This window comes from Aquila chrysaetos, chromosome 3 (assembly GCF_900496995.4).
Source record: "Aquila chrysaetos chrysaetos chromosome 3, bAquChr1.4, whole genome shotgun sequence".
NCBI classification, from domain to species: domain Eukaryota; kingdom Metazoa; phylum Chordata; class Aves; order Accipitriformes; family Accipitridae; genus Aquila; species Aquila chrysaetos.
Window position 1 is genome coordinate 42,146,396 of NC_044006.1, and position 72,089 is coordinate 42,218,484.

The window sequence follows — 72,089 nt, forward strand, 5'->3', positions numbered from 1 at the left end:
ACTGCATTCTAATGAAGTACTAAACTTGGGTTCGTTCGAATGGATACTTCTATAGAAGAGGTATGGATCTAAGAGCAGCTAGCAGCTCGTGCTGTTATGGAGTGCCTATGCGTCTTACTACCAGGAATAATGGAGAGGGTAATCTGCTTGTGATTTCGCCACCACCTGGTGTTTTTTCAGTCTGACCTTTTCTAACCTCTTGCAGATAACCTCTTACTTTTCATTATTAATGTAGCACTACTTAATAGCTTTACCATGGGAACAGTATTTTAATGATAACTCCCACATTGATATTTACAGTTTTTTGTTGCTGTATCAACAACTAAATGTACAATCCTCAGCTTTGCAGTTTTCTAGCAGTATAACAAGTCTTAAAAGTGTTTTCATTGTTCCTTCTTCAGAGAGATGCTTTTTTCCATGTTAGTATTCAGTAAGGTAGGGTGCAGCCTCAATAGCTTTTTCTCTAGGCAGCCAGCTCCAGTAAGTTTGATACCACACCGTGTTGTCTTACACAACGTGGTTCTGGTTTGTACACTTAGGATTTTGGTTTCTTGAAAGTTACAGTAGTATAGTAAGAAAACCAAGATAGATTTCAGTCAGGGGTTTCCCACCTTTTGCAGTCATTTCTGTTACTAGTTTTCTCTAACAATGCTGTTTCCGTGAAGAGCTGCTCGAGCTTTGTACAGTGTCTCCTTTTTGTATATGAGTTGAAAATAGTGTGTAAGGCCATTATATGAAGCATATTAAAAGTAGCTTCGGAAACCCTTTGTCTTGGGAGGAGAGCTTGCTATAAAACCTGCTCTTCCCTTACCTGACTAGCCTAACTTTGACAAATAATTTAAGGATGTGAAAATGTAAGATGTATCCAAGACCCAAGCAGTGTTTGGGTTTCAGGGTTTTTGTTTTATTTCTTTAACCATGAGCTAGTCACAGAAAGGGAAGACAGTTCAAAAAGCATGAACAGTTTAGATGAAACTTAATGGCAGTTACTAAAACTGAAGAAACAGGACATTGTTCTGAATTCTGCCTACAGTTTTTCTTGTCTGTGGGTAGGTAGCTGAAGGTTTGAGAAAAGTACATAGTGCATGCATACCTAATGCTCAGTGTCTGCGTCATCAGCACTGTTATAACACAGACTCCACCCAAAATTAGTAATTCACCTGAGAGGTTTTGTAGGGGTATAGTTGCTAGCCGAGTTCTCAGAAATTGAGATTCATACATAAACTTCTTAAAGAAATAATAGTTGTTGAACAATAACGAAAGTAGTATTAGCTTAGGGCAGTTCATGATGCTTTCCAGTCTGAAAACTTACAGGTAATGGAATGGGGTTGGGGCTGATGTCTTCACTTTATATGGAGCATCTGGAGTATGATGCTTTCTATTAGGATTGCTCTCTTTGAAAGAGTTCCAACATACTATGAAAATAATCAGCATGTGCCAAAATTCAACCATGTAACTTACCCAGTTGGGTGTATGCTTTACTTCAGTAGTAGCTGGCTTTACAATCTGCAATGCTCACTTTCTACTGCTGCCAAAGGAGTGGGCATCAGATGATTTAGCTTTTTTTTTTTTTTTTTTTTCCCCTCTCCCTTCCCTTGTAGGACTGTAGAAGCTTGTGTTGCAAGGCCCTAAACCAGAAATGCTTGGGTTTCTGGTTTTATCAGTTATGGGCCAATGTAGTATCTATCAGAATTTGTGCACATGGGCCATGAAGTAGACTTAAAAGACCTGGTCCTGCAAAGGCTACATGCATAGACTTTAAAGTGCGTATTATGTCATTTAATTAAGATTACCATCATGCTGACTCAAATACACTTTTTTTTTTTTTTTTTTTTTTTTTTCTCCCCTGGAACTAGAAATAAAGTTCACAATTCATCACATGTATCTGTTACCAGCTGCATGTTTTGGTTGAGGTTCATGAACTAGTGATTAAATTCCTTGTGAATACCAGTTACAATAGCTAGGCTTCACACTGATGCTTAACCAATGGCAAGAAAATTTAGGGTCTCACTAATGAAAGTTTCTGCTATGAATTTACCCTATCAATCTGAGGCTGTGGCAAAACTGATAAATAACAGATGCACACATTTATTTAAATAAATCCTTTAATATGAAATGCAGAGTAAATTGTTCGAACTGGCTGATTTCATTATCAATAATTCAGTGCATTTTGCACTCTGAGGCAGTGCTCCCTTTTTAGAAAATGCCACTTGATACCAGTTAACTTGTGTAAACACAAGTGCAAACAAACAACATGACTTACATGCTAATGGCATAGTTTATTTCTGAAAAAGGTATAATTTGGCATTTCAACTTGTATTGCATGTAGGTGTAGTTTTTGTTTGGTGCAAGTGCTTTTTTTTTTTAACACAGCTGATGATAAAGTTGCTATGTTGTCGTCATGCCGTGACCAATGAGATTTTTCTTAATACCAGTTTTATGGGTTTTGTTTATAAAAGATATGAAAAGTATTTGTTGCTATCTAGTTGTTAATATAATGATTTTACTATCTCACAAACTAGTATACCTCTTAATGTTCCTTCCTTATCATTCATTATGTGCCTTTTAGGTTGTCTTTATTGCAGATGATTTTCAGGTAAAAAAGAAAAGGATAAGCTGTTGTGAATAAGCATGTGAGTGAATAAAATGTCTTCTTTTTCATAGCACAAATAAATACCAACCCCAAAAGCTCTTCTCTTTATTTAAAGCCATTATCGGAGTGTAACCTCATTATCACAAGTACAGATAAATAGTAATTTGGTTCAATTTAAAGACTTGGGGAAAACAAACAAAAAAATTAAATCCATAACATTGAAGATACTTTAAAAATATCAGTTTAAAAAAGCTAAAAAGAAAAGCTTTAGTACTTCTCCTGGAGGAAGGTATCCAAGTGGGGGGAGAAGGGAAGGTACACAAGTAAATATATATCAGGTAGGAAACAGAACAGGAACTCATTCACCATCACTCATTTTCATGGAAGGAAGTTGAGGATGATTCAGTTGGATAGGATGAAGGTAAGACAATATTGAATCAGATACTAATTTTTCAGAATCTGTTTGCAGATTGACCATATGAGTTGTAAAATTAATTGCTACCTTATATTTGCTTGGAGTTACGACTGTGAAACTAGTGAGGAAAAATGCAATAGCCTCCTGGGCCTCTCTCCTCAAAGGAAAACGGAAACGCAGAACAGTTCTCAACAAATGCAAAGCACAGAGTATCTCTTAGGAATACATAAATCCACAGTGATTTTAAGGTGATGATGAACTCGAGCTACACTTTTTCTTTATGTGCTAAAAAAGAATAATAAAATACATTCGTTTTGTATATGAAGAATAAGTATTCAAGAACAAAACACACTTTTCTTCCATGTGTACCATTGATCTAAGCTTGCTTTTTTCCCACCCACTGATGTTCTACCCCCTCCCCCATCACCAGAAACTAAATTCCTAGTTTTACATAGGCCTATGTAACTACACCGGGACTGATGGCCTAGCTCCTTTAATTCTAATTAAAATTAAACAGATTTCCTCATTCAGAAGCCTTGGCTGGTAGACTTTCTCACAGATTCCAGTCGGCTGGCTTTGCCAGACCCTTGAACATGCAGTCTTCCTCCTCAAGTGTAGTTTTTTCTGTTTGTACTACTGTAATCACTGACCTCCAGTCTTCATGCAAATATCCTTATTATTGTTTCAGGAAAAATAAAACCTAAGTGATCTTCAGCCATCTTATTTTTGTTTCTGCTCTTTTTCATTATCTTGTTTCTGTTCTGATTTGACCAAGTGTTTGGGTATTATGAAAACACTGCCATCACTACTGCGATGAATGACATATTGGCATGGGTTAACAGATCTACCCTGGTCATCCCTCGATCTACTGAAATTGCACGGTAAGAGTTATTTAACTTTTGCTTCATCCAGCTGGTTGATCTGCTACACTGAGAGTGCTCCTTTTTAAGGCTCACCTTTTGTGTTTGAAGATTACATATGTCTTCTTCCAAGTTAAGAATTGCATTCTGTTTACGACAATTTGGGGCAGCAACTTTGTTCCTCTTCGTCTGATGTCATGTAAAAGTAATACCTGAGTATCTGTCAGATGGTTCTTTGCTCGTGTGGTGTTGAAGGAGTCAATGTGCATGCTCACAATTTCATCTACCAAAAATGGTATTCTCAGAGCTTTTGCACGGTGTTCATTGCTGCTAAGGTTTGTATCAGTAGAATTATGGCACCTACCCTTTACTTTGTTTGGTTTCTCCATCCGTATCTGCTGCTGATGCTCTGGAGTGGATGCTGCTTGACTTGGCACCTGATTATAAATGTGGTTATGAAGGAAATGCCGAAGCGTGGCTTCTCTAGAACACTCTGAATCACCTGGGTATTCCACATGGCCATATTTACTGCATTCTTGGCTATGGCCACCAACAGCTCCTAAGCCATGTGAAGAAGCAGATTTAACATCATTGCTGTACCCAACAGCACCTTCACTTGCAGACTCAGTAAGAGGCAGTGCTGTGACTTGAATTCAAAGACAATTCTGAATCTGACCCACGTTCTTCAAGGAACTGAAACTTCTATAGGATCAAAGCCTTCCTCCAAAGACGTGAGTTTATTTTCATCAAAATTATCATTATGGGCCGTTAGGTTTCTAATGTCAGCAGCTGAAAACAGCCCCATCAAATTTGACCAATGATTTGTGATATTAGAGCTTGACTGAGAAAAAGACTTTTGCCTTCGTAGATGTCTTGTTTCTGAATTTGATTGAGTGGGGTAGTCGGTTCTTAATAGCGTGGCATCATGAGGACTGAAACAGTGGTAAAGTGTCTGGGTCAAACTTAACTTATATTGTGGTGTGAGCATGATAGGTCTCAGCCTCTACTAGAAGTAGTAACTTGTATATCTTCCAGTAAACTCGCTTAAAAGATGATTGGGGGGGGGGTTATGGGATCTTTTGTAAAATGAATGCCTCTACATTTCTCGCCTACATGGTCTTGATCAATTTATTTTTTAATATTCCACTATTTGAATCTATTAAAGTAAAAAATTTATATGTTAAACTCTTCTTCTGGCTATCCTGAATACTGTTTCTCATTTGTACACAGCGTAACCTGCGCTGGCACATGGTAAGAGGAAGCGGGAAGGGTGCAGAAGAAAAGTGACTGAAGGGATGGGAGGAGGAGGGCTTGCGAAGGATGGTGTGGGACTGATGAGTGTTAAGAGGTGGAAATGGGACTGTTGCTAAGCGTATATCAAACTACAGCCTATATGTTCATCTGATCTGGTCTAAGAAAAGGTCCTTCTAGGAGGGGCAGTCCTGCTCCTTCCCTGGTAGTGGTTTTGATGATCATCTGATTCCAGGGTGAGCTGGTTCAAGGTGCTAAACTGTTAGAAAATTAACCTTGTAAAGAAGATAAATAGCTCACTGGCAGAACTTAACCAGTGAGAACAGTGGTGTAAGAAAAGGGGGAAGGAGGACAGGAACGTTAAGGCACTATGGTCATGCTGGCACGTTCTCACTGCTTTTTTTTTTCCACAGTTTATAAAGCTTTTGGGGCTGCGAGCTGCCATGTTAGGCTTAGCTCCTTCTTAACTGAGGTTTATTGTGTTCAGATTTCAACTCAATTCCTTTACTACTCAGTTTGGAGGAAACAACCCCCCCAGATGACACCTTCTGTGGCTGTCTTTTGGCTTAAATTACTACTCAGTTTTTCTTTAGAAAAATAAAGCTGCTGCATGATCCCTCAGACCTGAAGTCCAGACGATAAATGAGTGCTGCAGTAGCATTAAGGCCCACCTTTTGTGGGCCTGGGTTATAGCTGCCAGGTCCTAGAAATACAAAGCCACTGCACAAGATTATGTCAGGGCACTTGCTGACGAGTAGTCATAAAATACATGGATACAAAAAAATTGAGAATGTAAATACATCAAGTAGGAAGCATATGACACGATTCCTCCATAGCTGAGCATCCCCACTGTGGTGCAGGAAAGGACTTTTCTGACTGCCATTCATTGAACAGACAATGTAAAAAGCACTTTCCACAGAGAAGGAATGATGTACCATAAAGACCAGAATGTCTTAAATTCTCCACTATGCTTACTGGGAGCTCAGGTAAGAGAAGAAAGTCTTGCCTTATTTCTCCTAGGGAGTTACCTTGTACTAGGCCATCTGTAGTCTGTGAGATAGAGCTGGTATTTTCAATTAAGCCCTTGAAAAGAAATATGCTTAGCAAGTTGGCTATTAAAAAAATCCCTCACACTGTAAAGACTTGGTACCTGGAAGAAACAAGCAATCAATTTTCAACAGATAGATTGTCACAAGATGGCAGTGCATTAATAGTCTTAAATAAAATATGCAACTGTGTATTGTTATAGCTACATAAGGGCTAGAGCCAAATTCCTTTCCAATTATGAAAAGAATGGAGAAAATGAAACTGATGAACTTCTGAACCCCATTAGTGTGCAATCCATTACCAAAGCTGAACAGAGGAGGTGGCTAATTTATGGGCTAGGAGGCACTATCCAACCTACAGGTTCCCCAAATGAGGTGTTCCAGAGATAAGCATGAAGTTATATGGAAAACAGTAATGACCCTAAAAGACTCCTACAACAAGAAGCCTATATAGGATGCCCTTGGAGTATTGCAAAAAACGAATGCAGGGAGTAGCTTCCCAGTTAATGATTGCAGCTATGAGCTGTGGAAGAGGAGGGAGACTCCAATTAAGATAACTGGGTTTTGTGAAGATGGGCACCCAGAAAGTAAACAATAGTATCAGAAACCCAGAAGATAAAACAAGAAAACAAAATGGGTTTGCTCCTAATGCTGACTGACCTGATTTGCAGTGAAGATGGGTCTGTTCTTCTTGAGGGTAGTATCCTTGTAAGCACTTGACCTAGTATTTATGACAACTGTAATCGTTCACTGCAAATGCTTAATAGCTGCTAGTGCTTAATAACTCAGCGTTGCTCTAGAGAAACACACCGAGAGCTGCTGTATAAATATGAATTGGCATTAGATTTCAGAAAGGGAATTATTAGTTGAACGAATCAAGCTGTCCAACAGTTCCATCTGACTTTGAACACGAGGTCACAGGAAAGACAGGACTTTGTAGCTTTTATATCCCAGACAAGTTACTGGGGAAATTTTTTCAAGTAGAGCCCATGACGGCTGCTGTAAAAGGTGGATAGTAGTGTCTTTAGGTAAGTTTTACTACATTGATTTGCTGATATATTCCCTGGGGTTTTTTTATTATCCAGTAATCACTGACTGTATTCCAGTCTATTAGCAATACAGATGTTTTCTCATTTACTTCTAGCATATTTTCCATCTGTGATGACAGAAGCTGTAAATAGCCCTTCAAGGAGAGAAGGGAATCTACGTGGCTGTGGTTGCTCTGTGACAGAAGAAACAGAAACACTTTGTAAATCACAGTTATTTTACATAAAAGGAGGTAAAAATCAAAGTCCAAGAGGAAATAGAGCACAGCTCTGTGAAAATACTGCTGCTGACCTCCGCCATCAAGTCTTCAACCTGATGGGAGATGTCATGTTGCTAGAACGAGCAGAATAACTCCATGGCAGGAGCATCCCTACTCCGCCCCACAAGAGCAGAACCAGGCTTTCCTCCTCTCTGAAGCTGCACCTACCCACCACTGTGGAGAAATCAAGTATTTTTTCAAAACCTAGCTGCCCAGGGCAGTGGCAAGAAACCTGGATCCGATGTTCTTAGCTCTCACAAGGTCTCAAGAGGATTGAATGCTCTTTTCATTGTAGTTCTCGGAGAGAACAAAATCCAAAGTGCAATTGTTTTGGTTTAACATCATTAAGATTACTTCTCTGCCTTCTAGGTACAACACACATGTTAAGATCTGAACAATCCAGTTTCCCAAATGTAATTCTACATCTGAGCATCAAGTCTCACATAATGGTGAAAGCAGTATAATTTAGCATCCATGTCTCAAGTGTTTGTAGGCCTCAAAAAATCATTTCCCACAAACACAACACCTTCATGATGAAGAAGATAAAACCAAATTGAAAAATTATTAGTTGCAAGGGATTTCTGTAAACTTTATAAAACATTTCAAGTACATAAACTATACGGGGGGGGGGGGGGGGGCAATTTTCGAGAGGGTGTACAAGGGCATCATTCACAAAGTACCATCTGAAGTCACTGTTCCTTTCCTGCCCTTGCAAGGGACACTCCAACTGAAAAGAAGCAATCAAATATTCCTTTCAAAACCATTCACTCCATTTCTTTCACTACTCTCTATCTTAGTGATAAGACCTATATCCTCCTTCACTTCCTCTTCACAGTTTTCCCTTCTTCCATTTTTTTCATCATTTACTTGACTTATGCCTTTCTCCTCCTCCTCCTCTTGCAGTTCCAGCTGATCATCTCCTTGGTGTGGACAGCAGTCATCCAAAGCTTCCTGACACTCTTTCATGAGGTCAACATCCTCAAGACACAAATAAAACAGTTCTATTAAGCAACATGCTGTCAAAATTAATCTTTAAAATGCACTTTTTTCATTTTTCTACAGCTACAGCATTTCAAATAAAATATACACTGAGCAGTTCATTCATGTGGATGAACTGACTCTGTGCAGACTTTTTGGGCAGAATGAGGCCGACATCAGTTCGGGAGTACAGACACCAACTCCTCTTTCGGTGCCCAGGCACTGAACCCATCTGCAGTAGAAATGGACATTTGTAAACACTGGAAACAAATTCTGCTAAAACAGACACATGATGATGTGATTTCATGGAAAATTTGGGCTATCAGTGTCTTTTGGATGTCATTTCACAACAACATATCCAAGCCAGATATATACTCAGTGATGAAATCTTAAAATAGGCAATTATGAATGGCCAGTTAGTAAAACCCCTCGCTTTTTCTTTCAGGAAAACAATCACATTAACATGTATTGTAATAGCAGCTCTGTTTCCCCATCACTTCCATGTAGTCATTACCCAGTTCCCATTTATCCAAATGATGTTGGGTTTTTTAATCTCCAGCAATGAAATTGTTCTGATTTAGTGGTCTCAGAAGCATTTTTCAAGTTATCTTTTATCTATAATCATATCAGCAGACTTTTAAAATGTTTATTATAGGGCTGGGGTACTGCTAGGGTAAGAAGGAATCACTGCTAAGGACTTTGCATACTTATATTTTAAAAAAACTTTGATATTTCAGCTTTTATAGGGGAAGTCTGAGCTATTAAAATGTGAAACTTGGTGGAATGGCAGCCAGAAAACCAAGTGGCCATACTGCATTAGTTCCATATATCCCCAGCAAAATGCTATGGCAGGAGCAGAGAAGACAAGCTCTCAACAGCAGCAAACATAACGAGTTACTGTTCTGTTCTAATCATGACAAATTTACTTTACAGATTTTATATGAGAGCATAAACTATATAAAAACTGCAGTTGTAATAGTCCTCAAAATGTGTAAGAGATTTTTTTTAAATTATTGCTTCATAGGAAACACATTAAAAATTAAATGTAGAAAGGTTTAAAAATAGGACTCTGGAGTAAAATTAAATATAATTTGAAAATAAAGTAATAGTAATTTCATTTTTATTAATTCTATTAATTTTTTAATTATAAAAATTAATTTTATTTTTTATTTATTTTATTTGTTGGCTTTCCATTTTTCTGTACTTTCTTTTCAAGGATTGGAAAGGAACTTTAGTTTTATAAACAGTCATTTCTAACAACAAATAGATACACAGAGCACTGATCTGTCACTCTGATGTAAGAGGTACTTTCCTTCAATGATGCCTAACACAATTTCTATTTATTAAAAATGATATTCCAATATATTATGTCTTCTTTGTCAGCTGCAGCTGGAAATGACCACATGACTTGTTATTGCCAAATATGAGAAAACAAATTTACTTTTCTAAATACACACAAACCCCCCCAGTTTTCCTCTATGTAGTAAAACAGCAGGAGAGGGAATTTAGTATATGGGACACTAAGAACATGGTAACTAGCTACTTGCAAACACTTAAATGAGTTCAATACTCACGGGCATGAAGTTAGTCCCATAATTACATGCTCGCAAGATCAGAGCTAGTCTTTAATTTTACAAAGAACCAACTTAATACTTGTCCAATGAACATGATCTATTACCATCCTAATTTATAAAAGTCATCATTATCAAAAGCACATAAGAAGTCAACGACAACTGCTATTAAAGACCTTAAGCAGCTCCTCTTGAGCTGAGTGGCTTGGAAAGCTGCTGCTGCTAAGGCAGAGTATTTGGCTCCTGAATAACACAGCAAATTCATTACTCTACCAGCTGACAGAAGAGGCAAATGCAAGGAACAGTTAGAAATGTGGTATCTATAATGTGATGCCTCAAAAAAATAACTGTAAGCACTGGTTTTGAATACAGAAAGTATATGGGTGACAACTCAATGGTTCCTATTAAAATTACCAGGGGTACAAACCTGTTCTACCGCAAGCGAAAAGAAAAGCTTGCGGTAACTGCGAAGAGCCCACAATGTGTCCTGCAGATCATCCGAAATGCTCACAGTTCAACTTGCTTATGGTGGAAATCTGCCTGCAGATGATGCTGGTCTGCTGAAGTCTACGATGGAGATGGTCCTTCCCAGCACCACTATGAGGACAACTGAACTTCTGATGTGCCTGATGGGACAGCTCCTTTCTGAAGAGAAACTAAATGCTCCCGCAGCTCGTAGAAATTTGTGGAGACTGTCATGGCTTCAGTTTCTCCGGGAAGTCAAAGACAACCAAATTTTCAGGTCTTTTCCTATCATTATATAGAGCTGTTGACCCTAAGGAGATGGGGAATACTTCTGACCATGAATTTTAGGATTTATCTGGAGTCTGCATTGATTTTTATGTATCTTTTAAGAAAAAATAACGTCTTTGACTATTTTCTCTGCTAAGCCATAGCCAGTGTCTTGGTACCCTTAGTTTCCAGGCCGAGAGCCACCAACTGCACTACAGAATCACATGCCATTTTGTCCTTCAGAGTCTCCCTCTGATCTTTGCACAAAGCTCCTGCTGATATGAACGGCAATGCTAGCAGGGATGGGAGGGAGGCAGGGTCCCACATTTGCTATCATGACCATTCACTGTAGTTTACCAAGGGGAATGTATCATCTCTACTGAATGAGCTTTATAATGCTGCACCGTGTGGCTCTGAAGATTAGTCTTACTACCACCGTTTCTTCCTCCAGCAGATGATATTAAAATATACTCAGGCCTGTTCACACTGATTATTACTGCAATGTTATCCACCCTTTTAAAAAAAACTGTTTTCACCACTACCAAGGCAGTTTCTGAAGGAGCGTGGCCCTGTGACCAGCTTTTCACAACAGTGGTGGTACGGATACAGTGCATGTAAGGTTGTTCACAGCACCAATTTCCACATATGGGATCATTTCAGTGAAACACTCTACATGGAAATCATGTAACACAACCAGAACCTTTTCCCCTTAATTTCTCAGTTTTGGCTTTTAACAAAAATCCCCTGGATTATGCTGTTAAAGATTTACTCTCTGAAATTACACTTCCCACCAGCTTGTTAGTCTTTCCCAGTGATGAAGAACAGCTGAAAAATACCGCTCAACAACTGAACACTTCTTCCCTTGCCCATGCATTACTTGTGATTGATTGCTGGGCTACTGCTATGGGGAGAATAGGAGGGGTGCCTCCCCCAGAAACAGCCATATCATGTTTTTGAATAAGGTATTTCTTTACAGATAGCTTAATTTTGCAGTCTGAATATACATCTAATGACAAAAGGGATTAGGTGTAAATATTACTTAGTACTGCACTGCCACAATTATAATTTCTGTCCTGTTCCTTATTTTGCATTAATGGTAGCAGAAGAAACAGTGATTGAGTTATAGTCATACCACTATGAGCACAAGAGCTAGATCAGGACCACACGTGGTTGGTCTCTGTACAGAGAAAAAACCTGATTTTTGCTGATTGTAGAAGATATAATATTACCACCAAACCCATTTATTGCAGCAACCTTTCCACTTCTACCACTGGAGGGTGTGGAAGTTCACACCTCCCACAGCAGGCTGTTTCCACAACCGTACCTGAAGACAACCTTCGATTTGCATTTGGAAGGATTTCTGTGCAAGCGCAAGGCAGGAGATTTACACTAAAACGCCCACTGAAATAAAATAAAATAAAATAAAACCCCAAGTATCTTAAATTCTAGTCTTGCTACTGCCATTTACTAGTTTCAGTTGGGCTAGAGAACACAATCTGAGACTAAGTCTGATTTCCCTTGTAGTTGCAGACCTGTAGGCTGGAAGGCTGGGCTCTAACCGTGCATCTGCCCTTTCCCTAAGGTACAACTTACCGCAGGTCAACTATCAGCTTCAGTTTGTCAGTCGTTGGAATATGAAAAATAGTAATTTATGTCAAATCTGCTACTTAAAGTGGTCCAAGAATCAATGTGGAGGTGAGAGCAAGTATGATTTTGTGGGTGGCCTGGCCTACACTTAATTGGAAGGATGCTGCCTGCTCTGGCAAGTTTCAAGAGTTTCTTACAATGTTAAAAATAGAGCCTTTGGTTTCCAATTAAGTACACTGGAGTATTGATCTCAGCATGAACTGGGTGCATTGTACATCAAACTATCTCTGTACATATATCCTTCCTTTGCTTTCTACAGCCATATATTATTTGTTGTCCATAAAACAACGCATAGGGAGCAGAACCTGTAATGATATCAAAATAAGAATAGGTCTATCGCGATGCACTGGATGGGTGAACAAGACCCCTCTCTACGAGCAGCAGAAAGCATAAGCAAGCTTGTTTTCAGCTATTGATCAGCATGCAGCTGGCAAAGAGGGCTAAAACTACACAGCTCAGGGCTACAAGTGCACAGAAATATCTGAACTAGCTCTGGAGTAACAGAAACACCTTGCAGCAGCAGAACAGAGCAGACGGGGTGATTTGCCGGGGTGTACAGGCAGCACTGAGAGTCAGGGGGTACCTGCCCCTGGAAAGCTCTGTTTCACTGCAGTCAGACTCTGAGTTATCTCTACAAATATCCCAGCACCAGAGCAAAGGTATATGACCACCATTATTTGCAAAAGGACATAACTTTTTGTGCGGATTACTCATGTATCCTGTTCACATGCTGACTTCTAATTCCTCTACATATACATTCTCTTTATTTTAGTTGTCAAGCTTTAAATAGCTCCATTACTGTCATTAACCTTCGAGATGCTTTTCTGCAAACTTGTGTCCCTTCTCCTTTATTAACTGCACTTGTCTGTAGAACCAGCCCTTTCCTTGCTACTAGCTGATGATCTGCTAGTAGCCTGGTGATCTTTGCCACGTTTTGAATAATTAAGCAGCATTTCCAGAAAATTGTCCCACCAGTAGAAGTTAGGCAAAAGAAATACAGCTTCTAGTAACATAACCAGTAGTTTCACTTTACTACTTTGTAGGATTAAATAAGATTAATAATTAAATATAATGATGCATAGCTGTTACCCTACAGCTCTAAGGTTACTGATGTTCCTCCTTGCCTGTGTATTTAAATATGCGATGATAATTATTCTTACCAATTGATATCTACTTAATCTCAGCTAAAAAGAAAAATGTTTCTTGCTGTTTCTCTATATTCATAAAGAACCCTAAAATATCCTGAAAACACAGGAACAGAAGAGTACTTTATTATTTAAAATGCAGCCAAGGTTTAGAAAGCATGGAGGGTGGAATGGTGGACAGAGATGCAAAACAAAGTAACTTTTATGTTATATATGGCTAGGCTTAAAAAAAGTCACACTAAACCATGCTTAAGCAATGCAATTGAGTAAATCAAACAGTACATAACTGTCACTCCAAACATGGCACCTGTCAAATGTCTACAACACATCTACTCTAAATCCTAAAAATACCACCTGGGCCGCAACCAAATGCACACTGTTAAAGGCACTCCCACTTGTTGCTGTGACTTGTTAGCACCTCTCTAACCACATGCATTTTGGAAACAAAAGCGTTAGGGCTTTACATGGAATGGCTTAGCTATGTCAGCTATTACAAAACACATATATTTGTGCACTCTACATGTTCAGCATAAACACAGAATTAACATGCAACCAACTCCCCAAATGGAGGCAGAGACGGGTACAAGTTGAAGACACAGACACAAATAGTATCGTCACTAATTTCAATTAAGACATCAGTTTTCATGCTGAAGACAGCTTGGTATCCCCATCAAAATTAACTTCTAAAACCACTTCTAAAACATAAACCAAACAGTTTTACACTCCAGCCATTTGGTCCTGTGCTGGTGGTATTTTGCACCAGAAACTAATTTCATCCTAAAGAATGAAAAGGAACAGTTCTCATTCACACCCTATACCAGGAATACCTTTCCCGCTCTCCAGGGGAGAAAAAAAATGCTGGTGTAGGTCAGCCCTACACCACTGACTCACTCTACACCCTTCTTGGCCACTCGTTCGACTTGGCTTTTTCAAAGCCTTGTGCCTCCTGCAGCACACTGTAACAAAAATCAAAATCACAGTCTTTCAAGACAATACGTACCTCAAATGTTTGAGGTTCTTCTCTGACCCCACCTCTCTCTGAAAAACCACGTGGTCCTTCACACCCTGTCTTATTAAACCTAGGTGAGTTCTGGCTAACGGGTAAGAGCCATCCACGAGCAGGGACCTGGCCCGCTTATCTATTTGCAGATATCCTTCCACAGCAATATTGCCATGTCCTAGTGCTCAATGAGTTCAAAAGGAAAAAAAAAGAATAATTTGAAATATGTTCTGTAAGTTAAGGACACAGCTTCAGTGGGACTGCTCTCAAACGGACTGGAGAAAAGCCTTCAGAAAAAGGTCTACCTGGTTTCTACTTACCTTCACTCTACCAAACTTCTGACACTCACCAAGAAAAAAAAAAATCCCAAACCCAAAATATTCTCACTCATAAAAATACATGTAAATACTTCAAGTGGTACCCAAAGTCCAGGATGGATTCACCCCCTCCAGTGCTTTAGTACTGTGAAACTCTGCCTCTAACAATGTTCAAAGAACTGCGCTTATATGGGGTTTTACAGGACCTGACCCAAACTGCCCTTTCTAAACATGAACCTAGAGACTACAGCACAAATAATACAAATTATCCACTGTGCATCTTCTTCCTTAACTTTTGCAATTCATAAACAATAGCTGTGTTATGCTGTTAATTGGAGCAGGTGTTCTTTAACTGAGCACAGGAATTCAGCTCTTGGGAAGCGCTTCAAAATCTGTTGTAGAGAATGTAATACATCCAGATGTAACAAATTTTGGTTTGGGTGGGAGCAGAGCCTTCCTCCTGTCTCACCTGGAGATGGAGCATGTCCAATGGACGGCATGATGACCCAGCACAGCAACTGCTGCCCTCGTTCAGGTACTGCCTCTTCTGCTGGCATGGGCAGCATCACTGCTTGGGATTCACACAATTTAGAAAGTGAGAACATTTTTACTGTAAGATTCAGGCCACAGATGAAAAACTGAAGAGCTACGTAGTCCATTCCTGCTAATCTAAATAATTCCCCATGTATATTCCGTGAAAGATAAAGAACCCATCCAATTTTTGTACTCCCTTTCTTCAAATGTCTATGTATATATACACACGCATACATGCACACATAGAAATATTGATATACAGAGAGAAAGGGAAAAGATAACCACTGAACCAAGTAGAGCAGCTCTTAAGTCTTGCAAGATCTTCAGCTAAGACACTATTGTATTACAAGCTTCTTGAGACTTTCTCTGTATTTGTGAATACTATTACTACATACATGGGACTGATGCCACACGTTGCATCACTGAGGGCTCACATTTCCCCATACACAGTTTTTAAGGTGCTTTAGAAAACAGGTTTCGTTCATTTTGCATCAACATAACAGCTTTTAGAAGTGTTATTGGGACAGGTTTACAGTGAGAAGCCTAAGGAAAACGCAGCCTTCGGTTGGCACAGTGGGGCACGGACTGCACCCCAGGTTAGTGCCTGTGGGATGGCTTCTCTCAGAAGAAGAAGATCAGGCCTACATCCAGTGCCAGCTGCATGTCTTATCTGTATTTTTTCTTACTTTTTCTATGCTTAAAACTCCAACATTTACACAGCCACACAGTGTCTCAATTTAGTGTTTTCCTTAAAACACACTGCTTGAGCAATCCAACAATAATTTACAAGCACAGTGGGAAAAAATAAGCAGACATGCCTAACTTTACCTGTGTAAGTCAATGTGACCTACTCACATATGGCCTACTCAGTGTGACAAACCTGTGTGAGTAGATTTGAGTAGGACAAAAGAAGTTAGGCACCCATGTTTTCAACAGGAGATGTCAGCGTTCAAATAGGTGCTGAGTAACTGTCAGCATTTAAGGAGCAAGTGGTGCTCCCATTACAAATTCTTTCTTAAAAAAATAAGATTGCAATCTGTTTTTTCAGCAAACTGTGAAGAGGAAGACTAGGTGGTCCACAAACACTGTCGTATCTGGAAAAAAAGTACTGTGAGAAATAATCACCCCAAAGAAAAGACAAGGTTCACTCTTACGTTTTTTATCTATTTCCTTAGCAAACATGCCCACTGGAGCCTCAAATCTTGGTCAGGGGTATTCTGCAAATGGTAGGACCTTTCATTAGTATAGAAATTATTCCATTTCCTTACATGAACTGATGCATGTTTTCCTGGCTATTCAAAGCAAAAGTTTATTGCTTTTTTTTTTTGATATTTTTTTCTCTATAGACGTAACTCATGGCTCCTGTGCAGGAACCCTGGTACCATAGTCTCAATCTTAAACATGCATGAGAACCAAACCCACAAGCTTTGATTCTGTAGCTGACCCAGATCAGAACAGCGCAGAGGTATTAAACTAATAAACTAAGCCATAGGAGCACATCTTCTACCAACCACCTGCTATAGAATCATAGAATTGTTTAGGGTGGAAAAGACCTTTAAGATCATCGAGTCCAACCGTCAACCCAACACCACCATGCCCACGAAACCACATCCTGAAGTGCCACATCTACGTGGTTTTTGAACACCCCTAGGGATGGTGACTCCACCACTTCCCTGGGCAGCCTGTTCCAATGCCTGACAACCTTTCAGTAAAGAAATTTGAACATGACCTGCTGTAGGTAATGCAGGACAGTGAATTATGGATAGGATTCAGAACAAAAAGCTTTTTTAAATGTAGTCTCTGCTGTGGTACAGTTGTTATCCCTGGTCCTGTTACATGCATCCATCTAAGAAAACAGGTAGCAAGACTCTGAGATCATACGATTATTTTCTCCATTAAAAGGTGTATTTTAGAAGAAATATATTTTGTTATATTTATTACTAAGGCAACAAAATATTGTGGGGTTTACATTTCATCAGCAAACTTATGTTTGATTACAGAAATGGACTGAATGAAATAGTTTGCTGGGAACATAGTGAATACAAAGGTTAGGGCTGATCCCAGCCTGTCAGGCAGCAAGCTAAATGTAGGAACCCACCTGTTTGCTGTACTCATTGTCAAAGATGAAGTGCTCAGGCTGTCCTAACACTGCACTACACCTCATCTCAGCACAGAACAGAAAAATAGGCCAGGCAACCCCGTACAGTTTAGTATGCTCCCACCACTGAATTCATTTTCTTTTTCATCTGCAGTTGTCTTCCAGAGCGGTTATAAATACCAGTTCCCTATGGATGAGGATCAACAGCTCGCATTGTGTTGCCAGCAATGTTCTCACCAGGGACTGAAGCCCAATGAATAAAATTAATCCAGTGGTGGGTGAATCCAGCTGCTAACTTTGCCGAACGTCACACAATCCCACAATACCAAGCAGAACAAAGCAATCACTTTCATCTGTTTACACAGACTCCTCATCCTGATCTAGCATGGATAAGAGAAACACTAAAAATAGCTCAGGTCTATTTTTACAAATGGCAAAATGAAGGTTATAAATCAGCTAAACCACTTTGAAATCCATTATACTGTTACAATAACATTTTGACAGCACCAGCAGACTTACCAAACCTACAGAGGTCACCTTTAAAACAATGATCAACTTTTTCCTGTTTCATGTTTTGGACCTGTCATGCACTTCAAAAGAAGTCTGGTGGAAGAGACACAGGGGTTTTCGCTTAGAAGTCCATTTACATTTTAGGTCAAGAACTTAATACTGCCTTATCTTGCTCCAATCATTCTTTCACCTAAATAAAATGTACTTGAGAGGCCCAGACCTACATTTAGCAAAGAAATGAATCATCTTCTCTCCACAGAAACGAGTGATCCCTTACAGTTAGGGTGTTGAAACTAGTTTTGCAACTACTTTACAAAAATAACCAAGCTAACACATGGTGTCGTGGTTTAAGCCCACAAGGCCACTCGCTCACTCCTTCCCCGCACCCCGCACACCCGCCCCCGGTGGGATGGGGAGGAGAATCAGAAAGGAGAAACAACAACAAAAAAAGGTAGAGCCTCATGGGTTGAGGTAAGGACAGTTTACTGGGACAACACAAGGAGAGGAGTTACAATAATAATGGTACTAATAAAAGAATATACAAAACGAGCGATGCACAATGCAATTGCTCACTACCCCAAACCTGATGCTCTGCCGCTTCCCCTGCTGCGATACCACACTGACCCCCCAGCCGCTCCCCACTTATATACTGAGCATGACATCACATGGTATGGAATATCCCCTTGGCTAGTTCGGGTCAGCTGTCCTGGCTGTGCCCTTTCCCAGATTCCTGTGAAAATTAACTCCATCCCACCCAAACCCAGGACATTATCCACACCTTATTCTATACCATCTGCATCATGCCCAGATCCTAGACTTTCCAATTAATCACCACCACTTTCCCTGTCTTTGATGTGTGTATATATATATATATATATATATATATATACACCCCTGCCCACAGATATCATCCGTTAGTCTATGGGCCATCCCTCTAACATGACAGTTGATTTTATTTAATGACTTTGGGGCTCCATCTGTCATAAGAGTCCTTCAGGGTAGGAGAGACGGTGTTTGCTGTTGGATTGTTGCATGCTGCCTCCGGAGCTTGCAGCTGGTGTATTTGATGCAATCCATGCCCACGGTCTGCGGGTTGAAGACGTTGATCTTGAGGAATTTGCTGGGTGCCAGTTCAAGTTCCATCACTGCTGCACTTCACTTGGTTTCAAAGTCCATCTTTCAGTGATTTGGGTGATTCTTACCATAATACCATTGATACAGCATATAGCCACTACAGATATAATGATGTACAGTGGCAGGGTTATTTAGCATTTAACATCGTACAGTCTAATTCACTGGCTATTCTCACTCAAAATCAAATCTCCTTGGGGAACACATCGAACTTCCCCATTCTTCCGCGTCACCCACCAAGTGCACCCAGGTCCTTGAGCACAAGCAATCCTGTGGATGGGTTTGGCTCTGCCTGAAGCAGGGCTAACCCAGACTGTCTTCCCTAACATACTCTTCATGCGCACTACAGGGACTTTATCTCCTTCTGCAGTATGTGGAAGTTTTGGTTGGGCAGGGCCAGCTTGATTGGTAGATCCTCTAGTATTAACCAACCAGGTGGCTTTTGCTAAATGTGTATCCCAATGTTTGAAGGTCCCACCCTGCATTGTTCTCAGTGCAGTTTTTAGCAGTCCCTTGTATCATTCAATTTTCCTGGGGGCTGCTGCATGATAAAGGATGTGATATACCCACTCAATGCCATGCTCTTTGGCCTGGGTGCCTATGAGGTTGTTTCAGAAATTAGTCCCGTTGTCTGACTCAATTCTTTCTGGGGTGCCATGTCACCATAAAACTTGTTTTTCAAGGCCCAGGATAGTGTTCTGGGCAGTAGTATGGAGCATGGGATATGTTTCCAGCCATCCAGTGGCTGTTTCCACCATTATAGCACATGGCGCTTGCCTTGGTGGGTTTGTGGGAGTGTGATATAGTCAATCTGCCAGGCCTCCCCATATATATAGTTCACCCATCGCATCGCCCTCCATACCAGAGGGGCTTTAACCGCTTGGCTTGCTTAATTGAAGCACATGTTCCATGTTCATGGATAACCTGTATGATAATGTCCACAGTCAAGTCCACCCCTCGATCATGAGGCCATCTATATGTTGCATCTCTTCCTTGATGGCCTGAGGTGTCATAGGCCCACCAGCCTGATCCACCTGCTGGTTGTTTTGATGTTCTTCAGTGGCCCGACTTGAGTACGTGAGCACCTACGTGACGTACTTTTACCACTGGCTTCTCTAGCCGAACAGCAGTATCTTGCCACAATGGGGCAGCCCAGATGGGTTTGCCTCTGTGCTGCTAGTTGCTCTGCTTCCATTCCTGCAATCACCCCCACAGGACATTTGCCACCATCCATGAGTCAGTATAGAGATAGAGCACTGGCCACTTCTATCAGTCAGCAGTTTCTGTGACTTGTCATGTAGGACTCCATACAGCAGCCTTCCACCTCCGACGCTTTCCCACAGTGCGACAGGACCCATCAGTGAACGGGGCATATTGCCTTTCATTTTCTGGCAGTTTATTGTACAGTGGGGCCTCTTCAGCACGTGTCACCTCCTCCTCTGGTGACATTCCAAAATCCTTGCCTTCTGGCCAGTCCACGATCACTTCCAAAATTCCTGGGCAACTGGGGTTCCCTATGCAAGCCTGTTGTGTGATCAGTGCGACCCGCTTACTCCATGTAGCATCAGTTGCATGATGTGTAGAGGAGACCCTCCCTTTGAACATCCAGCCCAGCACCGGCAGTCGGGGTGCTAAGAGGAGCGGTGCTTCAGTACCAACCACTTCCGAGGCAGCTCAAGCTCCTTCGTATGCTGCCAATATCTCTTTTTCAGCTGGAGTATAGAGAGCCTCGGATCCTCTGTATCCCCGACTCCAAAACTCCAGGGGTCGGCCTCGGGTGTCCTCAGGTGCTTTCTGCCAGAGGCTCCAGGTAGGGCCATTTGCACTGGCCATATGGGACTATTAAAGGGTAGAGTTTTGCTGATCATCCCTTGGCTCTCCAGCCGATGAATCAACTTATGGGTGGGAACTGGAGTCACAGTTGGTGTGATATTGCTGCTGGTGCACTGTTGTGGTAGCGACTGGCACCTGTTGTTCTTCAACCTTCAGCAGCCCCACAACAGAAGGGTCCTCCAAGAGACCGGGCAAAGTGGACAGCTGTTCAATTTCCTCCATCTCCAATGCAGCTATACCAAAGCCCCGTACCACCGGTACCCTTTTGGGTCCTTGAAATACCCTTTCCTGAGACGGTCTATGCCAAGGATGCACAGGGCCTCTGGGCCAGTCACAGTGGGGTGTTTCTACCACTCATTCCCAGTTAGACTCACTTCAGCTCCCAATACAGTTAGCTGTTGAGATCCCCCTGTCACTCCAGAAATACAGATGGGTTCTGCCCCTTTATAGCTTGATGGCATTAGGGTACCCTGTGTCTACCAGAGCCTTATACTCCTGTGGGTCTGACATGCCAGGCCATCAAATCCACACAGTCCAACAAACCTGGTTGTCCCTTTCCTCCACCTGGCTGGAGGCAGGGCCCCTCTAATCCTGGCCAAAGTATTCATTACTCAACTCTTTGTAAATGTGAATCAGAAGTCCCTTTGGGAGGATCAGAAATGAGATCAGCCCTCTGTCTGGGGAATTGCCCGTGGCATTCTTCCAGGAGGAATCCTCTTTTCTGATTGCTTTTCCTTGCAACTCAGGTACCTGTGAATCTAGGGAGGTAGGTTTTCCATCCCACTTCCTCATGTCCTCTCCATGGTCACCCAGGTAAAACCACAGGTTACCCCGTGGTGTGTACCTTCTATTTCCTCTATCTTGAGCAGAGGAATGCTTACTATGGCTAGTTTGGGTCAGCTGTCCTGGCTGTGCCCTTTCCCAGTGAAAATTAACTCCATCCCAGCTGAACCTAGGATGCATGGGGAAATAAAAAAAAAAAAAAAAAAAAAGGAAGAGGAAAAAGAAAAGGAAGAAGGAAAAAAGAAAAGCTACCATGCAAGACAAATTTAATAATTGTTAGTTGGTGCTGGTCCATTAATTCATAATAAGAACCAGCTATTCATAATGGTTCAAAACCATCTTGAAAAATGTTGGTAGTTCAACTTGATATTTCAAAATGTACTGAACATCTGAGTCAAAAAATCATCCTCTTGGCATTACTGTATCTTTTGTATCTGCACAGTGTATTATGAAAGTCTCAGATCATAAACTACCCCAGAAAAAGAAGCTCTATGCCCACTAGCGACTTAACTCAGAAAAGCAGTCCCTGCAGCTGAACGGCTCGGCTAATCTTCGAATCACAGCTGTGCACAGCTCTTCCGCAGGGACGAGGGTCTGCGCGGGTGCATGCAGACAGAAGCGCAGTAAGAGCTGCATGCTGTGAGACCGAAACAGGGAAACCGGTTGTCACCGCTTCTTGCGCGAGTGTACCGTTCGAGATGCCACGCTGATAACAGAAGCAGATACAACGAGGCTGCAGTTCAGCCCTGGCACAGTAAGACTTCCAAGATGTAAGAAATGATCCCGACAAGTGTAGTTACGGGACTATGACACACACACGCCCTTCCCCACGGCGAGGGGTGCAGTTCTGCTCCCCCACGACACTCTTGAGCTGCCCGTGCACCCACATGAAGAAAACCGAGGCGATTCCGGAGGACATGCCAAGCCGAAGCGTCAGTCCTGGCTTAGCACCCCCCCTGCCTTGCAGGTGACGAGCGGCGCTGGGGCCCACGCGTGTGCCCAGGCCGGGGCAGCTGTGAAGGGCTTACCCCGCTCCGGTGCTTGGAGAGCCACCACCCGCTGCTCCGTCAGCAAAAGGCTGCATGGCGTTGCTCCACAGCACGAACCAGCCGCTCGGTTTGCTTTCGCTTTGGTTTGCCCGCTGTCTGTGACTCCCTCCCGGGACGGGAGGCCACCGCGGGATGGGGGAGCGCACGGGCCAGCCCCCCCCGGCTTCTGGAGGTGTCCCTCCTCACTTTTTTTTTGGGGGGGGGGGGGGGGGGGGGGTGTCTGGCTCAGAAAAGCGTCCTCCTCCGCGTCCTCACGGCTCTCCCCCCACCTACACCCCCAGATCGTCCGTCCGCCCTCCCCGGGGCGCGCCTCCCACCCCTCGCTCGGCCGAGGCGGCGGGGCAGAGCCGGAGCCCGCGGCTGCCGGTGCCTGCCCGGCCGGGACAGCCCGCGCCTCCCCCGCCCCGGGGCCGTCCCGCTGCTGCCGCCGCCCTTACCTCCTCCACGGGGCAGCCGCCGCAGCCGCAGCCCCATCCCCATCCCCCTCCTCCACCTCCTCCTCCTCGTCCCGCAGCGGGGCGGGGGGCGGCTCCCCCGGGCGGGGCGGGGCCGAGGCGGGCACCGGCCAGAGCAGATCCGGCTGCCAGCGGAGGCTCGGGGGGTCTGTGACCCGTGGCTGCCCGGCGGCAGGCCCGCTGATCTCCGCAGCCGACGCGCTTCGTGGGGTGCGTGTGCGTGGGGGGGGGAGGGACCGCCGCCCCGGCTCCCGCAGCCAGGCTCAAACCCGGCCCCGCTCCGCGCACACACCACCCCTTCCCCCGGGCGGGGGGCGGCGCGGGGGCGGGCAGGGGACGCGGGCGCCCCCGGCACCCCGGGAACCCCGACACCCCCGCACAGAGCGCCGCTCCGCGGGGCCGGGCGCCCACCTGTGTCCTGGGGGCTTCCTCCGTGCCCGGGGGGAGTAACTGCCGTCGGTTGCTGGAGGGAGCTGGAAATAAAGGAGACCAGTTAGAAAGTAGGCAGCTGGGGACGGAGGACGGGGGGGTGGGGAGAAAAAAATAAATAGAAGAATATAACCGTGCAAAGAGATTCTCCACCTGCCTCTGGTAGTAAACATTTCCCAGCCCCGGGTATTTAGAATTTAATTACCATCAACCTGGTGGCTAAATATCTGTCCAATGCCTTTGCTTTCCCACCTATTGAAATGCATTTTCCACAACACATCTACTTAGCACTGCCCGAACTTACTCTCACACATCCTAGAGACAACTTTTGCAGCTGTTTTCTTCTCTCTGTCCTCCAAAAAGGCCTTTTATCACTTCTCATCACTTCTACTTATCTGTTTCAGACTTGTTTTGGCATTGGCAAGGTGTAAAGCTGTTCGGGCAGACCCTGAAAGTGTCACTTCTTCAGTGATAACTCTGTGTGTAATGGGTACAGTTTCTCATTTTTCTGTTATCACAGATGATATTTCCCTTTTTCCATTGTGTCCAGCGTGATACTATGCAATGGGTGTGTTGCAATACTCCTAGCGTTTTCTTGCACTTTGTTTCTTGAATTCCAATAAAATAACAGTTTTCTTTCAAAAATCCAGATGAGCTGGAATCTGCTAGGATCTTCCATTGCCAGCTTTTTACCCATGCCAGAGATAGCTGGCTTTTTAAGGCTTTTTAACTGGAAGCATAACTGAAGGTAACAATGTTTATTTTGCTGTTGCAAAAAAAAAAAAAAAAAAATTTATATGTGTCCTAAGCTAAATACAGGAGACTTCACTTTATGATTCATAGCACAAATGCCAGGACAGACATCCGCCACAAGAAGTCCTTACATTCCACATTATTCATTGGTGTTAGCCCCCCCCCCCCTTTTTTTTTCAGCAAAGCCAAAAACTTCGCAAATAATTTTTAAGCTTGTAAATCAACTCTTCTAATGATTAGGAAATATATGACGACAGATATAACCTATGGAGTTTCTTGCAGGAGATGGAGAAGAAAAGGAGCATGTGTTTTGAAGGCATTGGTGGATATGCTGTGGGAGAAGACCTTTGGACACATCTCTGGGCTAGAAAAGTGTTACATTTCCTTCAACGTTTTGGTGCCGATGGCCAGTGCATTTCCAGTCCTACCTGAAGCACAGCTGCTGATTTACAGCACAGGGCACCCTCCTGCCTGACCCAGCACCCAGCACCTGGCCTGCAGCTTGGCACATCCCACCCACTCCCCAGGGGAGACAAGAGCCTCTTTGCGGCCCCTGTAGGCCAGTACAACAACGAGCATTAAACAGGCGGGTTTAATTGCTTAGTCTTCTTTTACAAGATGGTGGGTTTTAAATGGTTAACAGGGTACAGAAGCGCTTGGTACTGTTACAGTTGCTTTTGGCTGTTAGTTTTTCATCTGAACTGAGTTTTGAGCGGTGGTCCTTAAGACCTTCAGCAGCGCACAGAGGCCACTCGAGAGGGACTGAAACCTCTGTCAGGCCAGCCCAGTCACCTTAAATCGGAGATAACCTTTACTCAGAAGAGATTTTATGGTGGTAGAGTTAGGGATGCTGTTCAGGTCTCTGGCTCCCAGTATTCAGGACTTTAAAATCCTGCCCTCAAACAGTGATGAATGAGGGTGTGCTCAGTTAGCAGCGTCCCACAGAGAAGGCATTGGTGTCAGAGAGCTCGGGTGCTCTCTCCCGGTCAACGCTGTGGCTGTTTTGCATGTCAGACACTCTGTCTGCCTACAAAGGCAGTCAGCACCTCATCCCAATCTGCAAAGTCAGTATTATTTCTGTGCATGTTTACTAATAAATCAATGCAAAGACCCCTACATAGATGATGTCATAGTGTGAACACTTCTTTTAGCATGAACCCCTTAAACAAGAGATCTCCCCAGACCTCGTAATCAAGTTCAGCACAACAGCAACCATGACAGCTTGTATCTGTTACCCTGCTCTGGCAGCTCATTGATCAGGGAAAAGAGACAACTGACTTCCCTAGATCTGACTAAAAGCATAATCTGAGTCTGTGAAAAATGTTATGATGTATCATGAAGGCCTCCTTCTCCTTTCTTACCTCAATTTGCAATACAGTAACTACTCCCGAGTAGTTTCTCCCTGGGAAACCGGGAGTTTCTCCTGAGTTACTCAAATGGGAAGGAGAGTTGATCCCTATGGCATATGGTCCCCTAGGCTCGTCTCCACACAAGGGAAAGCAGGGCATGCAGCCTGGGTAGGCATCACGGTGTTTTTACCAGACTCATGGTCTGAACTCCTAGGGAACAGAGTGCATATGTGTCCATGTGTGGAGCTGCAGGTGAACTTAGATTACATCTCAGCTGTTTACAGCTCCTAAAAGCACCTGTAGTCATTTATTCTAGAGAAGTCTCTCAATAGTTTCAAGTACTCTGCTAGTCTTACATTCAGTCAATCTAGTAAATAGCTGTTTGGTTCTTCCTTATTGCTAAATTCTGATAATAATTTATTTTGTTTAATAATACATCAGCAAAGTTTCTTGCATGTGACATTTCAGGCATCATTTCTGTTCGCTTCAATTTATAAACCTACTTCTTGTGAAACATACTTTTAATCAAGGTAAGCAATTCATACACAAACTTCTCTCAGAGAAGTATTAATATCAGCTTTAATAAATATGTTACTCTTTAGTATCAAAGCGTTTATGGTGGAGGCTAAGTGATTGAGTAGAAATACTTGCCACGGCTGATGCAAGTGTTAAGTTCAGACCCTTATTTGGAGCAGGCAGGTACTGTCAGTCACAAACATACAAATGTCAAGAATTTGTCACCTAGTTTTAGGCTGTAATAATTTTCCTACTTTATTATCTGACCGGTTTCTCACCATGCCATTAGTTTGTCACCCTGACTGTGACCAAGTAGCAACATTTTTATTACTTTCGTAACGGGTGCCCCGTTCTAATTTTACTTTCATACTTCTTGCATAAGAGATCCTACAACTAGTACTGGGTTTAACCACTCTCTTTGCAAATCATTCTATGCAGAAGGGGCTTCAGTTATCAGTCCTAGCAGTCTTAGCTATAAAACAAATAGAAAAAAATTTCCTTTGTTAGTTTTGGTCAAATTTTTGCTCTGTGCTTTGAAAAAAATTAATCTATTAAAGGTGTTCGCGTGGGCAGAAAGAAGAAAAAGAGAATGAATCTGCAGTGGCCAGATCTGGCATGTTCGGAATCAAATGGCATAAGCTGAGCATACATCTGGGACCCACTTTGCTACACATCAGACTTTTATCACATGGCTTGAAGCAGCTCTCCTTTATGTCAGATACACAGATACTATACCAATGAAATCACTGTATAAATACCTGGATGGATCATGTATCTTACTAAGCTCTTACTACAAATCCTTTGGCAGGGCTCTGAAATAGCTGCATTAGTGCTGCAGAGGCAGTGGTTTATAGAGCTGGACATAATCATGGGAGAGTGGCTCATGAAACCCTCCTAAACAGGTCTGTAACACGTGCATGCTTTCATGCCTCATCTCCCAGTACATGCCCTTGCAAGGGATATATACAGATATATACTCTCAGGGATGGGAAGTCAATTATGTCCCAACATAGAATGATCTTATGCTCAAGATACTGAAAAAGTAAAAACTTTGTCCCCTAGACATCAAGCCACCCATTCACAGATTCAACTAGCTAAGCATGCAACAAGAAGTGATGTGAAGCTGCAACTCACTTGCTTTTTGCAAGCTATTCCCTGGATTCATCCTGACAACTTAAACAAGCTGCCAACTCTCCTTCTCCAAACCCTTGCCAGAACTTCCCCCCTTTTTGCTGGAGCTCTGTGTATGCACAGCAGGCTCCCACAGAAAAGTGATGGGCCCAGGTTTTCTCTTTTGACCCATACCCTTGCCCACCTACTTAGTGTATTTCTCTCTACCATCTGGAGAGAAGAAAATAAATGTCAATTCCTTTTAAAACCAGGAAGGTACCGTTTTCCATCCTTGAAATACAGTTCGAAAAATAGCCGACCTCCAAAGTCCAGTATTGCCACCTTTGAGGTGTGTCTGGATAGCATCGAGCTCCTTCTGCATCTTCCATGAGGGAGGCCATTTGCCCTGGCCCAGTAGCCTTAGCTCAGGAAAATCCACCCTTTGTTCTTCTGTGGGCATCTTTTCATTACATCGATGGATCTTAGTGCAAGGACAGTTGGTAGCGGCCCTGTACAGATGGGTGTTAGGCACCTACGTGCTTATTTTGAATCTGTGCTTTAATGCTTTCTTCCTTTTTCAGATGGTAGCTGGTACCAGCTGAGGCCACGGCTCAGCAGGAATTCCTCCTACCAACACAGTCACAACGGCATGTGCCAGAGCAGGAGACAGCACACGCATACAGAGACACACTCAGAGCACAGGGCTAGTGGAAATAACAGTTGTGACCTGAGGAACACTTGCCTTCTTCCTTGAGAGGGTGATAAATGAGAAGTAATTGATCCTTCCATACTAAAAAAACCCCAACATCCAAAGTCATCTCCTTCTGTCTCTTTTTTCCTTTTTGATATCTTAAATCTGTATGACTTATGGATCCCTCATACCATATTGCTGTGTGCCAACAATGCACTGTACCCAACCTGTCTGGCTTTGGGATGCTTCCAGAGAAAGGGTGGAAAAGGTAGAAAATGTCGTATTGATCTAGATTGGTGCAACAGCTGCCACCTTTTCAATGGCTGGATCTTCACCGTGATTAGGCCGAATATATGTTGAAGCTGTATATGTATCATACTGCCTTTTCTTTTGGAAGCTTTTGCAAACAGAGGCGTTGCTAATGCTATGCTTACCTGGACACTGTTTGGGTAGCATCTCTTTTTTTCTGTTTTGTTGATGTTTTCAGCATCAGTATCGGTCTATTTCAGGCATCTGTTTGTTTTCTCCCATGGCATCCTTTAGGGCTGGAACAACTTACACAAAGCAATTCACCATTGCCAAACCAAAAACCTTTTGCAAAACATCCTCTGCACCAATTCCTCCAAGTAATGAGCACGTAGGAAGGCACCAGCTACACATGCCTAAATAAAAAGCTAAAACCCCTTATATCTGCTGGGATCCTGCACCTCATATTTTGTTTAAAACCCTTAATATGGTTGCTGTTGGTAAAATACCAACAAGGATGAAAACAATAGCAATAACAATAATATCTGAAGAGCCAACAAAGCACACAGGGTCTGCTGGTGACAGAGACTGCTACCTGCACTTATGTGCCAATGCTATGTTGGCTGAATCACTCTCTTCTGTCTCAATGTGTATTGAACCCACAGAATTAATAGACTAAAAGTTACTCCTGAGTATAAAATTGATTTTGAATCCCATAATTAAATTAGAACTGCCACTTTCTTAAGCACTTCTAAAAATCCTTCTCCTTTTTTAAAGATTTAAACAAGGAAATGTTAGCAAAAAACTTGACACAGTTTTGAACCCAGAGCTTTTTTTTGGTCACCTGGTGGGGATGTTTTTAAATGTCTGAATGGCACGGCTTTTCACAGGAGGCAATGAAAAAAGAAACCATCCTGCGTGGGTCGGTGCAGGGAATAGAGACACCCACCAAGGTGCTGCCAGCTCCGCAGCCCACCAGACAGCATGACCAATGTTCATGGCCAAAACGAGCCAGCAGAGCAGGAGACGTGAATTGCTGCCAATTCATAACCCTCATGCCGCTTTGTTCGGGACTGAATGAGATCTGTCAGTCTTTTTCCGGAGTAGGGTCTCATGGCCAAGATAAGGACCTTGCTCCTGACCTCACTTCTCTCCTCCCACAGTGTCAGATGCTGACCCGCCTGATGAAAGAGTCATTCTTTCTTCTGTGCCATATCTGCTCCTCGGGTCATTCAGATGACACCAGTATGTTCTTGACTCCATTTTAAATAATACTTTTTTTTTTTTTTTTTAAGCTACTCTTAGATGAGGAGAAAGGAGTGAGGTACTGTCTCCTTAAATCACAGTGCTGGGTAATTACAGCTAGGTTAAGCACTGAAGACCAGAAATCAAACCCAGACTATTCAATTGCTGTAGTTAAAAAATAATATTCCCTAAGATTTGGGGTGTTACAGTGTCATCTTCATAATGAAAAGTAGTATTTTTCTGGCAGGGCACCCTCCAGCTAGGTTAATGACACTTTTGATTCTGTTGTCCCTGCTGCAGCGCCTGGATTTCTGCACAACAAGAGCTCAGCTACTGCCTGCATTTTGGTGTGTATGCTTTGGCTCTCTGCCCCTGAACTTTAATGGGAAAGCATCACAAAATTAACCAGTAAAAACATTGCTGCCTTACTCAAGGTGAGATGTCTGACTCGGGAACAAGGGAGTTGTAGTCACTGTCTGCAACTTTAAGTTTCTGCAGCCTGCAGTATATAAAGGATTCCTAGATGGGATGAAAACAATCAGTAGTTCCCCAATATCTTGTCTGCATTGTGCCCCAGTGCAGGCCCGAAGGTACCTTCTACTTCTTTGTGCTACCTTGTGCTACAGCTTTGTGCTGCTCCAGCTATGCAAAGCAGATGGCAAAGTGGAGGGAATCATATGGAATATATGTGCTGCAATGGCTCTCTTCTGTTTAGGCACAAGCATGACTTCTCACTGCCCGGCACGCTTCCATCCATCAGCATCACATTCAGGCGCTTCATGAGTAAAACAGCTACTCTACATTGGAGACCAGACTGGCGGGTGAAGTCCTGTGAAGGGAAACCATGCGTCTGGATCAATTTTTTCTCCTATTTCCTAACCTGCTTAGCATGGCTTTAATGCAGCTCAACATCTGGGCTATTGCCTTCAGCATAGTCCCGGCTGGAGCTGTATTTGCTGTCCTGGACTCTTGCAGACTGTTTTCACAACAGTCAGCAACCAGCTACCTGTCCAAAGAAGAAATTTCTCTTACACTGTTTGCTTGCATATTAACCTTTTAGTTCCCTTATTCTTTTTTTTTCAAATGTGCAAAAGGCTGAAGAAATGTTGGGGATTTCGAAGAGGAAAAGGAGACACCATGGATGTGCCATGGGAAAGGGTAAGTGTGACAGAAAGTGTCCTGAGCCATCAAGCAGCTAAGGAGGTGTATTTGGTCTGTATTTGGCACTGACATAGCTAGCTCTTATTTATCTTTCATATTCATCATGAAAAACCTTTCATGACATCATGCAGTAGAGTGATACAGAGCTGTTGGCTAAAGCATACATTCATAGTCACGCTTACCAAAAATACTGAGATTATGCATGTAGCCAAGTATTTCTGAAGTAGTCCAAATGGCTTTTCAATGTTTCAACAAGTTATTTTCTTTCCAAAAGGTCTTTGTCTTTCACATGTCAGCTCTGTTTACCGTCTCATGCCATTTATCACTTTTACAAACTTTTCAAAACATTTTAAGACTACAGTTTAAGCATCACAGTGACATGAACCAAAAATTCAGACTTCCTATGTCAATGGTGGAAAGCAAAATATTAGATTTAGGTGTAATAGGAGATAATACCAACCACCAGGTTTGTGGTTGCCTGCAACCAACACCACATGGCTTAGTTTTATTGATGGTAGACAATTTTGTCTTCTCTTATTCATGCTGGGTGCCTAGCATTTCTAAAAAAAACCTTAGCTCTAGAAAAATATTCTAGGGACACCAAACATGCTATGGGCTATGGTGCATATTCTCTGAAACCCTAATGGGAGAGGAGGCTGCTTGCCATTGTACCTTGTCTAGCTGCAGTAACGAAATGGGGACCAAAAACTCCAGTGGGTGTCAAGTTCATTATTTGCATTTGCTTTTTTCTTTAGACTTTTGAATCTGCTCCACAGTAATCCCCTTATTTAGCGACTACATACTTCTGGTTTTTCCTTGACCACAAAGATCTGTAACTTCTTGACTCTTTTTCCAGTATTATTCTCATTTTCTTGGCAAACTTGTAGAAGGAAATTAGGAAAACGTTATGAAGAAATCAGAAGTTGCACTGTGACTCACTCAATGGAAGCAAGACGTCTGATTCTAGTAATCTATTCTGACAAATTAAAATTTATTTCAATAACAAAATTATTCAAGGTGGATAATAAGGTTATTTCAGGAAGATTTGCCACTTGTGTGGAACCCAGGCAATAGAGAAAATCCAACATACTGAAAAACATAGGTTGCCAAGTTCAAAACCAACCTTTAAATTTTATGCCTTAGTTTTTATATTTAAAATTAACTGGATGTGTATTTTTGCAAGAATGATTACATTTAGATAATAGCTATTAGCATGGAGATCTCTAACTGAGATCCAACTCTGAGGTCAGAAATCAAATGTATGTTTTCCACGTGGGATGGCTAAGCATCTAAATTGATTGCATCTGCCATTACCTGTAATTTTGTGTCTGCAATTCAAAATAAGGAGCTTTTGATCCTCATTTCATAATTTGGTTCACACCACTCATTTATTAGAACCTTCTCTTTTGAGTATTCATCTGCACATAATGACACCAAAAACTAAGGCTAGACATGCATGACCAGTTGATGATACCAGAACAGTACATCAAAGAAAGTGTCTTGTAGATGACTGGTCAATAAATCTGCTTGACAATTTAATTGGTATAATTGATAAAATCCATATAACTACTAGGGAGGAAATTAAATTACTTTATACAAATCAGATTGGGATTTAGATTAAAATTTTCTGGGTCAATTCTGTTTCATGCAAATTATGTTATGGAAGCCCCCCCTGGTTTGGAACACATTTATTAAGCTTTCTCATAAAACGTGTATTAATTCATGTAGAATGGCGTAGCCTAGTATCCCTACACACAGTGTATGTATGTTTCCCATGGGGTCTTCAAATCTCCACTTCTGTATGCACAAAAATGTCAGAATAACCACAAGTAGTATTGCTGTTTTATTCTTACGGGATCCCACAGTGCCTTAGGAGACACAACAGGTTATAGTAATCCTCTGACGAGAGAGGTCTTAAAGCATCATTCCCATGTGTTAGTCACGAAGGCCTTTTACTGTATTAATGGTGAGCTTTAGGACTTCATCCAGTCCTGAACTAAAGAAGAAGATGGCAGGAACTGCTGAATGGAGGTCTGTGGCTTGCGTTATACAGGTAGGGAGACTAAATAATTACCAACAGCTTCTTCCAGCCTTAAAATCCATAAAGGCAAATAAATTTTTTTTTGCTCTTCAAGCTTGATGGAGAGCAAAGGAAGAGCTTGTTCTTTCTGGTACGTAGTAGAAGAGCAGAAGGATTTTTGCTGATCCCGTTGTTTCTGTGATGATGCACCTGGACCTTCTCAGGTCGTGAGGGAGAGGCACGATTGCTTCTGCTGAGTCTCAGAAATGTCTACATATTTCTGATACAGAAGAGTTTAATGGAAGAAGATCCGTAATCCTGGCATATGGCCTTGGGAGTGCTTGAACACACATTCGCAGGAAAGCAGAGACACAAAGGAGACCTGTGCTTTTAAATGGGAGGGGTAGACAAGCCTGGAGGCCACTGCAGTCCCACCGCCTACTTATGGGAGATGGTGGTGCAGTCACTGAGAGGGGAAGATGCTTCTCATGGGAACTTAACACCGTCTACCAATTATCAAGGAAAAGAAATGGTCAGAGGCCTGCTGCTTGTGTTTACATGACTGCATACCAGCTGTACAGTAATATCATAATAAAAGCTGTTTGGGCAATCATTGTTATGCTGGTGCTGTTTAGCAGCTTGCTTCCAATATTGCATTACAAAAATTACATATTTCATATAATCAGGTCTGTCTCTTACTTAATCATCCTACTGTATGTATAAATCTTTAAAATGGACAGGTCTATAAATCACATGCATTTTTCATTTACCGTTTATTCTAAGCCAGGCAGTTTCTTATTTAAATTGCCGTATGAATAAATCTAATAATCCTTATTCACTTACATCATCTCAAACTTTAAATCTAGTTCTGACTGAGGTCATAAGTGAAATCAGTATTAAGGGCAAAACTAGCAGCTGTAACAACTATAATAGCTCACCAAATTATGTTAACGGGCTGAAATAACATTAAAAATGAGGAAGAATTGAATTACATTATTAAAGCATGCTATGCTGAATCAGGCAAACATTTAGCCTAACCAGAGATCCTGAATGTGCATGTACTGAGTTTATCATCATGCTAGTCCATATGCCCTGGATAAATGAGGAGTAAAGATACTTCCCCAAATGTGTCTATTTATAAACTGCATTTGTATATGGTATTATACAGATATTTTTAATACATTAGCTAAATTCTAAGCAACCGTCCTCACAGCTAGAGCCAGAAATACACTTCTTGGTCTAGAATGGGCAGTTTTGCTGGTCTTTTATTGGGTGTGATTCTGATCCTTTTGATCAGCAATACAGGAGATCTCATGGAAGAGCTATCAAAATTATTCCTCCTTCTTCCTGAAAAACCCAACAAATCCCATTTTGCTGTTAAAGAAAATGATAGGAGGACTGACTCAAGCACTCCATCTGTCTAAGAAACAACTTAAAATTTCTGTGAACATTCACACACAAAAGGAAGTGAAAGATTTCTTTGGTGGTGCGGGAAACAGTTATATGTCACAGAGGAGGGTCTGAAAACCTTCAGCATTACTCCCAAGCAGCGATGGATTTCGGAGGCTTTGCTTATAGCAATCGCCTAGGTGGCACAGCGCTTGCCTCTACATGAAGCTTCCTGCGGCAGGTTCTGCAAGGAAGTGTCCCTCCAGAGCTCGGACAGAAGAGAGATGTACTTCATATTCCCACTGCTATTTTTAATAGTAAGTGGACTTTCAGCTATCGATATTTAGTGTTTGGATCGCTGCAGCCTATAAGCAGGAACTACATCATTCATTACATCTACTGATTTCCAGCACTGATGGGAAGAGCGTAAGGAGCAGGGCAGGATCCCTCCTTTGCTGAGCCCTTCCAGCTTCTGGCAATGCACAGCACAGGGTTTTCCCTTGCCAAAGGCTGCATCTGGGCCATCGTGTTTATCAGCTGTCCCTGGGTTTATTTCCTATGAATTCACCAAATTCCCTTTTGAACCCATTTGCACTTTAGATCTCCACAATGTCCTCATATGCTGCTTGGGGTAATCTGCTATCTGAAAATTTTATTAATTGTCCCTTATATCATATGATCTGTGTTATGAGAAACAGTAAAAAAAACATTCCTGGTTTGCTTTTGCCATGCTGGCCATACTTCTACAGACCTCTCTCAGTCCAAACCTTCATGTGAGCTACTCCATACTTTGGATCCACCCTCTTGCCTGTTCCCACACCTTTCTGCACACAGTACCAGCAGTTTATGCAGTGGCATAATGATGCTCTGTTTCCCATTTGATTTCCAAGACTGCATAACATTTTATTTACCAATTTGTTCAGGAACAAAAGGCTGCCAACACACAGGCTCCGCTATACTGGGCTCTGTACAAACATAAATAACACATATGATAGACTGTGTGTGCCCCATGGAGGTCCCAGTATAGGGTATAAGGAACAAGAGGTTTTAAGAGAGACAACCCAGCAGGTGGCAAGCTGCAATCAGGTGGCTGCATGTGGGACAGAAATAAGTATCTTGGGATATACACAAATCTGAACTATTTGGTAGTAGACGTGGCTGCTTTTTATGTGCCTTTATTGGTCAGGTTATATTTCATTGGTAATGGAAGAGGTAACTACCAAGAAGGGACTGGGAGGATTTTATGTGACTGCTTTACAGTTTCAGTATAGCCAAAGCATACAGGACAGGCTGAGGAAAGTGAAGAGAAAAAGAATCATGCTTTCCTCTAACTCAGTGCAAGAGAGTCCCTGATCTTAACATCTAATGGACTGTGTATGCATCTCTCAAAATGCATCACCCTGTAAGCATCTTGTTTGAATTTGTAAGATACTTGGTGTTCTCTGAGAAACGGCTAGGAAGCACACTTGGCTATAACAAACATTGTTTACAAGCATTTGCCACGCTGCTGGTTTGGGATTTCTGTGTGAGAGCTACATTTCTCAGCAATCTGTTTGGCATTCATGAGCCAGACAGGCGGGAGGAGTGCTGGTGGGATGGTTAGGAGGTCCCCGGGCTTAGCAGGGCCCAGGACAGGGAGGGAAGAAGCAAAGTCCCAGCTCCTCAGCCTCTCTTGGCCCCAGCCACATCAGGGCTGCTGGAGCTGAGGCCAAGCCTGAGCATCCTCAGCCAGCCATTACTTCTGTAATGCAGTTTTGTGCAGTTTGTTAGGACAAAGCCAGCTAAGTTTGCTTTTATGCATCCTTTTGTCATAGTAATGCCTTTTCTAGAAATGGGCTAACTGGCACAAGTAACCAAGAACTGCTGCAAATCGTTGGGGTTTTTTTCTCACTGTAATTCAGAAAATTCAGCAAGCCAAACACACATACACACACATAAATAACGTCAGGATAACGCATTGGAAAACACTCCTAGCTCATTTATTTTGCCAGCTGTAATAATTTTTTATTCTTTATAAAACCAAATAGTACAATAAAATTTCACAGTCAATATGCAGTAATTGCCAGGGCACCATGGGAGCTGGGTGCTCCCTGGGGTCCAGGACCATGGGAGCTCCCCAGGGGCGGCAGGGCAGGACCTTGCAGGCAGGACCTGTCCCACCACCCCAGCCAGGGAGCAGGACAGTCTGGGGCAGCCCCAGCCCTGGGCACGGGCACCTCCCTGGGGACAGCTGGGGGACCCCAGGGCCAGGACAGGGTTCAGCACTAGCACAGCAGTGTGGGAAACTCCTGAAACGTGGCAGAACCCAGAGTTCAAACTATAGATGACGCTTCAGTGCTGACCACTGCAGGATGCGATACCTTGTAATATATTTTGTAAAATAATTCATTTTTAGCAATATGGGCCTTTCCGCCGTTACCCAATGTCCTATATTTACTGGGAGACAGGTCACCTGCCATCTTTCAGTGATGGTGACTGAAGTTACAATTATCAGAGCATGGATTGGTGAGATCTAGTATCTGGCAAAGGCATAACATCTTCCAGCAGGTAGAAAACTAACTTTTCTGTTAAGCATATTAAGATATTTGACAAGCATCTACCTTAATTCAGCATTAAATAGTTGCCATAATTTTGTTCATTTTGACGATATCATTATAACTATATTCTCTTACATTTTAAATACATTTCTACAAATTAGCAATGAAGGACCTGCAAACATTTCATACTAAGTCCCTGTGGACAGAGCTAGTCCCCCTAGATTTCCAATGTACCTGATGAGCAGAACTACATCTGTATGTACCAGCAAGACACAGTAAACATCTGCTGCTTGCTATCAGATGGGACAGTGCTGGCTTCATAAGCAATTCATGGCAACCTCAAAGAAAAATCTTATTAGGCCTTTGTGCTTTCATTATCTCTCCTATGACTTTAATATTTTCTGTAACTTTGCAAATACTAACAGCTGTCAAAAATAAAGAAGGCGCGTTTGAGTTGCTGCCTTTCACTGCAAGAGATCTCCAAGTGATTAACTAACAGAGGTCTTCACGATCCCCCTACATCACCTGCCTATTCTTTCAGTACATTCAATATTTACACATCCAAAGATGCTACTCAGGGGATGTCAGATTCTGTTTCTTTCTGCAGGCAAGCTTTAAAACAAAATGCATCACATTGCCCCTATTCTGAGCTGGTCCTGCCCTTTAAGAATGTGTGCTGGTTTTGGCTGGGAAGAGTTAATTTTCACCATAGTAGCTAGCGTGGGACTGGGGTTAAACCATGACAGAATGGAGGGAACTTCTGTGGACAAGTATCCTCAGTTTCAGTAATAACTTCTTTTTAACGATGGAATCAGAGAAGAAGTGGTGTTTTGGGGGGGGCAGGTATGGGAGAAGAAGCCCATGGGGAAAAAAGAACCCCTTTTTGCATCTCGGTGTGCTGGTAAGGATTGGTGGTGGGAGCTCCACGAGCAGAGTGGGTTAACCTTTCCTTTTCTTCCAGCTGTCAGGAAAAAAAAAAAAACCTCGGAGACTGCTGGGAGTTGCAGTCCTAGATTACGCCAGCCTTTAGCAGAGGAATCTGGCAAAAATCCCTGCTGGAAAGGGCACGGTGTTCATACGGAGCTTTATCTGCACATGGGAGTGTTTGAGGAAGTTCGAAGTGCTAATTCCTGTCCCGAAATGCTGGGAAGCCTCCTCTCTTCTCCTCCTGCAGGCTGCAAAACCCAGAGCTGCTCATGGCCCCATGCCCCAGGGGTAAAGCCCTCTCTCTTTCTTTTCTTTCTTACTCAGGTAACCCATAATCTTAGGAGCAGGGTCTACTCTAAGTTAAGGATCTTACCTTTCCTTCCCTCCTCCAAGCCGTCCTGCTGGGTACAGGGATGTCACGTCTGAAGTGCCCGTCTCAGAGCTGTGTCATGCACTGCCATCCACTCGGCACCTTGAACCTGAAATCTTCATAGAGTATTGCCTATAATTAATTTTTTTCAGGGAACTGTGAGGACTGCCTTTTTTTTTCTTTTTTTCTTTTTTTTTCGCTTTCAGTAAAAACAGAGCACTGGTGTTTACCTCCCATTTAATGGTCTGCTTGGTTGAAACACTCTGAGCAGCCATGAATTTTGGACCTTTTTCCATGTAAGAAAGAGGTTTCATCTCCTGTCTTTTGGAGAGCACCTTCATGACCACCACATGGGCAGAAAGAAACTACAGATTTATGGGGGACCCAGATGCTGTCACCTGGTGGCAGCAGGTGCTCAACAGGGAGGAAGGATTTTTGTGTTCAGGACGTGGCTGCTGGTGCTATTCATACTTTCGTTCAATGCAAAATCCATGGATGGCATGGGAGCTGTGCCTGTTGTGCTGCCTGGTGGCACAGCTTCACCCAGAGAAATGGCAAACAAACCACCCAGCCCAGCCAGTAGCCCGGTACCCTTCTGGCTATAAAAGATGGGAATTTGAACCCCTGTGGGCCAAGAAAGGAAATCTTCAGGTTATTTAGGCTGCGTGCAAAAGAGGGATGACAGCTCCTGTTCTAGCTCAGCCTTGTCGTTGTGTGTCTGCGTACATGGACAAGGTGGGTCAGATTTGGGAGATTTTGGCTGCCTGTGAGCCTGAGAGCTGGGGCAGGGCAGGAGCTCCAGCCCGCGCTGCCTGGGCACCTCTGGAGGCAGGACCGCAGGCACTGCCAGAGGTGGATGTAGGCAAGTGAGGCATCCCCACAGCTCAGCAGCAGCTGCATGATTTTGGGGAGTCAAGTTTTGGCCTCTGCTGCCCACAGCTTGCCTAAGCCATCCCTGGGATCTCGATGCCAAGGCTTAGATAAGGACCCCGAAGTGAAGACATCTGAAGTCAGAAGGGAGTTGGCAAATCTCAGACCTGTTAAGGCTGTGCCACGAGTATGAGCACTCACTTCTCCAGGGACCTGCTGGGAGGGGGCTCCAGGTGGTGAGGATCAGTCCATCCGTGCGTCCCTGCCCAGGCAAGTCCCATCCAGCACCCCTGGCCCAACTGGCTTTTCTGTCTTTGGAGATTGTAAAGGGTGAATGGGTCAAATTAATCCCTGAGATAACACATACAAATGATTTAATGCATTATATTTCAACTCAAACCGATGCACGTCTGTGTTTGAAGGTATGAGGGATCTGAGGCATTATTCACGTTTCTCCTAGCACAGTAATTCACATTCAGCACAAATAGGGAAATGATGCACTGCGCTGTATAACATCTATGTCTTAGTGTCAGTGATTAACTTTCTGTAAGCTCTGACATGCTTCTACGTTAATCGGAACAAATGAAATCATAGAGCAGTTGAGCCCAATTAATTACGGAACCATGTGGTACAATATAAAAATGAAATATATCTGTTGATTCATTTTTATTTACAAATAGATAAATAAACTCATGTCAAGGTAATGCCTTAATGGTCTGCCAGTAAAAAAAGCAGCATTGGTAGACAGGTTTACAGGACAAGATCTATTAATGTAATTTCTGAGCTTTTTTCTTGCATTAAAGAGGTGCTCTGGACTTGAGTTTCTCTCAAATACTGGGAAATCCCCTCTGGAAGAAGTTGTTAATATTTTTGAATTGGCATACTGTATCTTGCTCTGTACCTTTAAAACAATATCTAGCATTACCTGCCAATCTTTGCTGCCGAGAGATAAGGAACGGTGATCTGTGCTATACGAACTGACAACAAAAGAAGGGAAATTAACGGTTGATGTGCAAAGTCTTGGTTCTGTCAGACTAAAAAATGCCTCTCTTCTGCATCCTGCCTGCTTCTGCACTCAAATGCTTAACATACTTTTGGGAGCTGTATAAATAAATAATGCTCTTATTTGATGATAGTGTTCCAGAAAGAGTCATTTGTAAAGAGGAGAAGTGGCTTCGTGAAGATAAGTCATAATCTCCTGTTCCATGATCGCTGTCATGGGTGTAATCTACAGTAAAAACTACTTGAGACACGGATTAGCTTTTGAATTTAGGTCACTACAGTGTCTAGCCCAAAACATTAGGTCTGACTTCTAATTCTGCAATACTCTTAATTCCTGAGCTGTGCTGACTGCTGCAGTTCTTCATCTGTTCTGGTAAATAAAAGTGTAATACAAATCTATACAATCCATTACAAAATTGCTGGCTACAAAATTAGCCGGTTTATTAGTTATTTATTGGTAAGTTATTGTTGTTCAAATAAATTGCACTATTCTAAGTATCAGCAGAAGCTAAGTGAAGTAATTTACTTTATTTTTACTGAAAAGGAGGTGAAGCAGGAGACCTGAAAAAGGTGAATTTTGTAAGGGCAGGGATAAATGTGAGTAATTAGGGGCCCCACACCCAGCATGAAGGTTAGCACATTTGTTTTGTAAACACAAGTGGACTGAAGTCATCACACATTCTTCAAACGGAAGAGCTAATGGCCTTCTTTCAATGTACACATCTCTTTTTTTACCTGAAACTGTGCAGTGTTCAGAATCAGAAGATTTTTTTCAGCATAAATTAAATCATCACAGCCCATATTCATCTGATGACAGTTTGAACTTGATATACACAAGGATTTGGATCACAGGCTTCATAGCTTACTTCCTTTTCTCTCTTACCCCTCTGATGATCATGTACTTCACCCCATCCTTGGCTCCCTTTCTTTTGTATGTTGGATTCAAATAAATGCCCTGTTTGTTCAAGGCTGCCTCATTCTTTGGCTGCCTACATTTCTGCACAGAAGGAAAGGTCTTAGTTAGCGCACAGTGTCCTAACTGTCTCCCGTCCACTCCACTGTCCTCTGGAGCAATTTTGGGCAGGTCCGTGCAAAGAAATTTCTTGGGTCTTTAGGACTGTAGTAGGTTTGCTTGTTGTCTTTGTGATCTTTGACAAAAAGGTTCTGTAGACGTGTGTGTGTGTGTGTGTGTGTGTGTATATAAAGCTGCTTATTCAGCACTTGCTGAACTGATGTATTCATGAATAAAAAATTATTTTTGCCAGCACATGCTTTTTATTGGCGTAAATTACATTAGCAAACCTCTTTAATGGGGATGAGGCATAGCCCTCACCTAATTCTCACCTAATGCTCTCTTTGTCTTTCCTCCTCTCCTTGAGTCCTGTGTACTCTCAAGAAACATTTTGCACTTGGATCAGCCACCCCTTCATTAAGATAATTCCTTCTTTGCTTTCAAAACTCTCTTCACATGTCTTCCTTTCACCTAGACTTTGCTCAGTGTGCCCTCCGGCACTATCTGCAACCACCTCTTCACTTGATCTTTTTGTTCTTACCCTCTATATTTGGATTAAATTATCTTCTTCTTGGGGCAGGGATCTTGCTTCGTACGCCTTTATGAAGGGACGTTTTCATGCCCGGGAATGCAGAACTAGGAGAATACAAGCCAAGAGGAAAATGTTTTCAAATTCTATTCTGAAATTTCAGCTGTAATTTTGCTGTTGGGTAGGCAAACTGAAACCACCATTTAAAATCTACTAGTGTAATCTCCAGAAGCAAAAAAGCCCCTCAAGCTCGGCAATTAGAAAATGGAAGAAGATTGCTTTCCATAAATGTGTTATGATTTGCAAAGATCTAGATACAGGAATGAATAGCTAATTCACACATATTATAATTTAAGAGCCAAATCTACTAAACACACCCCTGACTTGAAAGAAATCTAAGAATAGGAGGCATGTCAATTACTGTAATCCTTAAATTATGCATACCTTTCAAAATCTTCTGTCAATGTCTTGGGTTTTTCTTCATAGGTGGTTTCTGCACTTCTTCCACAAAGCAAAATAAAACAGTGGTTTATTCCAATAAATGTTGCGCCTGAGGGGCTGCTATTTGTTACTAGGAATTAATTAATTTAAGGGATCAGCCCTTGTCATACAGACCTAAAAGGAGTTTCGGTCCATCAGATCTTGCCTTTTCCTTCAGAAGTGATCAGCATGTAGAGGAAAATGCTCTGCTGCTTTTCCCCAGAAGGGAATCAATTATTCAAAAAACGTTAATGTAGAAGGCAAGCAGAGAAAAACTTTCTCCTTCAGTAGCTTAAAGAAAACCTTTCACATCTGACTGGATCAGAAAGATGCAGATACAAGATGATTTTGCTTTTCTGTTTAAGAACCCTAAAATAAGTGCATCTGTTAGCTGCAAAGGTAATCGCTATACAAACATATGAGTATGCAATGAGAGAAAAAAAGAATGTATCATGGTCTTTTCATGACTTATACAGGAAAAGGCGGGGGCAGCTCACTTGCATGACAAAGGAGGAAGAGCCTTAGGGCACAGATTTTGAGGAGAGTGCTCGTTCTTGAAGTTAAGCAGGTATGTAGACTATTCTTAATGCAAGGCCTGAATGCACACAACTGGATTTGAGGCAAAATTGAGCTGCTCTCCCTTGTTTACATGGAGAATTTCTATTTCCTTAACTCTCCTGGTACAATGGCATGGCCTCCCCTCACTGGATTCTGCTCTGTAAGTGCAGAGATTCTCATGGCTGAAATCTTTGTCCTGGTAAAACAATATTTTTATTTTAATATTAAATTATTTAAAACCTGACTGCACAGCTCACAGGTTGAAAGTCTCTTTCCAAAGCTTGTCAAAGTGTCACGTCACTCCTGGAGGAGGCTTGTCATTGATATTTCCTTTGCTAATGCCATAAATCCTTTCTTTTCACCTGCAGCCTGAATTGAATATGAAACTGGTCAAGCTCAAATGCTCTTTTGAGCTTAATAACTAAGAGAGTTAAAGCACAAGAATAACATGGCCACCATCAGGCCCACCCACCTTTGGCTCTCTAGCTCCACCACCAAATAACTCCTTATCAATGAGTGAGGTTCAAGTCTGAGTCTCGAGCAAGGACTTTTCTGTCTTGCTCCACCATGGGTCAGAGCTGCTGTACCTCTACACCCTGACAGGAATTAGGCTATGCCACACACTATGTTTTGGTTAACCCATTGTTACTCATGAGTACTGACAACATTGAATATGCTTTGCTTCTGTGTCATCTGCCAGCATATCCATATTCTTCACAATAATCATGACAGTAGCATGGCAGAAAGGAGAGATAAAAGTCTCCAAATCCCATTTTTGTCTAGAATATATTTTTTTTTCTACAAGAATTTAGGCCATGTTTCTGAGAGCAAATAAAAGTCTGACTGCAACTACTTTACTTGCATATACTAATCAAGTAAATGCAAATGCTTAACACCTCTTTTTGGAACATTTGTGCATTCGGTTCTCCATGTACAGGTCTAATAGTGAGAAGTATCAGATTCATGATCTCAAAGACAACCCCCCTCTGTGCAAAAAAGAAAGTCCAGGCATCAACAGAATAGGGGACCAAATCTCATGGTAATTGATTGACTCAAAGTCAGCCTAGAGAGTCTATTATAACTCTCCTGCCAGATAAGACTATCAATTAAATATTAGTCTAGCAATGGCTTTTGGAATATGATCTTCAAAATGCTGGACTTGAATGATAAATTTGTCTTATGGAGTCTCTGGACAGGTGGATTTTATGTGCCACTACTGAATGAGTGCTATCTGAATGCATCCTGAGGCATCCAGTTCTCCTGGCAGGCTCTGAAGAACTGCAGTCATTAAGTGTGATTTTTTTTTTCTTTTCTTGAGGTGTACATCTAGAAAATTATTTTAATGCCATAATCAGTCATCAAGAAATACAGAGCTGCAATTAGCAATCCAATCTATGGGATGCCATATTCCTTTGTTACAGGAAGAATTCTCATCTGTTTATTTTTTGGCACGAGGGGATATCCTCAAAACTGTTTGTTGAGATAAACATCCTAAGAAAGATCCAGCTTGAGACAAGTCTTGAGTCGCCATGTTTTTGCTTTGGCAATCCACTACAGCATTTTAGGAGGTAGATCAAAACTGCTTATATAAGCTAAAAAAGCTCCCCTCAACCTTTGCACGCATGTGTGGGTGTGTTCTAATTAGAGCTTGGTGGATAATGAATAATTTATCCAAGATCTTTCACCTCCTTTGTTTGTAAATTGTCCACAAGGAGATCACACTTTTCTTAAAGTATTTCTCACTGGAAGTTACTCCTTGGGCCTCATTTATTTCCACTTTTCACCAGTTTCTACCTTTTTTTGTATCTTATTTTTCATTTGTCTTTTTCTCTCTGGACTCTAACCATGCGTGATCTAGATGTATCACTAACTACCTTTGTACATGCTACATATCACTGCATTGCATTCAGACTCCGCTCTTGCTATTTTTTGCCCCTAAACCTGTGGAGTCATCCAGACCCAGGCAAAATGGATGCAAAACGCTATCAGCTCAGAATGGGACTGTTTTATGCTTCTTTTGTACTCTGTTTGTAAACTAATAAATATGTATGTAGGTGCAAGGAAAATTAACAAAACAATCTGTTGTGGTTCATATTCTTTCACATTTAGCTGCTAAGGTACTATAATGACTTTGCTAAAGCTGCTACATTTTTGCTTTATATTTTTCTTCTCTTGTCATATTCTTTTTTTCCTACTTCCCTAACTTTTCCTTTGTTTTTACCACAGCTACCACTTCTGTAAAGCCACATATTTGCCTGGGAAGGAATAGCAGTGACAGCTCAGGAGCTGCAGTAGCTCATTTGCTTTTCTTTCAGATGCAGAAGTGGCAGTCTGTATATTACTGAACTCTGATATTGTGATATCAGTTTATAGTTTCCCAGCCTGTTCCGCCTTTCTGAGACCCATTCGGATACTGTAACCACCATGCATGGGGGATCTTTCACCAGTTCACAGAAATTCCAGGTCCAATGGCAATGCTGGATATTGAATTTGGATCTAATGATTTTTATCATTTGGCACCAGCCGCACTCAACCTGTCTTGATCACACAGACTCAGCAGACTCTCAGGTAGGCTGTATCCTTGGAAGCTTTGTTCTTCTCTTCTAACCTGGAATAAATCCCTTAATTGCATGTTCAGACTATGCAGGAGATGCCAACACAATCATATGTACACAGAGGAGAAACAGGCATGCTGCTATTCCTAGCAGAAACGGAATATGTCTAAAAAACACTTTTTGGGCTTTGGACACATAACATCTTGGTCTATCATAAACAGCACATTGGAAATCTCTCCTGTGCCCTTACATTTTCTTAGCATCAGTGTGGCTTTGAAAAAAGACTACACCTTGGGTTTTATGGCCACTATGGATCCTGCTAGGATCCTGCAATCTTTTGTTACTTTTGCTAGAAATACCTGGAAAACACTACTGAACATGAGAGACCAGAGAGTGAAATGTGATTATGTTTCCTTTTCAAGGGGAGTTGTTTCTTCAAGTAACAGATGACTGAAATCAAGAAACAAAGTTGGAAGGAAACAGCATGGATAAAATAGTTTAAAAAGAGAGGAATGAGGCAGATTTTAGGTTAATTTCAAAGTGTTTTTTATGGTTCAGAGCAGAACAGAGTAGCGTTAGCACCAATGTCATTCCAGGGAGGCTTAGAGAGGCCATATGTGATGTGTATGCAGAAGCAAGGGAGGCAGCCCGGTGCTGCTGCAGGGTCCCCGCTGGACGTAACACTCCTGTTTCCAATGCACTAGAAAACAGCAAACAAATTGCAGGCAAAATCTAAAGTATCGCTAAAATCTAAATAGGCAAGAGCAAAACAAAAGTGTCAGTCTGGGCTCTTCTAAAATCTTTGACTGTCTGATCTATAGCAATGCTACTGATGCACCATTGAAGTCTCCTGCATCCAGTACCGAGAGGTTTTGGTCTTCCAGCTGGTGACTTTCTTTAGATTGCTTTGCAAGTGAAACTAAAACATACAAAGCAAAACTCTGAAAAATCTGTCTGCTCCAAAAATAAGTATCTTAAATGATGACAGCTTTATTGCTGTACAGCAGGTGGGGAAACCCTAGGAGAGATGACTTGCAAAAAAGAAGTATTTGTTCCATTTTCTGTTCCTTTATTACAACCCTCCCTGAAAATCTAAACGATCCTTAAAAATATGTTTCTCTGCTTTCTATATTAGCAGTTGTGCTGGTTTTGGCAGGGGTAGAATTAATTTTCTTTGTAGTAGCTAGTATGGGGCTATGTTTTGGATTTGTGCTGAAAACAGCCTTGATAATTCAGGGATGTTTTCGTTACTGCTGAGCAGTGCTTACAGAGAGTCGAAGGCCTTTTCTGCTTCTCACCCCACCCCACCAGCGAGGAGGCTGGGGGGCCACAAGAAGTTGGGAGGGGACACAGCCGGGACAGCTGACCCCAACCGACCACAGGGATATCCCAGACCATATGGTGTCATGCTCAGCATATACAGCTGGGGGAAGAAGAAGGAAGGGGGGAACGTTCGGAGTGGTGGTGTTTGTCTTCCCAAGTAACCATTACGCGTGACGGAGCCCTGCTTTCCTGGAGATGGCTGAACACCTGCCTGACAATGGGAAGTGGTGAACGAATTCCTTGTTTTACTTTGCTTGCATGCACAGCTTTTGCTTTACCTATTAAACTGTCTTTATCTCAGCCCACCAGTTTTCTCATTTTTACTCTTCTGATCCTCTCCCCCATCCCACCGGGGGGAGTGAGTGAGCGGCTGCATGGGGTTTAGTTGCCAGCTGGGGTTAAACCACGACAGCAGTCCATCTAACTTGTGACTTCTGCTATCTCACTTCCAGATATCTGCCTTGAACACGTTAAAAGTTATCAGTGTACTCTTTTCCCTCCATCCCGAAATTCAGGACCATTTTAAATAATGTTTTGTGAACTGTTGCATTATTTAATTGCTGGTGTCACTAGAGTGCTGGCAGGTTTTAATCAAGCATTAAAATACAGTTACACTTACGTGCTTCAGAGCACGTAGATCCATTGGCTTCTTATCTCGTCTAACTCTGGAGACAAAAATAACTCTGAAGCACTTGAGTGAAGTACAGGTATGCAAAGCTTTGTTTCCTGTATGGCAGAGGAACCAAAACCATTGAAGCCTCTTACTTTTTCTAGCTTCAATGACTGTGGGCTACATTGCATACCTAGCTTCACTCAAAGCTGGTTTGTCTACTTTTCTGAGGGAGGTGAGAACTGCCTAAAGGGCACTGGTTTCTTGGCAAAGCCACAGGCTATTTCTTTATGATAAGAAAGGAGAAGTGCAAGGTAATACCCAGTACCCAAGTCCACCTGTTTTTGTGGTTCTGACTTAATGTGCCTTACAGCGACCAAAGTCCTACCACGTAAAAATAGCTTACAGGGGTCATAACGCCAAACACTGGTCCTGTTGTATTACACTCTTGTAACCATAGGATAACTCACCCAACTTTACTGGAGTTTGCCCTCACAAAACCAGGTGTTTACAGGGTAGCAGAGAAGTGGGTAAGCCATCTGCTTGAGTAGAAAAGCTGCACTGTAAGAGGCTGCCAGTGGGAATACACTTCCTGGGACTGCTGCAACGCCTCATGCATGGGGCAAAAAGACCTTGAACAAAGCGTCCCGCTTCTCCATTTCATTCCTGCAGTCCACAGTCACCCCACGGCTTTGACTACTCCAGCATACAAGTGGTGATGGGATGTTCAACCACTGCTGTGCAAACATGTGTCACCTCATTGCAGTCACTGTCCTCTAGGCTGGCACCTCGACCTTGTGATGAGCATAGCAGACTTGCTTAAAATGATGGGATTTCCAAGAGAGCCTGGAGGATTTGGGCACAATCTGTGCTGCACTGCAGGTTTTCTTCAGGGATGCGCTCACCTGCTCTGCAGCTGGGGCACAGGAGCAGGCAATGAGATGGGTGCGTGCTCTCTAGAGGGGACACACCTGCAAATGGCTTGCTCCTCTCGAAACAGTGAAACCGAAACCACAGCGTGACATCCACGCTCCATTTTTATAGTCATTGACACTTCCCTTCTCATCAGGCTGTTCCCTGTGGCGTGGGAGGGAGCCCGGTAGCACCACGGGGCAAGAGGCACGACCCAACTCCTGGCCAGCCCTCCCCCTTGGCGTGGCCATTGCTGACGTGGGGCCACCAAGGCCAAGAGTGTCCCTGGGAGGAAGATGCTGTGAGTGATGGGGTGAGGGAAGAGGCTGGCACAGGGGTGCACAGGGGCAGCAGGCAGCGGGCAGCACTTGCTCATTGATGGTGTTTTATCGCAGTGTGTTTTCCTGTTGCCATTTAGCCGTGATTTCTCTCAATTTGGCAGAGCTGGGTACTGCAGGTGGCTGGTCAGCTTATGCAGTGCCTCATATTCATAGAGTCTCTGGCATGTCTTACTTCTTGGTGTAAGGATGCTGTGCATGATGTGCTAGATCTCTGCTATGGAAAGGACAATCTTACTCGAACTTTGTGAACCCCTCAAAAGCCCCAGCCTCTTCCATGGCTGCTTCCTGGTCCTTGCCTGGCCGGGGCTGAAGGAGATGTGAGCAGGAGGTGAGGGGAGGGGGGGAAGAGCAAAGTGTGACCAGACTGGGGCATCAGCTTTGTAAGTCAAATTTGACAGCGATAACTGGAGTGGCTGGTGGAGAAGAGCATTATGAAGCCACAGTGTCGAGATCTCTTTTTGAAGTCTAAAATCCACCTGCACAACAGCCAGCTCCCAGTTTGATGTTCAACTCTACCCACACCCACGCTTACGTTGGGGTTGTAAACTGCTCAGGGTGGGCATGCGGGGGACCTTCCTCACCCGGTGGGGGCACTAATGTCAAAAGGCTAGTCTCTGTTTAATTGATGGATTTAATTGTCTACCAAGCTGAACGAGGGCAGGAACCTAGCTTAAATGCGCTGTTTCACCCCCTCTCTACACTGAACATCTCAGGAACCTCCACACTTGGTATTTAATTTAGGCACTTGAAGGAGGCAGCTCCATAGATTTAGTTTGCTGTGCTGCATCAGAGACACTCACAGCACCGTAACCTAGTGACAATATTCTAACGCTAATAAATGAACAATAATCTGAGATTGCTTTAAAATGTGCAGAAGTGATAAACATTTATTTTGTTACAGACAGCATTTGTGACAGCAGTTCTATTCATGTCAGAGTGTAATTAAGTGGTCTGTGAAGATGTAGTCACGGCATAGGATGATCCCCATATTGCTTTAGACTGGCAGGCTTTTAAAAGTCTCTTGGGCCAGATTCTTTACTTCTTTGTACCTCATATCATCAATTCTGCCAGAGGAAAAATTAATGTGATCAGAGCAGTCACTCTGCAATGGAGGTGATTACTTAGTACTGGGAGAAGCGATGAGGAAGTTGCACTGCACTGCACTGCCTTTAGTCCTTCCCCAGCTTAATTCTTCATCAGCTTACATCTCCCCTACTGTCTGTTCAAGAATTACTGGTTAATGAGATTATTAACCACTGGCTCACTTTCTGTCTTAATTATAAGTGAGTATTTGTGGCAGACTGTCAAAAAGGAAAAGTTTTAGGCACCCCTGAAAGTAATATCATGTCTCCGAATTTGATTACTACTCTTCTTATTATAAGTGTATTCTGCATTCTCACTCTGTTGTCATTTTCCCAATGCAGATGAGCATAGAAATTTGGAAAGTAATACAGACCACTATTTAAAACAGTGGTTTGAAAAATTGTAATACATGAATTAATAACAAATTGCATACCCTTTCATCTGCATATTACTTGTATAAAGCCAATATGAAGGTGAACTTGGCTTAAAATAAGCATTTTTTTTAGGGATTCAAAGGTTTCTGCACCAGTGAGTTGGGAGTGTCAATCCAGTTGTCATTGTGGTTGGCAGGAGTCAGCAGGCTATTTCATAGACATAAGATGGAGCAGACCCTAATCACTGGGATTTTAACTGCTTACCTCAGTGCTATGAGAAGGTATTTGTTTACCATGACATAGCAAATTACCTTAGTGCAAGCTTAACTGAAAGCATGTGAGTATTCCTGATGAAATGAACAGATCTTTAGCATGTTATGGAGCACCTACTGGATATGGAAAATATTGTTCCCAAAACTAAGCTTTTTCTTTGCAGAATTTAAGCTTTAATCCAGGTTTAATTATAAGGGCTTATATTTCAGACAGTTTATAGATAAAATACCACTATATGTATGACTGTTTCACAACAGACATTTAACTGAATGTGCAGAGGGAACACATCATACCACATAAGGCAACCCACGTCTGTAATTAATAACGCATTTTGTGGAGCTTACACTTAACTGAAACATAAGAGAAAATTGCTTCAGGAAACTAAAATATGCAAAGACGCATAGCAAGCATTTATGGTGGCCTCAGTCGTATGAAACATAATAAAAATATAAAACTCATCCATATGGTTTAAATAAATGGAAACGTGTGTTCTGAGTTAATGAAACATGAGTAGCAGAGAGCCATTCCTTCTCCTGCCGCGAAGGTGGGAGGTAGCGTCACCTCGCAGCCCAGCCAAGTGAGTAAGGCCCCTCTTCTGAGGACATGCATCAGTATTTCCGGATATGGAGCTGTGTAGTCAAGGCTACTGTGTTTTATTTTTAATTCTGGTCACTGACTTGCTCTAAGGGAGCATGCATGGACAAACTCTTCCCGGGCACCAAGTCACGTGAAAGCCCAAATCTGGGTCTGCACATGGCAGAAGGGTTCACACCCAAAATCAAGAGGGTCACTGGGGGGACTGGCACAGGGAGGCTCTGTTCCCCGGACGTATGGAGATAGGTGGTGTCAGACCTGAGGTTCTACGAAGTTGAGCCTAACACTGAGCACCCGCGCTGAATGTGGCAGGGACCTAACCTTCCCGATGGAAAGTAAGCACCTCAACAGGCTGAATGCACGTGGAAATTTTAGCTTGAGTTCTGGTCTGTTTATATGAAATCATTTTTCCTGCATGAGGGAAATAGGTCAGACTGTTTTGAGCTGTAGGCCATGCAGAAACTCTCTGTCCCAGCTGTGAGAAAGGGGCCCTCGGACACTGGGGAGGATTCCCTTGGCATGGGGTGCCGTTCCCCATAGGGCTCTCACGCCCTAGCAAGGCGAGGTCAAGAGAAGGACAGAAGGAGGGATTGGGCACGACTGAAGAGAACTGTTATTGCTACAGTCATATAGTGCAATATTACTACGGCAATAATAAGCTCCACACGGTTGGGCAGCGGAGGGATGGAGCCAGGCAGACTGCTGGGGTTTTAAACCTCCTTAGCGGTACCCCGCTGGGCTACTGCCGCAGTCGCAGTTGGAGGGATGGTAGAGGCTTTGGTAGGCTCTGCATTATCCTTGTCTTTTTAAGAACAAAAGCAACTAAAGGCAAAGCAGCAGTCCCTTACATTCTGCTTTCTAGTAAACATATGATAAGATTCTTCCATATACCAGATGAGTACTAAAGCTAATAAAAATTTAAATATTTACAAATATATTAAAAAATCATCAAATTATTGACCTTAACTTTTCAAGGTCTCTTAAATGCACCAAAAGTATCACACTATGTATTTCGTGAACAATCTTAACTCTGCCTCTGACTCAATCCTGCCTCAGGGTGGAAAACTGCTTGATGCAAGGCAGGGAGGAGGCTTTTGAAATTCATTGCCAATTCCTTATCAAGGAGACCTTTAGGTGAATCAGATAAGGGCCTGACTGTACCCCTTAAAACCAGACTCTGCATGCGCATTCAATTATCTTGTGTGAATGCAATGAGTAAGAACTGAATTAAACTCCTCTCCCAGCCAATATATCTTACCATTTCCTGGTCTAAGAGGGATAGTTTGAGAAAAGTCTGTGGGGTGCAGAGAAGGAGGAAATCAATGTAACATTTTCTGAAATCTCTGATCATGTGTTATTTGTTTCTGCTCCACAAACTACTGTTTTGGTAGTATCTTCAGGCTGTTCTCCTGATGGATGAGATAGGATCACCCAAACAGGGAGCAGAGCCAGTATTACAGGACCTTTGTAATCACAGGCAAAATCAATTTAGTAGGAATTGTGTGTGCAATACACACACATGCAAAAAAAAGGACCAAGCATTCTTAATTGATTAAGAAACAAAGACTGAAGTTACTATCCTCATGAACACAAAATGTGAACTGTGTTTGGGTAATTAATATATTTGGTGAAATTGCAAACTTAGTGCAGCTGTTACGCAAACACAAAAAGCAGAAAATGTGTGTTTAATTGCTCACTCGGCTATATTAATTGGTACTGAAAAACAAACACTGTTTACTGTGTTGATGTGAAATGGAAACTTCTACAACAAATTCAGTTTCATCAACAAGATTTTTCTGATGAACATTTACCCATCAAATTTCAGCTTAGCATTTTTTGTCCATCTTTTCCTTTGAAGAAAATGGGGGTTTTGAATAAGTAACATAAAACAAGATCAGGTTTAGGACATTACAGTAGGTCCTGATACATTTAGTTGCCTTAAGGGAAGTCAGAATTACTTAAAACATGAACTCTTGTATCTAGCAGAGTGTTTAGCAGCCACAGCCAGAGGAATGCACTTTATAAACATCAAGTGGTATTTATTTCTGAAACAGTTTATGCTTTAAAGGACTATTTTTGAATAGTCCTTATCAAAAGGACTATTTTTGATAGACACTGTTCTTGGTACATGAAGATTTGAGAAAACACATGCTTAATTTTTTTTTTTTTTTTTGCATAGCAGTGTGATATATGATCAAGTAAATAAAGACATTTCTATAGGGATAGAAAATGTATCTCAGCTCAGAACCACACAAAATCTTGTAAGCAAATTTTTGGCCTAATAAAAACTACGTGATGAATGTATGGAATTCAGAGAATGTATTTATCTTGGAAGCTCTCGAGATCTTGTTCTTGTGTTTCTCTGGAAAGCATATAGCAGACTTCTTTTTTAGTGTTACAAGATAGGGCAGGTACTGGGAAGCATTTATGAAACCAGAGTTGAGAGGACCTTGAGGCACTTAAGAGTAAAATTATTACAAGGACTACAGAAAAAAAAAAAAAAAAATCCTGGGATATATTTGAACCTCAGGAACTACCAAAGAAGCAATTTTATGGCAAATAACTCAGAATGCATTATATATCACACTATGCATATTTTATTGTAAGTTGTGATGTTTCCTTTAGGGAGTCAAGTTAAAAAAGCAAGGATAGGAAAGTAACAATAATCCTGTTCAGCATCAAGTGCTGGCTGACCGTCATGCTTTTTCAAAGCCTCACAAATATTTTCCAGCTCCATCAGACTTGCGGAGTCTCACGGAGCTAAAGCAGTGAGTGGATCCTCCTCTACAGCTCTACATGGAAAAAACAAAGCACCAGAGAAAGAGTTGCTGGCAGCAATTTCAGGGGGCAAATTTTATATCCCGTCACGCTCCAGTGGAAAAAAAAAGACATTCAGCTCCTGCAATTTTATTACTAGAGGTTTTATCGGCTGCCCTCTAGTGAGACCGTCCAGTGACACACTCCCTAACCTTGGTGTAGAAGTTGGCTGTGCAGGAGTCAAGATGCTGTGTTTACCCTCTTTCTCTTGGTCTATAGTATTTAAATATGCAGCATTTAGTTCCCGAGCAATAGTGATTAGGCACTGGACACATGTGGGGCCAGGAAAGAGAAGGTGTGAGGGAGAAATATCCTGGGAATTTATCAGCATTTGTCATGGTGGTGATTAAAGGGTGAATTTCTCATTAAAAACATGGACAACAGCATGTAGTAGGTTTTCACAGTTATTTTACATGCTAAAAATCAAGGATGGAGAATTCTTAATTGTTATCCATGAAAGATCATCTTACCCAAATGTTTTAAAGTCTGGTTTATCTAGCTAAGTGTGACAGTCATTATAGGTCACCATTTCTTACAAAATCTGTCTTGAATATAAGTCTGTTCTTTCTTCACTTCAGATACCCCAGACCTCTATGAAATGGTAATATTCTCACAGCTTTTGCATTCACATCTTCCAGTACGTTTTGACTTTCTAGGTAACCCATACCGAGCAAAACCTGTGTTTAACACCTGGTTCAGGAGTCCTCTTGCTTGAACCTGGAGCTGGTCAGACTTACGCCAGCAGAGGAGCAGGTCTGTAAACTCAGAGAGGCCAACGCTACTCTTTCCATGCCTGGACATGCTGCTAGTGTGTTTAGTTTAGCTCATGTTTGACTTCGGAAATAAAGACAATTTTATCAGGTTGGACCACATGAGAGAGTCTGGATAACTCCGGGAAATGAGACAAAGGCTCTTTCTTCTGAGTTGCTTTCTGTTCCTATGACCCACATTTTCATACAAGAACATAATTTCCCAGCACCCACCTCATGCACAGACCTTTCTTGTACCCACACCCATAAGGGATGCACATCCTCCCTCTTATTTTATTTCTCTCCAGTACTACCTTTTTCCCCTTCCCAACTCCTTGCTCAAGCTGTACTAACACGAACGGGTTTGAGTATCTGCAACAGGTGTGTGTGAAGTGCACATACTATAAAAAGGGTCTGCATCAGCACAGGCATGTGTTCTACATTAGTCAGTGTTGGAAAGGACAGGTCAAAACTGTAGGATCAGAAAGTTGGGTAAAGCCATTTGCTCACCACCTTTGACGATGGATGCACCGTAAGAAAATAGCATTTTATAGCACTTCCAATTTTGTTTGCACTGATCACAGTTTGGCACATCTCGTCTACCACAGCAGGCAAAATGCAATTAAATGGTGTCAGAGGTAAAGGAAAAATAATGAAATTTTTCTTCCATAAATCATAAAACCCAAAGTCTTTGCAATCTTGTAATAGTCTTGTAATCCAAGCCCCTGCTTACATTACTTTATCTTTATGAAAGTGATAAAGAAAACATAATATGGTGTACTTGATTATAAATTATAATTTTATGAGCATCAAAAAATGCAAACTTGCAAAGCTTATGTTCATGCTTATGTGTCCACATACTTAAGTGCCAGCAGATGTTCCATGATCAATAAAACTCAATTTATATACATTATTCTGAAGCATCCTTGATCATAAATACAGGCTGGAAATGTCTAACTTCACTCTGAGTAACAATGATAATCGACTACAAAGTTACAATACCGAATGCTATTGTGGTAAGTTTCATTTCAACTCTAGAAGTAAAACATTTATCTATTTTCATCAGGACTGCTGGGACAGACGCCAGGATTTAGAACCTAAACTGTAGATCAATGAAAACAGCAAGTGGCTAAAATTAACTTCAACGTTGTCAGGCATGGTTGGCTGAAAAGGATCTTCTTTATTATGGTAAACTAAATGTCCCCAGAGGCTACAGGCTTTATAACACGCTGTCCCTGAATTGTGGTGTTTGCATTGGTAATGATAAACAAACATACCTTTATTGGGGAGAGACCACTGATTCGCACAGAGATCATAGGGAAGCAGGTTCAGAGGTACTCGATTTCAGGGCTGAGTCTCCAAACTCACTATATAGAAGTAAAAACTGGGAGTATAAGAAAGATGGGAGTGTGAGATACCACATATAAGCTCAAGTCCACCTCAACAGAGTATGACTGGAAGAACAAACTCTTCTGAAATCTGGTGTCTGTCAGACGTAACAGAAGATGAGTTAACTAAATTTTTTAAATGGAGCAAGAAGGACCACTTTTCTGCACTTCACATGTTAAGTAAGAAAAGCCGAAACACTCAAACAAAAGAAGAAAACTAGGAAAAGTGATATATCACCTTTCTTTTTCCTGTTCTTCCACTGCATTTTGTCCACAGAGATAACAAACCCAGCAGAATTAGACAACAGTAAAATAAGACCAGTCCATTTCCCCTCAGCGGTAGAGTTGCCTCACTGCTGCAACTACAATTTCTGGCTTTCCTGATCTCTGCACTTTACTCCCTGCCTTGGATGTGAGAGGGGCGTTTGATCAGTCAGGGGTTTTAACTTTGCTTACACGGTTGCCAGACTCCTGTTCCTTCAGCGTGCAAAGCCAGCTGTGAGGTTGCTGCCGCCCATCCCCTTCCAGCACAGACGTTATACAACCCCGTTCCACTGCGTCAGTGAAGAATTTGCATTCAGGAGAAACAGGTTAAGCCGGCCGCTTTCCAACTGCAAGCTTCTATAAGAACAATCGTGTATAGTTACAACCCCCAGGTCATTTTTCAAAGTTACTTCTTTGTGTAAACTCCAAATTGTTTTTTCAAATATAATCTCAAACTATTTTCTCTTTTGCTGAAACACTTCCCTTTCATTGGTAGCTGTAGTTTAAATTTAAAAAAATCCAGCCTGCAGAATTAGTCTATAAATCTTTGCAACTGCCTTATGTGGTAGAGGAACTAGCCTGATAATTATTTTGCTTTGCTACTTAAAGCTGTTTTTCTAGATACAACAGGGCTTATGTTATTCTTGGTTAAGACTAAGACTACGAGAGCATAGCCATGAAATTTTCAGCTGTAAATATTCTTAGTATAAGTCTCTTTTGAAACACGATGAATTGTGGGGCTCAGAGATGCTTTTGTTCTCACTGTAGATGTTTATTTTTGTCATATCGTCTTCTGAAAGGGTGTATGTTGTAATTTTTGGTTAAATCATTCATGTACAGGCAATGCCCATATCCAGTTCTACATAATATCTGTCAACAAGTTCATTACTGATGGTGAAAAGAATTTTCTGCCAACAAATTTTTTTCTGGCTTATCCATCCAGCTACAACCCCTCTTTCATTCCAAAAGCAGTCCTGATTCAGAATTCATGAGCTCAGTGGGCACCTTGCTGCTAACTACTCTGGGCTTTGAATTGGGTTCTTACTACTCCTGTGCACTGAGACAGCATTGCTACTTTTTTTTAATCATTTAATGACGTAGTGTTCAGATATTTATACCTAACCCACGGGTAACATATTTCCCTTCTCAAGAGGCTGTAGTTTAAACTTCCAATATAATTCTCCTGCCAAACTGTCTCCTGAGACACTACACATGCTAGCACATTGATAAGGGTTTTCACACTGAAACAAAAAAGACATCCTTTCCCAAAAGCACTGGCATATATTCTTGCTGGAGCAGCCTGAAGTGCGTACACACGGATGTCATGCTGCCCTCAAGACTTGCGACCTTGTTTCACAGAAATGCATAATAGAAAGTTAGCATTTGGAGGGAAGAGCGAAAACCCAAGTTTCTATGCAAAGAAGGTCTTGCTGCTGGTTCAGCAGGCAGCCTTCCTCCAGTTGCATGAATACTGAACCAGCATCCCAAAATGTGATGAGGCATGTTTCAAGACATGCCATCTACAACTTGTTGCTGTTAAATGTCTCCTTATGCCATACTGCCATATGCTGAACTGCTCCAACCACTGCGTGTGTATGTTTGTGTGTGCTATTCGTATCCATTTAATATGCATGCACAAATAATAAAAATTACAGAGCGCCTTTTCATAAGACAGTTGTTAAGGCAAAGATACAGCTTTGAGACCAGTTGTTATTATTTAACAATTCTTACTAAAACAAACTTAGTTTTACACTTGACAGGACTTGGTCATGGTTAACCCCAAGAATTATGTATCTCATCTTTTCACATGCATAGCTTTCACTCGTTAAACTGAGCAAAAGTTTTGTACATAAATCATGGTGCGAACACAGCTGACAAAGACAGGACATAGAGCCCAGTAAAGAAATGTGATTTTCATCTTAGTAATAATTTCTAGGTGCTCTGAGATACATCTGGAAGCTGTAGTTAGGATGTAAAGATTTTGCCTGTATTTCTGAAAGGTGTGCTTCTCTGAATGTTTTGCCAAATCCGCGCATTTTGCAATTGATCTGTATGGACTAGTGCACTTGAAACAGACTTTTTCATTAGGCAGCATCCTCAGAACAGCACCAATGCCGTTCATATAGGTTTGTGTCCAGGGGACACAGTTTGGGCTCCTCTCACTGCCCCTCAGCTCCGGGTGTATGTGGCCATGAGTCACAGCTGGCACCATGTGCCTCCTCGGACTCTGCGGGACCTTCTTGTGTAAATAATTGCGGATAGTTGATAAACAGGTACTTTGTATTGTGCCAGTGGCAGGGTTTTGTTAGCATTTCCTTTAATCGTTTGGTAAGGAAAGTGCTGTTATTTACCTAGGAGGTACTCACCGTAATATGTTCATTTACTAAGTCGGAACATAAATCTTCAGGCTGCAATGCCTCTAAACTGCGGACATGCTAAATGCTCACTGCGTCTGGAAGAAGAAGTCACACTGTGGAGAGATGTGCCATCTGCAAATAATTTTCTAAAAAACTCCAAAGAGTGAGGGACTCTCATTTGAAAATGCTTTTATTTGAGAAATCAATGTGTCCTTCTTTTGATCCTGAATTGCCTTGGGCAGAAACATCTGAGCTTCCTTTTTGGAAAAATATTTCTCCTCCTTCTTTTACACAGCTGTCTAATGTTTTGATGGTGAAATTCATTCTCTGCTCTGGCAAAACTTCTAGTGATAAGGGGAAGAAAGAGTGTAAACCTCAAAGGCAAAAAAGACAGAGGTCTTCCTTTCCAGGCCCTTTACAGTGCAGAGTCCATAAATCCTCCCAATTTCTCCAGATAAAGGTGGTTTGAGGCCTCAAAATGGTGGTGCTGGCACTCGCGCAGGCGTTGAACACAATCCCATGAGCTGTGTGTGGCGTGAGGTAGAGATGACCTGACCTCACCGTTGGTGCCCCTCGTTGCTGAGATGCCTCATCCCCACGTCCTGCAGGTTAGGCTTTGGAGACTGGTATGGAGACTGCCCAGTTAGCAGAAGATTTGCTGTTTCCTTGGTCCTTAACTGGACCTCTTAATTGCAGAGACAGTATTCTGGTATCACCAGAAGTCCCCAGTATGTATTCAGCTTTGAATAGAGTTAGCTTTTTTGGTCTCTGTGCCAGCACAAGCCACGCATGCAGACCCGCTGTCCTCCGAGCCCTTATACAAACCAACAGAAATGTGGCTTGAGACTTCAGCATCTTTCCCCAGCATCTTCATCCTGAGCAATTGGCTCCTGTGCACAGAAATGCCCTGATGGACTCCAGGCAGCTCCACACAATGGGGGATCTACACCCTGCTTCTTTAAATTGTCCAAATTCCTCCAAAATTATACAAGTTTCCTATGAAAACATGCAAGCAGGTGACCTCACTGCTCTTATATATCTATATCATCTTGTCATGGTGCTGTAATGTCACAGGGCTGGCTCTGCAACTCACTGGGCTCTTCCCTGGACCAGTTCAACTCACGAAACTTCCAGATAGCTATGCAGAGTTTTCTGATGCCTTCGGTTTTCTCCTGGGCTCCCGAGGTGAGCAGGCCTATGGAGGGGTCTGCTGGATGCCAGAGCTGGCACAAGGTAAGCTGACATGGAAACTGGAGTCAGTGGCAGAACTGAGAAGAGGGAACAGGATCTTCTTCCCCTTTTGGCATCAGCAGCAATCAGGTTTGATCAACTCGCGTTGTGTGTCTTCACACTAAGATAATCATGTGGGGCCTTCTGTAGTCAGTGAAGGAATATAAGTACCTCTGGACAGTGACTGGGATCCTAGATGACAGATTTAGATGAGAAACTGAAGTTTTCAGTGGCTGCAGTTACATGAGAAGTAGCCTAATGATGGTTTGCTTCTAAATAAAACTATTATAAACAAAGGCCTCAGTAGTCTTTCTGGTCCTGATACGTACTGCCTGAATCATTTGGGAAACAGCTTAGAAATCTCGTAAAAGAAAAGGGAGAGACAGCTCTGTATCAAATTTTACTGACACCTCACATTTGCATACAAACTCCTAGAAATCTTCCCCTCACACCTCTCCGTTTGAAAATTGTGTGGTTTCTGGGGACCACCCCCATTGTCTTGTCATAGGAAACACAAGTTGTCTATGCCAGCAGGTCCTATGCTCTTACTTATCTTACCGAGGTACTCTTTTCAGAAGCAAGCTTCAAGGCAGTAGAAAAGTCTTCAAAATTCAGAGGAGAGGGTTTTTACTTTTGGACTTCCCTCATTCTCCAAAAGATGGGAGGATAGAGACCTATTGTGCTCACAAGACAAATAAAATTTTAAAAGACTTATCTAGCTGAAAGTTTTTATTTGTTTCAGGTTAATGTCATTGCCAATAGTAGTTTATCCTCAGAGCCAAACAACCAGTACATGATTCTCTCAGTCTCCAGGATCTTTATTTCCAGTATTGCAATATGGAAATTGCAAGATTCACAGGTAGAACAGCAAATTGCAACTTGCCAGTATGAAGTGTTATTCTCTTGCCTTCAGACAGCATTCAGAATTTTTTGTAAATTGCCTTAGAAAGATAAAAACCTCTACAATCATACCTGTAAGTAGCAGATTCTGCATTTGTCCCCTTGATAAGGCCTGAAAATAAAAATAAGGCAATACTGATTGTGGTAGAAAACAGAGACTCTACCCATGCTGCTCAAAGACTCCAAGCCAGTGAGGATTTATTTAGAAAACAGATTTCAAGTTGTTCTGGACTCATACACCCTCCTATAGCTTCACCTCGTGACATCAGATGGCTGCATTTCCTGGCATGGAGATTAGCTGGCTGACTCTCTCAGTAAAAACATTTGATCTGAAGTCCCAAACATCCTGATTCAGAGCAGAAAATACTCCACAGAACACATGTATTCTCCAAAATGGGGAGATTAGCAATATGGTCCCCACTGTGTCAACTGCCATTGTGCTGATCCCAGCATCCTGATATGCTGGAGTGGCTTCTGGAGCAAAAGAAGTCAGGAACATGGATGAGCTTGCTAAGGGTTTATTCCGGCACTCTTGAGCAGCGAGATTTTGAGATGCTTTACCGTGGGCTTCTGAGACCTGTCTGAAGGATACCTATTATGCATCCAAATCTTGTTTAAGGGTTCAGATGAGGCTTCCTTATGAGCACCTGGCAACACAATTTAAAGTGAAAATTTAAACTTTTAAATTTTTACTTCAAAATATGTACTAAACAAAAAATGCATCTATTTACCGCTTCCTCGCTAGCCACTTTTCAGAAAGGTGAGGAATTTACAAGGCTTATTTACAATGCTGCCATGGACCCACTTACAAGAAGACAAATTTCCAGTAAGACCTCATCCAAAACACCATTCCAATTTCCAGTTTCTGTTTAGATCACATTTTTCAGAGTTTGCTTCTTGGAAGTTTGGGAATTTGCCTGCAGTTACAGACCGTATTTCATTTTTCTGCAGTAGAAAAGAAATGGGGTGGGGTAAAGGACATGCTTGGCAGCAGGAACTTCTTTCCAAAACATAGCATGCGGTAAGAAGTGCCTGGCCCTGAACATGCCTTGGGAGACAGTCCCCTTGGGGTGATGTTGCATCACTTTATTTGACTCTGGTACTTCTGAGCAGCATCTTTATTTTGTCTCACTTTGCAACACTGGACCGCCTTAATGGCAAAAGGCAGCAATGGTTTATTCAGCAAGAATTCAGGCAAGAATTTTGGTTATGAGACTGGAAACAAAGGCTGTAGGTAGGTCAGGTGTGAAACATGATTCCAGTCAAAGTCTAATAACTGGATATCTTGGCAGCTGCTTATTCCAGTTTACTTGGGAGACTCAAGGTATCTTTGCTGACAGGACTGGGGCTGGTGCCTCCCAGCAACACCCTGATTTTTGAGGGCTGCCCTCGGGTCTGAGGAAGGCTGGCCTGGGAACCAGTCACTCCTGCTGCTGCTGGGTTGTGTCTTGGCTTGGGCCCTCTTCTTCTGGAAAGCAATTTTCCTGCTGCTGTACCAGCTCTGAGGGCTGATGACCTGGCTTGCACCGACTAACTCCCGCACAAGCACAAGCAGCTGATTTTTCTCTCTCTCCCTCATTTACTTTGCATCATGCTTCCTGATCCTTATTTACTACTAACGCAGTCTCAAAAGCTTCCACGTGCCACCTGGGCTGGTTCACAAGCCCTGCTCTGGACTACTCAGGCAACTACCCATGGCAGCCTTCTTTCAGACTCAATACCTGAAGAGCAAGCTCTCTGGTGGTCAGCTCATACTTCATCAGCTTGTGGGATGATTCAGTTTTCATCTAAACTGTTTACTTTATACACTTAAACATGCATTGCAGCTTCTAACACCTGATACTATAGAGGATATCAGTTATACACATACTCTGTAAAGTTCACAAAATCATACTGTAAACTGGCATATTACCAGCTCTTTATGAAGCCTGTAGGCACCACATGAGCAAAGCAGCTGATAAAGCTGGTGACAAGATACTTTGTCCAACTTCCTGATGGCTTTAGAAGTTCTGCCATCCAGCTTTCCCAAACCACAAACCAGCAACACAAAATGCTGCACCTTGGATGCTGTCCAGGTGTCTTCACCACGCAGCACAAAGCCTTTTGGGCCCTCCTCTAGCTGGAGACCATGGGTGAGGACACACACCATGCCTGCTCAGAAGCTCTGAGAATGCTCCTAGTAGCTTTTCCTTACAATAAGGCTTTGTCCCTCCCTCCTCTAGCCATTTGTTTCCACCCCGCAAACACGCTGGCACATCCTGGCATGACTATTCGTGCAGCTACACGGTGACATGGATCGGGGAACCGATCTGAGTTAAAAATAACTCAGCAAAAGAAAAGCTTATTTTTAACCCAGCTCAGTTCCCCAGTCCAGTTTCAGGAGCAGTTGTAGTGCCACAGGGAGGGCGTAGCACAGCAAGTGGCAGTGGCGAAGTGAGAGGTAGGAGCTGCCCAGGCTGCCACTGCTTCTGGGCAACATCCATGTCATCCCTCACTGATATCACAGCAGGAAGGACCCGTAGCTCCTGTAGAAAGCGCATCAGGGAAGCTGGTGCTTGTGAGCTGACAAAGGCAAGGACGTAGGATGACGTTCAGCCAGCCAGGGCAGGGAAGCCAAGTCTGGCAGGTGTACCCAGCATTTGCATCACCCATTGCTCCCTTGCGCTCGGCTCCCATGGCAGTGGTGGTGACTGCGTTAGATAGTGTAATGGTCTGAAGATGGCCCAGTATCTGTGTATACAGACACATAAAGTCTGTTGTGCCATAAGTGCTCCTTTTCTTCCATTGCAGATTGTGAAACATGAGACAAATTAACAGCTGATATGACCCTACACTCTCACATTTCTGAGTAGCTCGTAGGTACTGACAGACAGTCACTAGACCTGCAAGACCTGAAAGAGAAGAATGGTCCAGATTCTTCCTCCACAGTGATGGAAATCAGGATTAGCTTTGGACACTGATTTACCTCTGTTTGAAATTGATGTGGGAAGTGAGACTGACCCATCATCTGGAGTGCTGGCAGAGAGGATCCTCACTTCCAATTATGCCGATGCATTTGTGTGAGTTGCTTTTCAAGAGTTCAGAGATAGCTGGCTGCAAACATCCTTCCCCTTTAGCTTTTGAACACACTATTAATGAAGTGATTTTCATCTGATGTATCTAACAGGCAGGTATTTCCTTCCTGCCCTTCCCCTTGCTTTTTTGGAATGACTACACAGCTTCTTTTTGGCATATGTACTTTATATACTGTGTTCAAAGAACTATATAAGAGCAACAGCATGACAGGCAACCCATAAAACATAAAAGGGCTGCTCATATCACCCTGCATGTCAAGCTAATGTTACCCTCCAGCCATATGCAACCATTATATGTAGCAATCATTAAAAACTGCTATAAAATGCTCTGTAAAGAACAGCCCTGCCTTAGCAAGGGATGACTTAGATAATCTAAAGGTCCTTCTCTCCACTGCCTGCGATGGTATTACTGGTATATTTATCCTCAGAAAATGAGTCATTGCCTTCTTAAAGTGGCAGGCAAAGCTCTCTAGCTTTTTCTGTCATACCAAAACTAAATGGGTTTCAATGGTGTTTCTTCAAAATTGTTAGAAAAAAGAAAGCATCTACAGGTGTTAGAAAGTGAGCTTGTTTCAGAAGATACAGCCCTAAATGGAGCCTTGGAAATTAATAATGAAAAAAAGCTACTTTGTATGGCAAGGGGAAATGTATGTGATCACTTAAGTAGTAGGTAAAATTTATTATGGCAGCTATTACAAAACCAGATGTTGGAACACATGGTTTTCATATGGGTATAAAATATTTGAATTTTGTTGCAATGTATTGATAATATATATTGCCTCTATAACCCAGGCTTTTCCAAATGAACACAGCATCACAGACAACAAGGCTTGTAGGGACCTGTGAAAATCATCTAGTTCTTACCTCTGTCCTAAGACAGCATCTACCGTACCTAGTTTGTATAACTGAGTCTTAAAAGGCTTCCAATGGTAGAGTTCAGTACTTAGCTACCCCTAGAGTTAGAAGAAGCTTTTTCTAATGTTTAGCTTAATTCTTTCTTCATCTTAAGCCCATTATTCCTTGTTCTGTCCTACATGGACATAGGAAACAGATAATCCCATTCCTTTTTGTAGTCTTCTGTAAAATACTTCAAGACTGTTATCTCATTCCTCAGTTTTCTTTTCTCTAGATGAAACATTCCCAATTTTAAGACCTCTAAACCAAACTCTTCCCTATTGGTTTATACCTGTCTTTAAACTTATTTCCTAAAACTGGACACAGACCTCCAGCTGAGGTTTTATTAATGCTGAGTAGAGTGGAAGATTACTTCAAATGTCCTACAGACAATAATTCTCTTTATCCATCCCACAGTGATATTTGCCTTTTTCATAACAGTGTGAGCTTGTTGACTTCTATTTAACTTATGATCTGCAACAAGCCCCAGATCCTTTTCTGCAGAACTCTTCCTTACCCAGTTACTCCTTATTCTTTCTTTGTGCAGTTAATCACTTTTGCCTAACTGTAAAATCTTCTTCTTATTGGATTGCATCTTATTTCTAGGTAATTTCTTCAGTTTGCCAAGATCCTTTTCAGTTCTTCTCCTTCCTTCCAACCTTCCAGGTTTGTGTTTGTAATGTTAACACATGCATATTTTTCCACCTTACAAATAAAAATGATGAAAAGTGCCTTAAGACAGACTCTTTGAAGACGTAATAAATACTTCCTGAGTAGTTTTCTGGCCAGTTGTGTCCCACTCTCTGGTAAGTTCATTTCTTTATATTTACTTAGCTTTCCCATTCAGAAAGTGTCAAAAGTTTTACTGAAGTCATGACATATGGCAGCTACTCCTTCCCCCTATTCACATGATCTACTACCTAGCAAAAAATTTAATTGCTTTGGTGCAATTTGTCCTTAACAAATCAGTGGCAGCTATTATTTATCTCACTGTTTTATTCTACCTGCTTATAAATAGTTCCAAGATTTTTCTGGGAATTGACATTCGGCTGACCCCATTACCCATTTAGCCTCCTTTTTAGATAGTCATGTCTCTCCCCCAGTGGTGCCCAGGGCAAAAATGCATGTAGCTATTTAGTGTCAGGGAATGCCTCTGTTACACAGTTATGTCCTTCTCTCATGATGCCACCTCATATAAACATTTTAATCCTCCTGTGATCAGATTACACTGCACAGTTAGTAAATAACTGGGAACAGGATATATTTTTGCACCTTTGGCACCTTTGGTTCCTCTCTGGGCCACAGTTTTGCAGGCACTAGGCTTCTGGTGAAACTCAATTGAAGCAAAACTTGCATCAGACTCTGCTAAGTACCATTGCTTTTGGAGTACTAGAGATAATAGGCATCAGTGTACCATGACCCACAGCTGAGCTTGAAGTGGACAGTGCTTGGGCAACTTATCAATGCTTCTTTGCTGGTTTTGTGATTCTTCCTCTGTTGAAACAAAGTTGCATAGGCATCAGCAATATCTCCATCCAGGAGGATTATTTCATTGCCACGGAACTGTGACACTTCCTACACCTAATTGGAAATCAAGTTTCTCTCCTGTTTTCATTCTCCCATTACAGGTTTCAGTCTCTGATATCCCTATGTTAAGAATACATACTAAATGAATAATGTCCTTTTGTCTAAGCAGCTTGCAGGAAACAACAGATTAAGAGGTAATTCATTGCTGTGATACACCATGGGTGAAGCCCTGATCCAAATAAAGCTTATGGGAGTTTCACCACTGGCATGACAAGGGTCAGAATTTCATCCCGAGCAGACCTTTTTTTTTTTTTTTAAATACTGATGACAAAATAAAAATATTGGATTGAATCATTATTCACCAGTTGTCCTTAGTGCAAAGACAGATGTGCACTCTACCCCTCAAAGATTATCTACAAACTTCCTCCTTCCCAGTGAGTGGTGCTTGGCAAGTGTCCAGATATCAACATCTTCCCTTTAAAAATTATTGATTATATGGCTCTAACAATTGATAAATCCTCCATCGTTTGAGCCAAACTTTGTCTTTGTTTAGGGGCCAAAAGAAATATTAGGAAAAGTTCTTGTCTTGATTAAAGAAAAATGATAATGTTTAAGTGGAGGGAAACACACAACAGTCAAAAGAATATGTAAGGCATCTGGCTTTCATATTCTACAATTTGATATAGCAGATGACTATTTTCCGATGAAAAAATAAACACAACAAAACAAAAAAGAAATAAGCAAATGTCTTACCTACAGCAAAGTATAAGATAAATTAACTAAGCATAATAACCTGGTGCAGCACATTTATAAGAACAAGCCATTTTCCTGCACAACAGCACTATCACCACTCTCCCACTTTGTTTTTCATTTTCTAAGCAGAGGACAAGGTTATCTGGGTTTTTTTGACCACAGTAGAGGTAGGGGGTTCTCAGGGACTCTATAAAGTTAATTTTATAGCTTCTGTTTTGCTTTGTTTTCTTTAACTTCCTCATCTCATTCAGCAAAGTAATTGTGGATGGGGGCATAATGGCAGCTGCACTGGGATGTATCAGGTCTGAGACGGGATGTTTCCAAGCACCACGTGCATGATCCCAGCTGTGGAGTGCATTAACAGGTAACCCAGTTCACAGCACTGTCCTAGTTTTAGGAGTCTGCTCTGAAGTTTTGAGAATACAATCCCTTTTGTGATTTCGCATTCTTTTGTTAACTTCTGCAAAGCAGAAATGCAGCTTTTTGAGCAGGGACTATCTTATCTTCTGTGTACAATAGCTAAATAAGTGCACAGTGAGACTACCTACTTTAATGGCATCTTTCTTCTGGTGCTGCCATCATTCACCATGGTTGTGTTGCAGAGAAATGAATAATGATGACGCGGATGATGATATAGCTACTTAGAAGTTATGCTGAAGTGGCAAACAGAAATTCAGTTTCTAAGACTTGATGTGGGCAGGGTAGGATTATTTTTTTCCCCACCATTTGCTTGCTCTTTGCCATCTATCTGGATAGCTTCCATTTATTTCAAGTTTTTTCTTGATGTCTTTCTTGCACTCATACTTATTTGGTCCTGTATTAAAAAAGAATACATTTAAAGTAGAGGTGATGTAAGTGCCAATGCTCAATCTCTGCTAACATGCTGCCATATGAAATGGTAGAAAACTTCAGAGACAGCACAGCAGAAATGACTCCTGAAAAAGTCTGGGCAGTCTACTTTCAGTGTCTCACTCGAGATACAGTGTCAAGCAACAAATATGAGATGTCTGAAATCTGGCAGTATTCATGACTGAAACTTGTGAGTGTCTTTTACATCAAATTTTGATTCCTCTGTTTTGATGTTATCCACAGAAAAAAGGAATTGTCTAGATATTTTGGGCAACCATGTTTGTGGTTAGACAGTCATACAATAGGTTGTAACTTACCCAGGTATTAGTAGTGTTGGGCCTAAACATCTCTTCAAACCATCTATAAGAAAAGTATATTTAAGGAACTTCCATAGGCAGAAACTAGCTCTATCTATAACCTAGGAACCGTGTGCTTTTAATGATGTGTTCTCCTCATCGGTGGCTCCTCGGCATACCCATCTGACATACTTTATCTAACAGCAGCTCTCAGTCACATGAGTTTCAAGGAGTCATGAGCCTCTAGCCAGGGTATGGGCAGAATTTAATTCTGGAGATTCTGTACTAATCAAAATCAGATGTAAGCCATTGAGGTAGACCAGCTGAGCTCAGGAAGGTTTAACAGTGCCACCACAGAGAGCCCAGGCTGTAAGCAGGCTTTCTCTCCAGCTAATGTTGGTGAGGGACCTCAAGAAAGGACAAGGATGGCTGTATGTACTAGTCTTTTCACTCACGGCAGCCAGTGAAGATCCTGAATTTATCTAGTCATGCTTGGGACGAGGAACGTGGAAGCAGATCTGGTGTTGAAGCAATAAGTCCTTTCCTAGGAAATGATAGAGTATAGCCTACTTAAAGAACATGAAGACAAGCAGAAACTGCAGGCAAGGGCGAGGGTCCATAGTCAGCTACTGGTGACAAGAGAGCCATTCCACTCCTTTTCCAAGATGCTTGCGCTCAAGGTCCAGCCTGCAGACCTCACTGTTTGATTTCCTTAGCCATGCAGTAATGTTATGACTCAGACAAAAATGGGACGATGGGGTGGCAGGGTGGCTTTGGGGGAAAAAACCCTGACCACCCAAAAAGGAAGGTAGGAGCTGGAAAACGCAGCAAAGCTAAGAGCTTGAGCGGTTCCACTCATCTTGCACACTGTCTCATCTGGTATATCTTGGCCGTCACCTCACATTCCAGGAATTCCTGCGCTCCTGTAACCACCTTCCCCTTCAGCCAGGGAGAGATTTCAGATGACCTTAACTCCAATGCAGACTATTAATAGAGAAGGTAACAATCACCACAAGGAAGTGATAATGGTAGCTGGTATAATCACTGGCCTCTATCAAGGAAAGACACGTGACAGTCCTGGAGACAACCTCCCAAGCCAAAGCTCCAGGCAGCAAATTCTTAATATAAAAACTGCTACAAAGTGGTATTAAGAGGGGATTTAGGGACACTGCAGGATTAGTGCTTCTCTTTCCTGAAGACAAAGGTGGGTTTAGGGAGTCATGGACCCTGGAAATGGTGGCTTTTGCTATATCACAGTGGATGTGTGTGTGGGAAGAAATCACCATGTTCTTTGTCTAGTGATAATTTTCTAATTAAGACCTATATTTTTTGGTCTGGCCAAACTGTATTGAGTAGAGGGAGAGGGAGCAAAATTGATGTTGAGAGGGAGCAAAACTGATTTGAAGCAACCTTTCTTGTTCTCTGTTTTCTTCGTTCATTAAGAGGATACTGTGAAGGCAATAGCTGCTGCCAGAGAAGGAAAGCTGGGTGAAGTGACTGCTCTGAACTGGCATAACAAGTTGTATGATCCAAGAGCTCCTGAAGAGCATAACAAAGGCTATCTCTCATGGTAGGACATACAGCATGAAAGGTGCTCAGACTTTGCTAACTGTGTGCAGTTTGACAAATGATGCAAAGATAAAAATAACCGATATAAAAAAAAAAATCAAAGAAAGTGTTACTAGGATACCAATCATTCAGTGGAGGACAAATCAGAACCCAATGAGTCTGTGGGTAATGATAATTATAGTGCTGCGTAAACATGTGAAGCAGGCTACCAGTAACCCTTCCATTTGTCAGGGGAAGACAGGCTGGGATGCCTGGCTCCAAAAGAAAATTTGGTTTACATTAGATTGTTTTATTGTAGACTTTTCACTGCTATACATGTTCAAAATACAATCCTTTTCCAGGGAGGGAGGACTCCACAGCCTTTATTAACAAGTTTTCTCAAGTGGCTTCATAGCTAGGATTTTGTCCTCACTATCAGATCCGAATCTGCTTTGCTGCCAGTGAAACTCATTTCTTTTTGTCCTACCAACTCCCAATGGACCACCATCACCTTTGTGACAAGCTTATGCACTGGAAGCCTGCTGTCATGCCCCTTGTCACTCCCCTCTAAAAGCAGGCAGGTCAGTCTCTACCACCTTTCTTCACATGTTCTTATCACTTTTGTTGATTCCTTCCGGATTGTCTCTAATTTGCCTATCTTTTTAAGTATGCCTGGAGCTGGAAACAGGACTTCTGCTGAAACTTCCTAACTCCCACTTCTTACACATGGTCTAGCTCTGGATACATTTCCAAAGTAAGACTTGCATTTTTTGTAACAGCATCGTGTTATTAATTCATTGAGTTTTAAATCTATCATAACTTCAAGTTTCTTTCTTTTCTTCAGTACTCCTGAAAATATTGCATGTATTTCCTATAGTGTAAATGTTCATTTGATTTCCCCTTCCCAAGTGTAATGCTTTAGATATGTTTTTACTGAACTCCATCTCATTTGTTTCATTTGGAGTGAAGACTGTTTTGAATTCAGATCCTGGTTTCTGAAGCACCTGGAAGCTGTCCCCTCCGTATTCCTTACTGTCACCTGCAAATTTTGTAGGTGTATTCTCTGTTCCACCGCCCATATCATCCATATCAAGCAGAAACTAGATATACAAGACCTTCCAATGAGATCCCATTTAAAATAACAACTGTGTGTGTCACATAATGGAGTGTCTGCAATTTTTTTGTGTGTAAGCTTTTAGATAGCAATTTTCCTTGTGCTTAACCAGATAACATTTTCAGTTAGTCTCCAGCTTGTTCATAAGAATGTCACAAAGGGTCATGCCAGAACCCTTGCTAAAATAAAGATATGGCCTATTGAATGCTATGAATGTGAGTTATCTGGGGAAAGAAGGAAATCAATCTGAAATGGTGTGATTTGGTTTTACTTTTTAACACCTTCTTATCCTCCAAGTGCTTGTAAGTATATTGTACACTGAGTTGTTGGAGTCTCTTTCTGGGTGTCAAGGGTGGGCTGACTGTCCTATAATTCATTTTCCCCTTTTAACAGACAGGTATTATATTTATTCATTATATTATAATTATTCCCCTCTTGTCCCTCAGGTCCACCCTGTACATACTCCCAGGCAACTGCTAATGGCTCAGACATTGCTGTGACTAGTTCCTTCAGTACTTCGGGGTGAATGTGGTCAGGCCTTGAATAGCACTAATTTAGATAAGCATTTCTAACTGTTCCCTCTCTGCTCTGGCCTGCGCCCTTATTCTTTTGTTTAAACTAATTTTATTAGGTATTGGTCATAACTAACTTCTTCAGTGAAGACTGAAACAACAAAGGGATTTAATATTTTGGCCTCTTTTGTGCTGTCTGTTATTCGCTCTCTCTGTTATATAGCTGTACTTCTTTTGTCATCTTATGTTCTGGTAACATTTTCTGGTTGCCTTTTATGCTTCCTGCTATTTGTAACTCCTTGTGTGCCCAAACATTTTGCTTTATCCTTCCATATTATATAGTCAGTCATAGAGAGGTGTCCTGGTTTTCCAGGATTTCTATGAGGCTTTGATTTCCAGGTGCCTAAAGAATGCCTTAGAGTACCACATCAATCTACAATTGTGCTTTCTCTTTCCTTTGTACCTGTACTGCTTATTGTAGAATCTTTAATATGTATTTTTGCAGTATCTGCCAGTGGTCCCCTACTCTTTTATCCTTTCAATTACCTTCTCAAGAGGCCTCCACCCCAGCTTACAAATTTGTAGAAACCTGTTCTTTTGTAGTTCATCCTTAATAGTGAGGCTTTTCTTAAAATAGTGGTCTGTCATTTCATACTTGCTTTCAGCCAGACTACCTTCCACCTTCTCAAGAAACCCCTCATTATCAGCTGAATCAAATCCAGTTTAGCTGTGTCCCCAAATATCCTCCTGTGTCCTCCTCACCCTCCCACCTTCTGAGAAAAAAACTGCCCTCAGTATATTCCAAGACCCTGACAACTGCCTGTGACCTCCTCTATTGCTCTTCCATAGATATTATGCTATTTGATGTGCCTTGTAGGGGCGAGGCCAACTCTTGAACATTTCTATGAGTTACTCAAGCAAAAAGAGCCTCATGTATTTCTTCTTTCTCATTATTTAGTTTTCTCCAAAAGACCTCAAACAAGACATTCATCTTGTTCTTTTCTTTCCTCATTTCCACCCAAAGGCAGTCAAGAAGCCAGCTTCTTAGCTCTCCCTGAAGTGGAAGGCAAGCATACATGTCTAAATGCCTTGTCCTGTGTATTGTGGAAAAGCTCTATCTGTGTCCTTATTCCAGGTCCCTGATTTGTTCCATCAGGACTTCATGGCACCTATTATGTCATGGTTTTGCGCATATGAAGACATTGAGTTTTCCTGTTTATTCAACATATTACTGATATTTGCATGTAGCTATTTTGGATATGCAGCTGTTTGCCCTATTACTCTCTCTGGTCTTTCTTGTGCTT

General features: G+C 42.1%; 1 protein-coding gene and 1 long non-coding RNA gene across 2 annotated transcripts; both read right to left on the reverse strand.

Moving 5' to 3' along the window:
• Positions 1-3,713: 3,713 nt before the first annotated feature.
• Positions 3,714-15,361, reverse strand: NFE2L3 (nuclear factor, erythroid 2 like 3). Its single transcript, XM_030008985.2, is given in 11 exon segments — positions 3,714-3,883; positions 3,886-4,050; positions 4,053-4,485; positions 4,487-4,565; positions 4,567-4,835; positions 4,838-4,907; positions 6,882-6,886; positions 7,304-7,387; positions 8,339-8,449; positions 14,436-14,500; positions 15,331-15,361. Coding segments are annotated over 11 exon segments (1,467 nt in total). The 3' UTR covers positions 3,714-3,728.
• A 3,578-nt stretch (positions 15,362-18,939) lies between these two features.
• LOC115339480 lies at positions 18,940-44,885 on the reverse strand. Its single transcript, XR_003922740.2, has 4 exons — positions 44,872-44,885; positions 41,214-41,219; positions 27,601-27,607; positions 18,940-19,665 (listed from the first exon to the last, which is right to left on the reverse strand). It is a non-coding gene; the product is annotated as an uncharacterized LOC115339480 (long non-coding RNA).
• Positions 44,886-72,089: the final 27,204 nt, after the last annotated feature.